A 72,089-nucleotide genomic window follows, 5' to 3' on the forward strand; every position below is an offset into this window, starting at 1 on the left:
GCTTGTTCTATATTCATACTTACAAAATGCAGATTATATTTCTCTCATGCTGGCAAGCCAATAACTAAGCTTCACTGCTTTTGGCATTCACTAGATTTTTGTCATACCTCCCTAATATGCCTTAAGGGTACTTGTTGATACCAAGAATTGAAACAAAGCTTATGCTTTTGGTTGCCAAGTCACTTCAGCCAGATGGAAACATAAATCTGGAGCCAGAAAATATTATTACTGTTATTTGAATTTGGAATGTAAATGGTGGCTTTGTCTTTACCATGTAAATGTTTCTTCTGTTGTAGAAAAGTCTAACATGAGAAAATATCTACCTCCTTCAGGCTTCCTTTGTTGCTGTCCTAGCAAGTTGGCTTGAATATGTTGTGAGGGCTATAACCCAGTTATAAAATAAATAATAAATGAATGTTCCATTTTCCTTTATGGAATTTATTTTCTCTTCAGCTGAGGAAGGAATAGCAATGAATAAAGGGTGCATGACAAAGCCAGACAAATCACAGCTGAGCACTGCACATGTATTTAACACAGAAGGATGAACATCCTTAATAGTTCATCTTGGCATCTTTAAATCAGGTTGTCTTTATGGAATATCTATTCTCATGCAACTTCAGGGGGGTTTAGAATAATACAGTGGTATATTGATATTAAGATGTTATTGCTGTGTTGCACAAAAATGTCTCAGAAATTGTAACCATCCCTTTATAAATATATACAATTCCAAAGTTAACAGTAGAAGTCCTGATTTGTTGGAACTGTGCTCAGGACAACTGTAAAATAGAAGTTTTTTCTGCTTTTTCGTGACCTTCTTAAATAAATGTTATTTTTCTCCATAGTTTTTCTGGGAAGGTTTTATAAAAGGAGAAAAGAGATGTGAAATAGAGAGCAATGTATCACTGCAACACCTGAACTGCTTCAATAAAAGGAGCAGTAAAAAAGACACTGGTGTACTGTTCTGAACATCAAGAGGTTTTTTGTATTTACTCTTGAGAGAGGAAATGAAAATTATCTTCAAAATATAGTAACTTAATTAGCCAATATGTACCATCGTGGAATCATTGAATCTCAAAATCACAGAAACCGAGAATAGTTTGGGTTGGAAGGGACATTAAGGATCATCTATTTCCAAACCTCCTACCATGGGCAGGGACACCTTCTACTGGACCAGGTTGCTCCAAGCCCCATCCAACCTGGCCTTGGACACTGCCAGGTAGGCACAACTTCCAGTGCAATGCTGTGTATTATTTTACAGAATCTACCTGTGTTTAACAGAGCTATCTGATGCTAGACAGTGTCACCTCAGAATGGTGAAGCCTTTAGGCAATTCTTACATCAGTGTAGTCAGTGCAGCCCCATCCTGTTACAGCAGAAGTTCCTTATTCCCTCCGGGAGACATTTATCAGCTTAATCTGACAGTTCCAGCCATTCTGACTACAGTATCTGCTTCCCCTGTTTTACAACAAGCAGCAGTGAAATAACCAGGTTTATTAAATTCTCCAAAGTGTGGAACAAGTCCAGACTTCTCCTCTGCAGAGGGATGGCTCTCAAGAAAGGTGCCATATTTTCTTCAGAGGTTGGAACTACCCATGGAAATAAAAACTGATGGGTTCCACTGCAGGAAACACCAGTCTACTGGTGTTTAAATCTAAACTTCACAATTTGATCTTCTGTCCAGCCCACTGAGACTGCAGAGAAGCAGCATCAGCCAGGCCAGGACACACAACCTGAGAGAAGAGAAAGCTGAGGAGAAATCAGTGATGCTTTTATGCATTCCTTGCCAACTCCCAAATAAACAACAGGAGCACGGGAGACTTTTCCCAATGCATCCCCAGGGGTGTCTGTGCTGCTCGGGACATGTGGGGCCGGTGGTTCTGTGACATGCCGGGTCCCCAGAGCTGCAGGACTCAGCCCAGCCCTGTCCCCGCCCTGCCCAAGCCCCGCATCCCCTTGGCTGCTGTCCGAGCCGGGAGCCAGATGGTCTGGGAGCCTGGAAAAACACCAGGGCCGGCGCTTCCAGGGCAATCTGCACACATACAGCCTTTCCAGGGCTGATCCGAGCCTTCCAGCCCGGGCAGCCCCTGTGGAGCCCGGCCAGTGCCACCGTCAGAAGGCGCTGCTGTGACAGACCAGATTGTCCCTCGCTGCCAGCAGCTGCCGGGTACCCGGGGAGCGCCTTTGCTTTGGGATCACCCGTGTACCGACATTGCTGAAAGAATCCAGTGCAAAGCTTTTCTTTTCTTTTCTTCTTTTCTTTTCTTTTCTTTTCTTTTCTTTTCTTTTCTTTTCTTTTCTTTTCTTTTCTTTTCTTTTCTTTTCTTTTCTTTTCTTTTCTTTTCTTTTCTTTTCTTTTCTTTTCTTTTCTTTTCTTTTCTTTTCTTTTCTTTTCTTTTCTTTTCTTTTCTCTCCTCTCCTCTCCTCTCCTCTCCTCTCCTCTCCTCTCCTCTCCTCTCCTCTCCTCTCCTCTCCTCTCCTCTCCTCTCCTCTCCTCTCTCCCTCTTTTCTCTTTTCTCTTTTCTCTTTTCTCTTTTCTCTTTTCTTTCCTCTCCTCTCCTCTCCTCTCCTCTCCTCTCCTCTCCTCTCCTCTCCTCTCCTCTCCTCTCCTCTCCTCTCCTCTCCTCTCCTCTCCTCTCCTCTCCTCTCCTCTCCTCTCCTCTCCTCTCCTCTCCTCTCCTCTCCTCTCCTCTCCTCTCCTCTCCTCTCCTCTCCTCTCCTCTCCTCTCCTCTCCTCTCCTCTCCTCTCTCCCTCTTTTCTCTTTTCTCTTTTCTTTCCTATCCTATCCTATCCTATCCTATCCTATCCTATCCTATCCTATCCTATCCTATCCTATCCTATCCTATCCTATCCTATCCCCTTTTCTGTGGTTATATCTGCGTCTCTGGCTGTCTGTCCTCCTGCAGGATACGTTTTCTGTTCTGTACAAGCCGCTGTTCCCCGAAGCTCAGGAGCTCCTGTGTGATGACACAACCCGTGTCTGCGGGCGCTGTGTTTTAGCAGCGGTTAAAAGCGCCATCTAGTGGCGTCGGGGGAGCTTACGGGACACGGAACAATTCTGGTTTGTTTGGAAACGTAAAATTGTCAAAGTTTGAAAAGACCTCTAAGATCACCCAGTACCACATCTGCATGTTTTTGAAACACTTCCCGAAGTGGTGACACCGACAATTCCCTTTGCAGCCAGTTCCAATGGTTGGCCGCCCTTTCAATGAAGAAATTGTTTCCAATATCCAATCTAAATATCCCTGGCACAGTATGGGGCCATTCCCTCTTGTCCTCTTTCCTGTTCCTTGGGAGCAGAGCCCGACCCCACCTGGCTGCCCCCTCCTGCCAGGGAGTTGCAAAGAGCAAGAAGATCCCCCAAATCTTCGTTTCTCACAGAACAGAAAAGTTTCTGAACAGAAAAGTTCTCTGCGTCTGGACTTTGTTTTGTGCTATAAAACCCCACACATGTAATGAGATTATCCAATCTAAACTTCTCCTCATGCCACTTGAGGCCATTTCCTCTTGTCCTGTCACTTGATATCTGGAAGTAGAGCTCAATCCCCACCTGAATCCACCCTCCTGACAGGGAGTTGTGCAGAGACAGAAGGTTCCCCCTGAGCCTCCTTTTCTCCAGGCTGAGCCCCTTTCCCAGCTCCCTCAGCTGCTCCTCCTCAGACTTGTGCTCCAGACCCTTCCCCAGCTCTGTTCCCTTCTCTGGACACACTCCAGCCCCTCAATGTCCTTCCTGAACTGAGGGGTCCAGAACTGGACACAGCCCTGGAGGTGACCTCAGCAGTGCCAGCACAGGGACAGTCACTGCCCTGGCCCTGCTGCCACACCATGGCTCGTACAAGCCAGGTGCCTTTGGCCTTCTTGGCCCCCTGAGCACAGCTGGCTCATGTCCAGCTGCTGTCATCAGCACCCCCAGATCCTCTTCCAGCTTTCCAGACACTCTGTCCCAGACTGTAGAGCTTCAGGGGTTGTTGTGACCCAAAAGGAGAACCTGGCACTTCTCTCTGTTGGACCTCATGCAATTTGCAGTTGATAAACTAAAGTCAGAGACAGCAGAAGTTTCATCACCTTCCTCTGGTGTTTCTCTCCATGGCTGCTGTTGAAAGATGCTTCCTTCATGAAAGACAAGCTTGCAGGATGCAGAGAAGAGCAAACTCTGCTTCACTGCAGGTTCTACACCTTGCTGTCCTCCACACCACTGTTTTTTCTCCTCACAAACAGGATGGTGACAGTTTCATGCTTTTCTCCTAGAAACTGCCAGTAAATCCTTCAGTCAGCACTTAGGTATTGCAGAGAGGAAAGGTTTCAAGCCAAGGGAATTGTCCTGCTTCTTTCTGCCCACTCACCACTACCCTATCCCTCCTCTTCCCATCCCCTAAGACATAGTCATGGGATCATAAAACCTAAAATCAAAATAATTCAGGTCAAAAAAGGCTTCCAAGATCATGAAACCGATTATTTGGCTTCACAACAGGATATGTTATTATTGGTGGCAAGACATCTCTTCAGACACAGCACTCAGCTTTGGTCTGCACCTTTCCCCAGCTGGCAGCCTGAATGACCAAACTCCTTTACTTCTACCCCAACAGACTTATGGATTCACCTGTCTTACAGGAGACTCACTGACTAGAAACATACAGAATGGTTTGGGTTGGAAGGGATTTCAAATAAAGTTCCAAGTTCCAAGCCCCTTGCCATGGGGAGGGACAGCTTCCACAAGACCAGGCTGCTTCAAGCCCCATCCAACCTGCCCTTGAGCCCTTTCCAGAGATGAGGCAGCCACAGCTTCTCTGGGCAACCTGTGACAGGCCCTCACCACCCTCACAGGGAAGAATTTCTTCCTAATATCTAATCTAAATCTCTCCTTCTTCAGCTTAAAACCATCACCCATTGTCCTATTTCTGTATCACAGTATCTGTCCTGTCATGGTGTCTCACTTCTCCCCCATCCCTGCCTCTAAAATGATGCAGGCCCAAGACACCTAGAGATTAATAGTGGAATGATGAAACTTGGGTACTAGCTAAATGATGGAAAAGAAGGGCAGGAACCAGAGGCCAGGTCTTCACCACCTGAGTTTGTGCACACTGCTTTGTCAGACTTGAAGGCACATGCATTGAAATTTCCATCAAGCAGGTGTTCCTGTCCACATAACTGATCCATCTCCCTGCCTTTATCTACTTCCCTAAATCATTGTGATACAATTATCATGCATTGTTCCTATCACCTTTTATTACCAGCCTTGCTTCCTGCTGATTGGAAACATCAAGGGTCAGCCTCAAATGTTGAGATCATTAACAAACCTGCAACTGGGATCGTTATTAAACTTGTGAGGTTTTAGAAATTCCACATCTCCCACCTAAGTTCTCTGATCTATTTTTAAGTACTGTATTTTGTGTAGGAGAAGCACAAAAGCACTTTTTTTCTTGGTGCTGGAACGATGAGAGTAGTTGTGATGTCCTTCTTCTAACAAAAATATTGTCTATGGGGTAATCCCAGTTTTTCTCCCAGTCATTTTCAGTCTCAGTAAGACATCCAGCACATTCCTCACCTGATCACACAGAGCAGTTTGGAGACAGCCTCATTTCAATGGCTTGGGTTTCATTTCTTCAGCAAAAAAAGGTCAAAATCTCAAGGAAATCATTGGTCTTGCCAGTCCAGAGAACTTCTACTGCAAAAACATCTTCTCTTCTGTAATCCATGTCCAGAAACCACAGGATTAAGAAGAATTAAGAAGGATAGTGATGGCCTTCAAGCCTGACAATCCATGAATTTTGATTCTTGCCTGTTGGCTTCTTCAGTGGTAGGTCAGTTCCTTTATGAAGACATGATTTGAAATTGTGATAATGAAATCCGTTGTAACAAATGACATGGGTTAAGAACAAAAACAGTCCTTATTTTTCAAATAAAATGGAGGAGGAATATACCTTGCTTGCCTGCTAATTACAGAAAAATATTTAGAGTTGCCTTTAATCTAAAAATATTTAAAAAAATATTTCTGTCCATATGACTGTTATATAATTACAACAGCACATAGTTAACACTTTGACAGATTAATTTAATTAGGCAACTCCTGGTTATATATATATTTAAAGGTTGCATTTACCCTAAGATAGAGAAAATTATTTCCTTCTTTCTCTGTAATACTCCATATCTGGTAGGTGGGTTAGTTTTTTGGCCAGCTAAATCTAATCAGCAGTGCAAAAATCAGGCAAAAAAGCAGCCAAGGTACCTTTAATACACTGAGACACACACACACACACTCCTTGGCAATATAAGCTTGGCCAAGTGGCATCTCTTAAGCTTCTTGTAACTCTTTTTGGGGTGAAAAAGCAGGTCTTGGAGCATAAACAACAACATGAGTAACAGTAATTAATGACTGTGGTCTCTAAGCCCAGCTGGAAGTGTGAACCGAGGCGACATTTGTGTGAAACAGCAGCTCCTGCCTTCTGCTGAGTTACAGAATCAGCTTGAGCCAGGGAATCAAAGGAGCTTGAAGGGGAAAGGATGGGGTGATGAGAGAGGGGTGAGGGGGAGCAGGGGACCCAGGAAAGCATTTTGGTGGAAGGATGTTCCAGAATCAGTAAGGACAGTAATGTTCCTAATAGAATATATTTCCTTGTCTTTTTACTGGGGAAGATTGGATATGTTCCAGCTGAGCTGCTTTCACTTGTGCAGGAGAGCAGTACCCTGGATCCCAAACCTGCTAATGTAATTCAGGAAGGAGCAAACATGTTATTCAGGAAAACAACCTGTTCCGAATCTGTGTTTGTCTTTAAGCTGCTGAAGGTGACAGCAGTTGAGCTCATGCTTCACTGGGGAGCTACACACATCCTTAGAAGCATACAGGGATCTTAGATTTTGCTTGAATTTTTCCTGAATCCAAGTTTTTTGTTTTATTAGTGCTATTGCAATATCACATGTGTGTAGCTTTACAAGGCAAAGATGAACCCAGTACAGAGAGAATGGAGAGGCAGAAAAATCAGAGCAAAACATGAAGATCATCAGTTCATGCTGACTTCTTCTGCAGAATTTTACTTAATATTTAAATTAAATTAATCCTCATTCTGGGGTAGCTTAATTCTTGTGATCTTTGCCTCAGCAACCCTTTCTTTCCTTTTTCATTCTGCTTTCCCGTTGTAGTGAAACACATGCAAATTCTAAAACAGAACAGTCTGATTTCTTTGAAACCCTGAACTCTGCTGACAAGACAGGTTAATGATGATTTGTCAATAGTTCATGTCAGATGCACAGAAAAAATGCAGATATAAGATAAAATGTGTTGGCTTAAAAGAAAGATTGAGCTTAATCTGTTCTGTTTGGGTGTACAAACATCTGAAGTTTCAAACTGCTCTTTAAAAAATTTCTCCAGACAACACATAATCTTTAGAGGTGTTAAAATCAAAGAAAATATTGAGATATTAAAAGGAGAATGTACTTAATATAGCTCAGCCATAAGCCACAGAACAGTGTGAAGTGAGGTGCAATCCTTCTACAAAAAACATCACTTCAGGTGAGTGTGGATCCTTTCTGAAATAGGCAAAAATCAGGGATATTTAGAGTATGGACAAAAAATTTTATTACATACAGACTGGTTAACCATGTAGATTGGAGTAGAAAAGATCCTTTGAATCCTAAAAAAAGCAAAATGCAGATTTAGCAGAGAAAAAAAAAACTGCTTCAGCTGCTCCTCCCATCATCACTGCCCAGCATCACATGTATTCCTACATCACATCACATCACACACTGGTCATGAAAACACAGCAGCTTTCCCTATGCCAGCCCTCTCCCATGTTGTCTACCATGGACAAAAAACTGACTCACCAAAATTAGTTAAAATTATGCTTAAAACTACAAAATTAATTTTTTTCTTTGGAAAGGTGAAGAGTATGTGGACATAACTGCACCAGATTTCCCAACCAAAAGCCATGGAACCCATGGAGAGAAAACTCCATTGATCAGGGAGTTCTCACTCAAAAAAATGTCTTGAAAACCTGTGGACTGACAGATAAATTGACTGATTGGTTAATTATCTATTTTATGTGCAGCTTTGTTAAGAAAAGAACAGCAAATGCTTTGTTCTGTCAGCACTCAATGTAGGATTCTGACTCCTAGAGGGTTTAGGCACTTGACTCCTCTACAGCTGTTGGAAAACAGGAGCTGGAAACAAACCGGAGTACTAAATACCTGCTGAGTATTTGGTACTTGCTTAGTTCAGGGGAGGAATCAGGGCAGAAAAGCCCAGTTTCAAGAAAGAGCCACCACAGAAGTTGAGTACTATTTTATGGGGAAGGAGCTATCTGACTTGGCTTCATTACAGATTCACACATTCAATCACACCAACATCACTTTTCAAATACCATCTCTTACAAATGGATGTTGTTAACTTTCCCCGACAGTAAAGGCACAGCATGTGATTTTCATCCATCAGAGGAAGCTTAATAAATCAACCAGTACATTACAGCTTCACGCCAAGTTAGCACCTTCATCATGGAATGAAATTAGCAAAGCAAATACACTGGCTAATTGTGAAATATGCTAATTACCAGCTCAACCCGTGAAATAAGGCATGAGTGATGTGTGACGAGCTTTGTACAGAGTCGTGAACGCTTGGAAATGCGACACTTAAATAAAGTCTAAAACTGCTTATGCAGAGAGAAAGGAGAACAGACAGGGCTAGGGAACAGGCATGGTGGAAAAATATTTTCATAAGAAGTTTGAAACCTTTTCGCTTCTGCTACTCTCATGGGATTAAAGGCTGGGAGTAGGGAAATGCACTGATAACAGGCTACAGACCATTTTCCATCTATTTCACACCAATCTGAATCTATTCAAGGTCATTACCAAAGAGAACTGAGCTACCAGTTTGGGATAAATTCACAAGTTGGCACAGTTTGACTTGAAGTCAACAGCATGGTGGTTTTCCATTGGTAGAGAATTTGTCTTTTTATTTTGATGAATTCAGGCTCTTTTGCTCACCAACCAGGCACTGACAGTTGGGCTTTGCAAGTGTCTCCATTTTTGAGAACAGGAAGATGATTCACCATCCTAGGGCTTTCTCTGCCATTCACCTTGGCTTTTATGGAGACTCTTATTTGCGTTTCTACACAAATTTCCTACTTGTGTTTTTGTACTTGTCTTCTAAATCATGTAGTGTTTTCTCTATTTAAACTCCTCCTCCCCAGATTTTCATCCTGCTAGAGGAGGGGAAAAAAGGCTCTGAGAGAAGGATAAAGTCTTACTGGGGTTCATCAACAAGGGAAGACTTCACAGATGCAGAGAATGAGCCCTGTTTTATAAGGTTTTCCATTTAGTGTCCAACAGTTCTTCCTGTCTGTTCTGCCTTTGTGAAATTCCACCTGGAATTCTGTATCCATCTCTGGGGCCCACGGACAAGAAGGGTGCTCACTTGTTGGAAGGTGTTGTGCTCACCCATATGATCAAAGGGCTGTCTCTGCTGTGGGGACTGGCTGAGAGAGTTGGAGTTGTCCAGCCTGGAGAAGAGAAGGCTCCAGAGAGAACCTAAAGCCCATTCCGGTGCCCAAAAGGACTCCATGAGAACTGGATAGGGACTTTTTGCAAGGGCATGGAGTGACAGGACAGCAGCAGATAGCTTTAAGGTGAAAGAGGGCAGGTTTGGATTAGATACTAGGATGAAATTGCTCCCTGTGAGGATGGTGAGGGCCTGGCACAGACTGCCAACAGCAGCTGTGTCTGCCCCATGCCCAGAAGTGTCCAAGGCCAAGCCAGATGGAGCTTGGAGCAACCAGGGATAGGAAGGTGTGTCCCTGCCCATGGCACAGGGGGGTAGGACAAATTGATCCTTAAGGCCCCTTACAACCCCAGACATTCTGTGATTCTGTGATTCCATGATAAATCATCAACTCTTTCCATGGAGGTCAACTCACAAGGTTTACTCACACATAGGGTTAGGTTCAAAGCCAAGCCTTCAGAGGCTTTGAAAATATCTGAAAATGTCCTCGTATTTTGACTTCTGAGTATGGGATTAAGCCTTACTCTGTAACAAACAAGAAAATTCTATGCCTTTTAATTAAGGAAATTAGTACCTGGAGCATTTCCAGCTATCTATTAGATTCTCATAAGTTCTTATGAAAGCTTTTTTTAGAAAGGTCACCTGAAAAAAAGTAGTAACTCCATGATCATTTCCATTTACACAGCACAATGCAGCACATCCTATCCCCAGCTTTACACTGCCTCCTCCCTCATGCCAACATCTGTGTAATAAATTGTAAACTGGAGTCAAACTGCAGCAGCTCTTTGCCTCCAGAAATCACAGAACATAATAATGGGTGACCAGGATGAACAGAAAGTAGCTTGAAAGTTGTGTGTGTGGAGGTTTAAATTCAATATTAGGAAAAAGTTCTTCACCCAGGGGATTATTGGGCACTGGAATAGGGTCCCCAGGGAAGCAGTCAAGGCCCAAGGCTGACAGAGCTCAAGAAGCATTTTTACAACACTCTCAGACACATGGTGGGATTTGGAGTGTTCTGTGAAAGGCCAGGAATGGGAATCAATGATCTTTGTGGGTCACTTCCAGCTCAGCACATTCTATAAATCTATGATTCTATGAAATAATAATGACCCTGTAGGGTTTCTAGCTATGCAGTCTGAGAGGAAGAACTCTGGCAGAAGTCAGTTGCTGGCTTATCCCAACACAGAAAGGCTCAGGCTGGAAAGGATCACAATGGGTCGCCTGGTCAAACCCCCTGCTTAAGCAGAATTACCCAGGACACAGGGCACAGGATTGTGTCCAGACAGTGCTGGAATATCTCCACACCCTCTCTGGACAATCTGTTCAGTGCTCAGTCATGGCACAGGAAAGAAGTTCTGCCTCCTGTCCAGGTGGAACTTGCTGGGCTCAGTCCCTGCCCGTCCCTCTGGTGCCATTGCTGAGCCCCTGGAGCAGAGCCTGGGCCCTGCTCTGAGCCCTCCCTGCACACAGGGACACCCATGGCTGAGGGCCCCTCTCAGCTGGGGATCCTCTCGGGGCTGAACAGCCCCAGCTCCCTCAGCCTCTCCTGGGCAGGGAGATGCTCCAGTCCCTTCATCAACTTTGTCACCCTGATCTGGACTCACTCCAGGAGCTCCATGTCTCTCTTGTCCCAAGGACAAGAACTGGACACAACACTTGAGATGTGCCTCAGCAGGACTGAGCAGAGGGGCAGGATCATCTTCCTCAGCCTGATGGGACGGAGCTAAAAGGATTTTGTTAAGTGTCTTTCACAGAGTCTCATGCAATGTTGACAGCCAATCAAACTCAAATTTTAATTATTTTTTTTGGCAAGACCTCTGATTCACATTTTGCTTCCTGAGGGATTGTGTTGTGGCTGCAGAGCAAGGAGCACTAAAAAAAAAAAACATACATGAGTTTGATGAATGGAAGAATTAGTTTCCAATTTTATTATTTTTTTTATTGTTGCATCTTGAAGGATTAAATAGCTGAGCCAATTTATCAAAAGTTTCTTACTAGAAAGAAGATGCCCCACCCCTAGAAATGTTCAAGCTCAGGCTGGATGTGGCTCTGAGCCTCCTGGTTCAGAGGAAAGTGTCCCAGCTCATGGTAGGATGTTGGAATGATGTGATCTTTAGGGTCCCTTTCAACCCAAAAAATTCTGTGATTCTATGATTCTATGATTCTATGCCTCACCCTGTCATGAAAGGCTGGGTGTCGCTTCCATCACAGAATCATTAGAATTAAGGTTGGAAAAGAGCCTTAAGATCCTGCAGTCCAGTTGCCCACCCAGACCACCACCACGTCCACCTGGAAACCATGTCCTTAAGTGCTGTATCCACATATTGTCTGAACACATCCAGGAATGGCATCTCCTCAGCTTCTCTGGGTACTTTGCTCCAGTGCTTTACCACACTTTCCATGTATTTTTTCCTAATATCCAATCTAAATCCTCCCCTGTTCCAACTTGAGGTAACTCTTTCTGGTTCTTGTTACCTGGGAGAAGATCCCGACCCCTACCTGGCTGTCCCCTCCTGTCAGGGAGTTGTGCAGAGCCAGAAAGTTCCTCCTGAGCCTCCTTTTCTCCAGGCTGAGCCCGCCCAGCTCCCTCAGCTGCTCCTCCTCAGATTTGTGCTCCAGACCCTTCCCCAGCTCTGTTCTCTTCTCTGGACACACTCCAGCCTCTCAATGTCTTTCAGACACAGCCCAAAGGAAATGAGATTTCAAACTCTGCTAAATTGTGGAATTAGACTTTATTAACCTCATTTTCTTCTCATTTGCTGGTGGCCTGAATCAGTCACTAAAGTCATGCCTGCATGAAGCTGATCAGTCTGACAGGAGACTCAGGCGTGAGATTTTAGCATTTGGAATTTTAGGTGTATAAGAGACATGGAGGGGGGAGCAGGATGATGTAAAGGGACCCAGTGTATTTAGAGGAACTTACATGTTCCTCAGTGCATTTCCCTTGACAGTTTGCAGAAATACAGTGAGTCAGCTGTCATCATATAATATATTAGTATAAAACAGTGTAAAAAGGGACAATATGCTTAGGCACTGATTAAAGAGAAAAGGGGAAAGGAAAAAAAAAAGACCTCCAAACAACCAAGCTCTTTGTTAGTGAAAGGGAATTGTGTGAAAGTTTGGAAATGTGCCTCTGCTCAACTTCAGGAATTAGTTTTCAATTAGTTGGAAGTATTTTCATTCCGGCTGCAAACCAGCCCAAAGACCACCTGCTGTGAAATAAAGGAGCTCAGACCAGCGGTTATTATAGCAATAGCCATAAGTTTATTGCTTATTGGTACTAAACTTAAATCTTAGTAATTTTGAATTACTGAGTTAGCTTAGATTTATGGAGATGCAGAATCATTTAGAACTGCAGTCATTCCAGAAGGGTATATTATCTAAACCAATTTTCTTATAGTGATGCAATTGCAATACCATAGTTACGGTTGTATCAGCCTTTCCATTATAAACTCCTATATTCAGGGGCTTGTAATTTGACCATAAAAATTTACTCCTTGTTGAAGCGTGGCATACAAGGTCTGAGATGAAATTAGATCTGTTCAGCCACTTCTAATGCTCCAAATCTACCAACAACAAAAGCCACCAAGCAGAAGTTGGCTGTTTGACACCCTTCAGTGTCCTTTTACCATAATTCAGAGGAGAATCTTCTTGGCAGTTACAACATGGCAAATTGTACTGGAAGGTGTCCCTACCCATGGCAGGGGGGTTGAATTAGGTGAATTTTAAAGTGTTTTCCAAACCAAACCAATTTCTGAGATTCTCTAATTCTATTGGATAAGATCCTGAAATTTCCCCTGTGCTGTGATGGGTAGGAAAACCAGTCATGCACATTTTTGGACACACCTGGGGGAAGATTTGCACTCCTGTGTAGCTTCTCCAACATGTGTGGGTGAGACTTCAAGGTTCATAAAGCAGTTACAAACAACTTTTTAAGACTCTTTGGATGCAAAAAGATGGCTTAAAAAAACTTTTGATCAGAAGCATTATCAACCTCTTTCTGCTAAAAAATTCCCATGACTGTAATGGAGCTAAAATATTAATGTTTACCCAAATTATTTTAACATTGATTCAATTTATTAATTTTAATTCTGATATATTTATTAGCATTCCTTCATAAATCAGTAATGCTGATATATTAGCAACAACCTGCTCATTTCAGATGTCGCTCTCTATCCACTAGAAGGCACACCTTACATTCTGATTAATGTATTTACAAACTGGAGGCTTATTCTGAACCATGTTTAAAAGAACTTTTTTTTTTTTCCCCCATCTGATCGTACAATAACACAGATAAGGTCTGACATTTCAACCAACACAAAATATATTAGTTTTGGCTTTAGCATTAAATGAATCTAGCAATGATTATTTTGCCTCTGGCTGCTAATTATTGCCGTGCAGTATTTGAGAAATACTTAAAACCATGGACTGTGTAAACCTACAGCAAAGTTTGCCAAGTCACAGTTGGATGAAGCACCTGCACAGCAACTGCCTTGGCAAAAGACTTTCTTTAATCTCAAGGTGCATTTAGCTACAACTGAGGCTCTGGAAAATCTGTGTAAGCAGCTCTTTGAACTGTGAGAAGGATTTGTATTTTTGTTTATGTCTCCTGTGGTTAATAGGCCATAGGAATGGAAGGTTTGGGTTAACCTCGGAAAGGACGTCACACACTCCCCTTCCTTGAGGGGTTGATCCAACGCTCAGGGAATTCAATGGCAAAATGCCTTTGGATAGCAAAGAACTGAGATTAAATCAACAATGATAATAAAACCCCCCACACGGTGGATTGTATTCCTAAGCGTCTGGACCTTGACATGATTTAGAAAGTGGAAATGACATGATTCAGCATTAGACATACATTTCACACCTATTTAAAATAAATGTCTATGAGGAGTAATAGGAATAGGTGTCAGCTCTAAGATCTACGGCACAAGTCTGTGTCTGATTAATGAAAATCATTATTTATTATTGTATAAAATAGTGAAACTTCTTTTTCTATTATTGAGATTGCCATCTTTTTTAGAGCCTCTAAAACTGACTTTTATTTAATCCTGTAATTATGAACGAAGTTGGCAAAAAGTTGAAGTAGCATAAAAAGCTAGGGGTAACAGCAGGTTTTATTTTTCCTGGCATCTGGATCTTTAACCTCAAGCATTTAAACTTTTATACCAGCCAAACTATTTACAGTGCTTACTGTTTATTCAGCCAGAACATCTCAAAAACAAAATAGAAGTGTCATACAGAAAACTGTCCACCATCCATGGAATCTTGAAAAGTGCAGATAAACTGTGTGATCATAGAATTATAGAATCACTGAATGGTTAGGGCTGGAAAGGACCTTAAAAATCCTCCAGTTCCAACTCCCTGCCACGGGCAGGGAAACCTTCCACTATCCCATGTTGCTCCAAGTCCTGTCCAACGAGGCCCTGATGTGATGGCCCTTCCAGGAATGGAAGGGATGGTTTGAAAGAAATTTTTCTGTAGACTTAAATACCTAACTTTAATCAAGTAAACTTGATAATCTTGGTTTAACTCTGAGCTGGTAAAATATTTTACTGTTAACATTTTAAGTTTGCACTATGGGCTTTATAATAGATATAATTAAACACTTCTGTAATTGTATTTCTTATTGGTGTCCTTGAGACTGGGCAATTATCCAAGGTCAGCTCTGACGAAAACATTTTTTTTAGAATAGGAAATATCAAGTCTAGGTAATGTCAAGGAATTATCAGCTTTTCTATCTACAAAATCAAGGCTTGGAAGAACCACAAATTGGGGGCGTCCTTCAGATTTAGAAAATGAATTTTACATCCAATATAGTTCTGTAGGGGAAAAAAATGAATTAGATATTCAAAGAAGTTGGTTGGTCTCTCTAGATATCCCAACACCTTGAAGGAGCAATTCAGGATTGTTTGTCCCCCTTATTCATATTTTGATGATGGCATGAGCAGGGCTTCAGCTTCAGTGGACTTTGCTCCCAGTTTATGAGGTGACATCTCTATGGAAAACCCAGGAGGAATTGTCCCCAGCACCTGGAACTGGCCTGCACTTTCCTAATTCCATATAAAATTTCTTGAATCCATATAAAATATACTGAACATTTAAGACTGCATGGGGATTTTTTATGTTCTCTCTGATGGCAATGAGACAGAGGTGAATAACTCAAAATCAGAACTGGCAGAAAAGTGCCTCTAAACCATGATAATTTTAAATTTTCACAGTTTTTTCCCCAATTCTGGTACAAAATGAGCGAGTGAAACAGCAAAGATTTTTTACTAGACAAAATAAAACAAAATAGATACTATTTTGGATCAGGTCAAAGACAATGTTTGTTTTCATCCTTTTAAAGCATTTTGTTTCCAAACCAGGTTTTTTTTACACATTCTTAAGTGGCAAGTTAACTCACAGTTTGGAATGTTCTTGAGATCGAAAAATCCTTGAAAATTATACTTTCTCACACACTGAAAAAAAAAATTGTTTCTGTGAAACTGACACATTCTAATATTCTGCTGAGAGGAGAAAAGAAATAAAAACTTCAACTGGAAAATTTCTGAACCAAATCACTAAAAGTATGTGGCTATTAGGAAAGATGGCAGGAAAGGTTTGGATGGCAGCTCATCTGTCCAGTTGTTTTTTTACCCAGTTTTGGTCTGGCCACTGTCAATGAGAGGACACTTGGTTTTGTCAATTTAGCTCTTGTTTCCAGGTATTCCATCTTTATTTCTAAAACTGCCTGCTGCCTTCTTCCCACATGGAAAATTTATTCACACATGCTTCTTGCTTCCTCAGCAAAACAGGGAGCTGAATTCTCATGGGATCTCATCTTTTCAGGTCTGATGTCTTTTATTCTTGCTTTCCACGTTGGACATGAACAACAGTTTATATTTTATTTTATTTTATTTCATTTTAGCATTCTTATCCTAAAATTAGTTGCTCAGGATTAAAATCTGGGTTAAGAAAAAAAAAAAAAAAGCAACAAAAAACCACAAAAAAGGTGTGACAGCATTGGCAAAGACAACCATGTTTATCAAAGACAAACAGGGGTGTTGGAAATGGATGATCTTTTGGGTTCCTTCCAACCCAAACCATGCTGTGATTTTATGAATTGGAGAGTTGTAAAAATTCTTGTACTTTTTTTCAAGCCAAGCAACAAAAAAAATCCATTGATTATGTAGAGAAAATAGGGAACATCATATGGAGAGGCATGGATTTACCTTAAGAGATGATTTAGAACCAGCAAACAAAATGGACCTTTCACCAGAGAGATGTGGCATTATGGAATGGTAGTTGCTTCCAGACAAAGCTGTGCTCAGGAATCTGCTAACAAATGGTGGGAAGAATGTGGGACCCAGCTCAAATCTGTGCTGTGGAGCTGATTTGCTTGTTTGTGTAGATATAGTCTGGGGAATTGGGTTCTGTTCTTTACTATTTTTTTTTTAATATATATATATTTTACACAGAAATAAAAGCTCAGTAAACACACTCCACCTGCTTATGTCTGTTTCCCCTTTTGCTAATGGGCACAAAAAACCTGACCTCTTTTGCAAAGATCCTTGAGATCTGCTGATGGAAAATGCTGTAAGTCAACAAAGTCTTTTTGTCAGCATTATGAATATAATAATTTCTAAGGACAACAAATTTAGACCACAAAGTCATTGCTAGGGAGTGAAATGACTTTGGCACCACTCACTGAGATGTAGAACTATTGGTGTGATCAGGGCCAATAAAGTTGGGACAACTTTGCTTCTTCCAGCCAAAACTGTGGCTTGCTGGCAAGTAAAAAACTGGCTGAGCCTCTGCCAGATACTGCATGCACAGCTGTATAGATTATGTGCCATTGCTTTTCCACCAGTAAAACAGGGCCACAAATCCAAATCTTCATGACTGAACTAAAGTTGAGAGGGAATTTTTGAGGGTTAACAAAAGGGCATGATCTATATCTTGAAACAAAAATATTATTTTTGTCAGGTTATCTTCACTGCTTTTTTTTTTCATACAAATCCAATAAAGTGCAAACTAGTAGCTCTGGTTCACCTATTACTATATGGATCAGAAACTTTTTTTTTTTGCTCTGACATAGAACTTTACTGAGACATGCAAAAAAAAAAAGCCCCAAAGACAGAGCATGAGCTAGAGTGTGTTCAGTATTCTAAGGAACTGAGAAAAGCTCTCTCAGGGAGTGACATATCCAGGGTGCAATATGTGCCTAAGATCACTGCTTTAGGAAAGTACCAAGCATTACTGTAAAAATATTCTCTTTCTTTCTATTTCTTCTAACCAAGGTTGTGTCTAAATGACCGTAGAAACGAAGACAGAATCCTCTGGTATTTCCCCCTTCACCTGCTAAGACCAAGGGTGTTTTAAAGATAAAAATATTTTTTAAATCGTGGTAAGGGGAAGTTTACAGGGATTGGAAGAAACTGGGAGAGGAAAACTACAGAAAATAAAGAGAGTATAATCTGATTTCAAGAAAAACATTTTGGATTTTCTTGGTGAGCTTTGCAAAAAGACTCAAAAAATATGACTCTGGGAAGCAGTTTCTGAGATATGACTAAAGAGGATAATAACAAGACTCAAATTCACTTAGTGGAGGGTTTATGAGTCAATTCTGAATGGTACAATAAAGAACAGTGAAAAATGAACTTCTTTATTTATGAAGTCAAGTGTGAGATAACTTTACACTGAGTGGTCAGATGTATCATTAACATGTTCCAGCTTGTTAATCTGTTATTCTTTGAATAAAGATCTGAATTTGTAATGCTAAGTGCCACAACAATCTGAATTAGAGAGAGACCAAACGTTCCTGGTAGTTGTAATGTGTTAATCTTTAATTTTCACTTCTTTCAGAAAATATTAAAATTTATAGCTAAGACTTTGAATAATGGTTTTGAATAAATGCTGAGGTTAGACACCACAGTTAGTGGCTGTAAAGACAGGCCAGCACTGGATGTCTTGAACTGTCACGACCAGGTCCCTTTACCTTGCCTAAATCATTGCTGACATTAACAGTAACCAAACAGACCAAAAGGCAAAATGGATGAACACATAACAAACAGAGAGTGGAGTTGTGTAGATCTCATATTGGAATAAATAAATAAATAAATGAATAAATAAAATCTGTTGTCTTCTAGAGCAAATTGAATTTTCTTGTTCAGCTTAGACCATTTAACCAGCTTATATTTGTTCTCTTTCAGTGCACTTTTATCAATAACTCAAAATTAAGTTTTCTTTCAATGAGCTCCCAGCGTTATGACTTAATTGTTAATTTCCCTCAAATTCAGTGATCTTTTATCCTGTCCACTGATTCTGCCAATCTAAACTGATGCATTTCTTTACTAGAACCAGTATGCCTGTCTCTGTTCATGTTTTTTTTCCTCTGCTGAAATCGTTATCCAACCAAACGCGCTGCAGTCCCCTCGTTTGAGATTCACTTCACTCTGATTCTCTGGGATTTTTTCCACCATAAATTTAGATTCAGAATTCCCTGCCCAGTAGGAGAGGGAGGAAAGATGCGTGCTGGTCATTTGCATATTTTAACAGACGGAGCTGCTTTTGCTGTGCAGCTGTCGATGCAGGAGAAATATTCTTTGGGGTAAAGCACTAGGCTGGGCAAAAAGAGCCTGTGAAGGCTTCCATCTCCTCCACTCCTGCTTTTCCACCAATTGGAACAGAAGAAATTGTCATGGTATAAGATTATCTACTCTCTGTTGTCATAAGGACAGATACCCCTGGTGGCTCCTGGAAAGCTCAACTCCTCCAGACACTAAAATCCTTTCTGTTTTAATGCTCCAGGAGCAGGTGACTGTGCTTTTCAACCACTTGGATTCTGCTAATCAAACAAATTGGATTCAGTTTTGCACTAGATTCATAAAGCAGAAAGATTTTAACTCAATGGTCAGCTGTGGCATCTGCTGTGGCAAAACTCCACAAATTCTTTCTGGGAGAAATCCAGGCTTAGGACTGCATTAAATTCTGCTTCTTTTCCAAACCAGGTATTTGCTACCATAAAAAAACAATAGAGAGTGATAAAGAAAGGAACAAAAGCTTTAAATCTCTTACTAAAGATGGTAGAATGGTAAGATCTATCTGTGTAATTTTAATTTACTAAAATTCACATATGCAGGAATGTAACTAATTCAAAGTATATTGATAACAGAGAGGTCTGAAATCTAAGGTTGTCAATGGGAAAAAATAAAAGCCATCCTGAGTGAGTTATTCATCATACCACAATACATAATATCTAATGTAGAATATTCCCCTGAAGCTGTCCCATTTTATTAAAAATGAGGAAATATTGATGATTAGCTTATACTGAGCACACAAATATTAGAAAACTAAACACAGATGTAAAAATCCCAGTGTGACTGGATTTACTGAGCTGAAGCAACAAGGATTCATCCTGTCTTTTGGTAATGGTGCCTAATGTGTCTGATTTTCAGAGATCTTCCTTTATATTTACGTTTTTCAGGTCCTGAGCATGGGGATTTGATGTGCCTATTCAATTAAGCTGTGTCCAAAATTGCTATGAGGATGGAGGCAGTACTTGAGTCAAAGGCAGTAGCACCAAAATATTGACAAGAAAATTAAAAAAATAGGAACAGAAGATACAGAGGGCAAACAGCCATATTTTATATACAGTGGACTACAGAGAAATATCAGTGAGTCAGTAACTCTCCCTATGTAGCAAATCTTTTGTTCTGATCACTGCTGTGTGACCCAGAGCATATTTATCAACCTAGAAAGTTTTAATTTAACTTATTTCAGTTCCCCTGATACATTTGCAGAGCGACACTTCCCACCATGCTCTTTGTTAGAGCATAACCCAGTTATTTCACATTCTTCACTCCTCAGTGCAAAATGCCATGTCTCTTTTCTTTTTTCTTTTTCATTTATTTCGTATTTCATGAGCGCTGTCCAACAATACTGCCCACATATTTTAAAAGTGGCAACATAAGGAGTTATTTGCAAGAAGTCTTGAAGCACCATCAAGGACACCTGCTTGCAGGATTGTATTAAATTGAGATCAGCCAACATTACAGTGTATTTCAGCACTGGAATCAGCCAAAAATATGTCCCTAGCAGTGCTATTTTCATTATTCAGACCTTCACCCAAAATCTGTGTAACTGCCTCTTAAATTAATTTTCACACTTGCCTGTCTCTATAACTGGCTGCAGCAGTGTGCTGTGTATTTTAACTACAAGGAAGTGTTGTTGCAGGTAGAAGATTTCTCCCTGAAGTCACTCGAATCCTCCTTAAATTCAAGCCACGGTCTCTCAGTCCCACGCTTGCAGTGGGGGGCACTTGTCATCTTTTTCATCACGGCAAGCTGTGCCCTAGATTCTGCACCCCCTCCCCTTCCCACCACACAGGTACGTGTGAGTGTGTGTTCTTTTCCCACTGAATTTTTTATTCAATAAATAAATAAAACTTTCCTGAAGTTGCTAAGGTCTCAAAGGTGCGGGAACTTGTAATATGAGGAAAAAAAAATAATAAAAAAGAAAAAAATAAAAAAATAAAAGAAGAAAAGAAGAAAAAAATAAAAGAGTTCAAAGACAGCCAGGCAAGGTAGAAAGGAAAATATCTGTTCTGTGGGACATGACAGGAAAATGGAGTTGTTCTAGACTAACATCAGTGACAGGGATGGGAAATATTATTGAAGTTCAAATAAATATCATCTTGATCATTTGGGCAAAAATTGTGTGGATTTGCTGCGAAACCTAGAAAAAGAATCCAAATTCTTCAGGGGGAGTGCTAAAAAATTTCACTGGTAGCAACATACAGGTTTTCCAGGAAGGCAATAATGAAGGATACCATAAGGAAATTATCTCTTTCCTTCCAGTAAGATGAAGCTGTACTGGATTCCTCCTCCTCTTAGCTGATGTGTAGACTAGGCTTTATTAATACATTAGGCATGTCTTACAGATCAACATCAGCTTTTCCCCAAATCAGACTAAATTCAGAGTTTTCAGTGTTTTCACAGAATCACAGAATAATTAAGTTTGGAAAAGATCTCTATGATCACCGATTCTAAACGTTTATCCAGCTCACTGTGTCCAGCCCCAAACCATATCCTCAGGAGCCACACCCTCAGCCTTTTGAGCAGCCCCAGGAGTGGTGACTCCACCACTGCCCAGGGCAGCCTGTTCCAATGCCTGAGCAATGCTTTGCCCCTCTTTTGCCAAGTTGAAGCCATTGCATAATCTCCATTATTGTATGGCACATCACATCAGAACCTTTCGGATCCCAACTTATTCATGTTTCTATTGCAGCAACCATGAGACATCTTAGAAGTAGAGAAAAATAATTCTGACACTATTTTCTACACATAATTTTCACCATTGACTTCAGGCTTGGAGCAACTTGGTCTCATGACCTTGTCCCTGCAGGGGGTTGGAACAAGATGATTTTAAGGTTCCTTCCAACCCAAACCATTCCTCAGTTCTGTGATTCCATCTAAATGAGAAGCAACAAACAGAAGCAATTTATCCCTATCCTGATTTGAGTAACCTTTCCTCTCCACCTTTCTGTGTGCAGCACAGGTTTCAGTCCTTCACAAAATGCTCACTCACTGAAGGCCAAATGTTCAACATCCAAACCTTTTGATTTTGGAGTGGGAGCAGCAGAGAATGGACAAATTTCCATTCAGGAAACCTGGGACACCCCAAAGATGATTTTTTGAAAGATGAGGAAGTCCTATATATTAAAATTACCAGTTTTACCTAAGAAGAGCACTGATGCTAAAATAGCTTCTTGTTCTGTCTTTGTACTGATAAAAAATCAACTTGTTTGTTGATATGGTTTTGATTGTGGGCCAAAAGTAAGCATTTGAAATGTGTCTGTGAAATGTCTCAAAGTGATGTTGGTAAGCAGCCAGTGTCAAGGATCTCCTTGAGGTTTATTTTGGGTCCCTAAATAATTCCATTATTAGGATATTTCCTGGCTTAAATTGTAAGTATTTTTAAATAAATAGTTTAAATTAGAAATACTTTTATCTGAATTAAATTAGAAATTATTTTCTTGGAGAGGACACATGTCCAAGATGGATAACACTCCCTTCCTGCCAATCTTTAATCACAGTCATCTCAAAGCTGTGCCTGGACAGAATTCTCTCAGTGGTGTTTCTCATATCTTCCTTATGTTGTAAAATTCTGATGGTTTGGTGACCCTTTGCAATGTGGTTCAGAAGTTTAAAGTTGCTGATTTTAGCAGCCCAGTTCAGGAGATGTGGCTTCTTTTACTCACCTGTTTGTATTTTTAGGTCACCTCAGAGGTTTCTTCTCATGCTGGTTTCTTGGTTAAAACAGGAGGTTCCTTGAGCTTTTTGGACAATGCTGAATTCAGTGGTGCTCAAGTTTATGTGCTCAATTTTTTTCATAGTATGAGCAATCAGCAATAGCAGGCTAATGGTGTACCCTGGGCTTCTGCAAAAGGAGAATTTGGCCTGATGTAAAAATCCCATACTGAAGTGAAAGGAACCTCTGATACCTGGTGCTGCTATCACACTTCCAGCACACACTAAATTATCTTTTCCACCCTCCACGTGGCAATTTTCCAGATGAGATTTCTAAGGCCATTGTCTTTCACCAGATATTTAAATTTTTTTTTAATTATTCTTTTGCATCCGTCATAATTCTACTGAACATATGAAGGAACTGAAAACAAACAAACAAAAATTTAAAAAGAATAAGACAGAGAAAGAAGTTTAAAAAAAAAAGACAAACAAACCCATCAAAATGATAATTGCTAAGTTATCATTTGCTTGCTCTTTTCCAGTCTAGCTGCTGCAGCAGCTCCTCTCTCGTCTTCCACTCCGCCTTAGCTCCCAAATGGTATCAATTATCCACAAATCTCACAGGGCCTGCACCATCTGAATAACAATTCATTAACCTTCACTTTCCTCCTGCTGATTAACTCGCCCCCACCACCTCCCCGATGTTGGAGACGGCGTGTCGGAAATTCAGCCAAACTTTTTAATTATGCAAATAATACAATACCCGGAGATAATTATTTAGCCCAGGACTCAGGCTGTATATTCAGTGCTCTGCTCTGCTCTCACAGGCTTTTCAGCTCTGTTCTCTTGCTTACATCATCTTGGCTGTGTCAAGGAGAATGAAGGATTTTCAGCTTCGCTCGGTGCAGGTGATCACTCCCAGTAGCTGTGTGCAGATGTGCCAATGCTTGGGGAGGAACAGGCTGCTGCAAGGCTGGCCAGGGAACACAAAAAAGCCAGTTTAAGTTTTGAGTATCTATCTTTCAGCTCCAGCAGCAGCCTCCAGATGAATCCTGCGTGGATCCAAGATCTCTCACTGCAGGGCTGAGTTTTGCATCTTGCAGCTGGTGGGATCCCATCTGCACAGCTCAAGCCTTTGCGCTGCTCGTGTCTGGTATGAAACTGCTGAGCACTCCTCACTTCTTAGCAGTCAAACCCCTTTCTTTTTCCAGGCAAATTTAATAAATGAAAAACTGTAAATCAAGTTTAAACCTCCAAACTTTTCTTTTTGACAGAGTCAGCTTAAAAGCCAAACAAATTTATGACCAGAGTTTTGTTTTATACAGACACACATGACTTTCACCCAGAGCTAACTCTGGAATGGCAGGATGGATTTGTTTCAAGCTCTCTAGCACGCTTTCTGACAGACACATATGGGATTATTTCTATTATGCACAGGGTATGATTCTGAGCAATGAGATTTGGAACTTGGGCCTGAAATCAGTTCACCTCTTGGCTCTGACAAAGTCCCATAAATTTATCTTTGCACCAGTACAAGTTATCTATGTACTTACCTTTGTAACTCTGGCTGGTCTGTTGAGTTTATTTACCCATAAATAGGGGTGGCATTGCTTTATGAAGAATTTTAAAATCTCTGAACTGAAACTTTCTTAGCATTACAGATCACATCGGCAATATTGAATTTTGCCATCTGCTACATTCATCTGACATCATTCCTGCACAAAGAAAAGGATTGATTCTGCCTGATAACCAGCTTCAAATATAGCAGCATAAACAAATCTCTGTGAGATTAGACAATGCAAAATTCAGGAAAGCTTGGCAATTCCTTATATGTCTCAATTTAACAGTGTTTAAATTTCAGGTCATGATTATGTAGTCAATATCTCCAAATTTTTTGGCTAGGAATTTTTTTAAAGTTCAAGATTTCAAACACATTCAGACTGATTTCGCTCTCGAGGATGCATAAGAGAACAAATCTTTGGTTGTAAACATCCAAATCACTCCAAAAGAAGAAATAATAATGCCAGACTTTTCTATTATCTTTTAGTTCTTGTTTTCTTAGACATATCAGAGTGGCTGAATATAATTACCTCAATCTGGTAAGTGTGAAAGTGAAGATACAGGCAAAATAAGGCCATGTTCTTAAATAATTTCCTAAACTAGAGTAAGGATTGCTAAATCCATACATAGACTATGAAGAATATTTTCCCAGATGCTTCTTAGTGGAAGAGGAGTCCACTTCTCCTTGATATCTTGATTGTTCTCCAGTAAAACTTCCTTTTTTTTCAGTCAATATAAACTACTCATACCATGCTGCTGGAAAGTTCATCACCTAAAATCCCAGTATTTCACAGAAAATGCACTGCCTAATCTCTCTTGTCAGTCAAACTCAATCCACTGGGAAGGTGTAAGAGCTCTGGGTGGCACAAAGTGTATAAATCTTCACATGATTAAGAACTATAAAAAAAAAGATTCATTTTTCTCTCACATTTCTTACTCTTACAGGCAATCCTTTGCTCAGGCTGTTGACTTCTCTAGGGCTCTTAGATATCCAGCTGCTCTCATACCTTTTACAGGAAACCACCCAGCAGCAGAAGAAAGATGTGACAATAAGAAGACCAAACTTAAACTTTAGACCAAATGTTATTTAAGAACCCAGTGCTTAAGGAAATACCTGTCTCACAGAGTTGCTGAAAACCTTTAGCCATTGCTGTGTACAATGGAAGAGTCAGATGCTCTTACCTAATTTGTTACATGTGGTGCTGCATAAGCAATTTCAGGCACCCAGGATTTAACAGTTCAGCCTATGCAACTGGAAAAGACCACACCGAAAGGCAGAGTCAGTGAAGAAAAAGGCAGCCTTCACTCTCTGGCCCACGTTCAGTGTCTCTGATTTTATTGATTTATATCAGTGCCACCTGTGAGGGACTCTTTGCCTGCCTAGGGCTTCCTTCTGTCCTTTACAGTGGTCAGAAAATGACAATATGCAGAAATCACGTAGAGAAGGTAAAGGAAGAACAATATTTGATTCAAACATTTTGGACACAACATCAAGCCTCTGCAAGGATTGCTAATGGAATGGGTTCACTTCCCCAAAGGTTAGAAAAGTACCCACTAAATATTTTCTGTGAAGAAAATCACTGGGAGAAGGTATAAATATCTTGCTCTGAAATGTATCCAGCACATCACTCTTGCTAAATCTCCAATCTATGTGAACAAACAGGGTTTGTTTTTTTAACTGATTTAAGATCTTAATACCTATGGAGTGCATAATGCCACCAGGGAACATGGGTTGGGTATCAGCATGGATACACTGGCGAAATTCTTCCTAATGGAGCTCCAAGACCATGCATTGCACCATTTTGAAGGTCTCCACATTCTGGCTGCACATTTGTCCTTCAAATTTTCTTCCTGAAGCATAAAAATCTTCCCTGCTATTATTTCCTTCTTATCACTCAGTGAGTTACTGAAGATGAATTAGTTTTTGGGTTTTTGGGTACACTCATGTCCAAGCAAGTACATTCTAGTGATATTGCCAGATTTGGCAGATATACAACATTGATTATGTGGCTTGTCCTTTCATTGGTACAAACCTCTGTTCTTCCTAGGCCAGGCTGGATGGAGCTCTGAGGAACCAGATCCAGTGGGAAACATCCCTGCCCATGGCAGGGAGTTGGAACTGGATGATTTTTAAGGTCCCTTCCAATCCAAGTCGTTTCGTGATTCTCTGTTGATGAACTTTCAGATTCTGAGCTGGAACAAGGTTCCCAAGTACAATTTAACTGCTCCTGATCCTCTGTCCATTTGGACTGACCTTCAAAACCAAAGTTGGAGAAGGACTCTGTTAATGTATGTCTACAAACTTGCAGCTTGATTTTTATATAAGTGCTAAGCTAACTCTGTTTAATTGATTTTCCACATTGTACACTGAGAAATAGGATTTTTATGGCTCTTGAATAATTCAGAACTTTGATTCCTAAGGCAAAAAAAATGGGCAAGGAATAAAAGCATAATTGTCATTGTAGCAGAGGTCAAAAGGACAAGCTGGCCATAAGTTCATAATGTGCTTGTGGTCCTGGACTCATTGTGGACTGTGGAATATTACCTTGTTGAAATCTTATTACTTAAGGAAGGGGGAAAAAAAAAAAGCACACAGGCAGTTAGCTGCAAAAGAAATGGAGGAAGTGTTAATTTTTAAGCAAGTTTGACAAAGATTGAGTTTCATATGACAAATACTGTCAGCAAGACAGGATTCTGTCAGTGGAAGAAGTTTAAACATTAACAATTTCTGTCAGGCTGTTGACACAACCACGGCAGACATTTCCCAAGATGCTGAGATGACTGCTGGCATTTGTCAACAATCCTGTCACAGTGACAGCAATAAGACCATGTCTGGAAATGTGACAGTTTTGGCTCCGTGTTCCCCTGAGCATTGGCCCAGGTGTTCAGAGAAAGTGTGGGAAAAACCCGTATTTCTGCATTGTCATTCGAACGCGGAGAAAACACAGGAGGAAAATGAGCTGTCACTGCAATTCCCAGGATGCCTTTCTGCTTAGCATAACTCCACTCCACGGCCCAGGGTCCACTGGTCCAGGCTCTGACAGATAATTAAGAAAGCAGCAGCTTTTTCTAGACGGCTCTTCCTCATGATTTGCATTTTAGCCAGAGGCGACCAGTTATAAAAAAAACATGATGGAAAGATGGTAAGAAGCCAATTAGATGGATGGATGGCTGACTGACAGCTCTCTGGTGTTATTACTCCAGATTTCATTGTATGTAGCCTGGCAGTTTTCAGCAAGAACCAACTTTTGCAGGTTTGTAGAGCTGTTAAATGAAGGACTATATATAGAATGCAATGGTTTTGCACAAATCTTTTACATTTTCCTGAAATAAACATTTATTACTTCCATTCTAGTTTAAGCACCACAATCTTTCTTAGTTAATCACAATTTACGTAGCTGCATCCAGAAATTTTGGAAGACTCTGTATTAAAATAGCTCTGTTGATACAGCAATAATTAAAAAATGAGTTGCAAGTTAAACTGATATTTCATGACACGGCAGTAATTAATGTTCCTAAGGAACAAGTCTGATTTTTAACATAAAGAAATGACACTAATTCTCTTGTAGAGATAAAGTATTTATTTGAAAGAAATAAAGTATTTGAAAAAAAAATAGAGAGAAATATGAATTTTGTTGTTGTGGTGGGAGAATTTGTTCTAGTGGATGTTTTCTTTGTTCTGGGGATCTTTATTTTTTTTTTCTGCTGTTTTTCTCAGAAAGAAAACATTGTTTTGCACAGGACTTAACGGTTTTAAATATGAAATAGCTTGTAAATTGCTGCTTTCCAGCTCATCTGTGCAGCTCCAACAGCTGGTAGCCAATCAGAAATATTCTCCTCTGCTAGTGCCTGGTGGCTGTATCTCACTATAAAATTTAAACATTAGGAGGGCTTTTCTTACACTTTTGTGTTGTTTGTGGATTTATTTTTTTGTTGTTGTTGTTGTTGTGAATACCAAATTTAACAAAGCACAGCAGCATTTGCAGTTCCAAAGCTACAACTGCCACCCGATGAGTAATGGCCTTTGCCAGCATAAAAAGTCCCTCAGTTTTCTTTGGCTCCTGCACGTTTATCCAGTGCTGGCAATTATCTCTTGATGAATGTTTGGTTGTTTTAGCAAAGTTTCCTGTGCTTCAAGGGATATGACTTTGTGGATGTGAGTCCTCTGAATTGTCGAGATCACGGGGAGCTGAAAATGTTATTCCTTTCTTTTTCTTGCTGCAGTGTAAAAATACCAAAGCAACCCCATTGGAATCTTTTTGTTCAGACATTAAGAGGATTTTTTTTTTTTCAGATAAAATAAGATAAAGATATAAATCAAATTCACAACATGATATATACTAATGCATGTTAAATAGGAATCTGTGGGGTTTTCTCTGCAACAATATAGATTATTCATAGAATGAGAGAATCACAGAATGGTTTGGGTTGGAAGGGAACTTAAAGATCTCATTCCAACCCCCTGCCATGACCAGGGACACCTTCCACTTGACCAGGCTCATATTCATATTAATAGAGTAAGTGAATTTATAGTGAATTTTTCAGAGTTTGTAGAACTTCTGGAAGATTAAGGAATCTTCTCCCTGTATTGCTTTCTGTCTCACTTTGTTTTTTAACTACATCCCCATTTTTCAGATTTTAGGAAAGGCCTGAACCACAGGCTACAGGACAAACTGTGAACCCCCTGGGGAAAAAAATTCACTCCTAATGCCAAAACTTGCAGACCTTCCCAAAAATCAGGTCTCCACTGTGAGATCCTTCACCTCCTTTTTTATCATGCAGTTACACAAACTCTCCCGCATGATCCACTATTGCACTCATCACAATAAATGGCCCTTGGGACTCCTCATTGTCTTTTCACTGTATCTGAAATTTTCTGCTGTAATTAAGGCTTCTTTTTATCCTGAAAACCCTTTGTATGGACTTTTTTTTTTTTTTCAGTAATAATATTAAGCCACCTTTCAATTTTGTGATAACCCCAGTACACCACATGTTTATCCAAAAAATATCATTGCTGGGGAGCACTGAGGGCTAAATAAAACACAAAGCAGAAAAACTGGGGTACCAAATTAATTTTGCCATCTAATCACCTTGAAGGGGAAACATGTTGATCTCTGATGGGACTTGGAAAAATGGGACAATTCTGAAACAGACTAGTATAGGAATTGTGATGGGCTGCTCAGGAAGTCCTGTGTGGGTGAGGAAAATCTCATTCTGCTTTTGCTGACTGGAATTTAAGACCTCAGAAGCTGTGACAAAAATCAGAATGCAGGCTTAAATCTATATTCATATCCTTTGATGGGAGTTTGCCACATTTCTTTCAAGTGGCAGGAAAGATAAAAAGATGCTGCTTATGACCATCTCTAAACTGAAATTTCCAGCTGAAATTGGGATGGCAAAGAAGACTTAGGATAAAGTGTTTCCAAATAAACTGAAAAGTCTGTTAATTCTGAATTTTGCAGATCATTTAAGTATGCTTTTCTCCATTAGACTTATTTTTCTCCATTATTTATTTTAGAATATGATCTGTGAATTTTGCATAGGAGCTGTTCATGAGAATTCCTCTTATTTAAGCTTATCTTCATTCCTCTCAGTCTTCAAAATAAGAAAATAAAACTTAAAAAAAATTTAAACTATCATTTTTAGGAGCAGAATATTTTAATGACATGGAGATCTAATTAAACCAAAATTTTTTTAGCTTGTCCCAGAAATCATGGTATATATAGATATATGTGGATATATACATTCACAAATATGCACATGCATTTATTCAAAAGGAATTTTTTTTGCAATTAAACCCAAAATTAAAGATCTATCCTCAAGAAATGTATATGTATTTCAAGAGAAACAAGATCTGGAGGGAAGAAGAGAAGGTGGAGAAGACAGAAGGAGAGATGTTAATGTAAATTTTCCATTATAACATTCTTCCAACGCTTATCTATTTAACTATTTACTTTTAATCTAAGAGTGGATTAATTTCAATCACTTGCTTATTTTCAATCAGCATGAGAAATTCTTATGGAGTTTATTTATATCAGGGAGGTAACACTGATCCAAAAAATCCATGATGAAACTTAAATTGCCTTGACTCACCACTACTCAAGAAGAAAGAAACAGACATGGCATAATTTTAAACTTTCTCATCTGGAAACACCCTAAAATGGCCAGAGGAAACATTGCTAATGTTGTTTGCTTGAGATTCTTGTTTTACTTATATTTGCATTTCTGAGAGTGGGAGGACAGAGAATTAACTGGGAAATAACACAATCGTTAAATGAGGATGGAAGGAGGGGTGATAATGTGTGTTCCATTAACATTTCAAGGATGATTTTATTGTGCCAGCCTGAGTGATCTGATTTGGAACATGAATATGACACCTGAAACCACTTTTGTTTGTAAGATTTATGGTGGAAAATACCTTTCCCTGACTAAAAATTAAACTTTCACTTTAAGTTTGATTCTTCTGATGTCAAATTGAGAGAGCTGATCTGGGGATGATCCATCCTTTTCTAACAAGTGTCTTGATACCTTGATTATTTATCTTTATAAGCTCTAGGAGGAAGCTGAACCTCTGCTTTTAGGTAATCACTTGCTCTTTAGGTTGGTGCTGGACAAAATAGATCTCAAACTCCCTGTACACGTGGCTGTGCTTTGGGATATCAACCTTACCCTGTTCTTTGCTTTATCCAGATCTGTGAGTCAGGCTATTGTTTGGCTCTGACACAGTGGCTGCCATTTCTTTAAGGAAAATCCAGAAATCTTTATATAGGTCTTTTTTTTTAGTACTCAGCTCTGTCCAGCTCCTTAAAGTAATATTTTATAATCCTACAAGTGTCCTATGACTAACTTTCTTCTTTCAATGTCAGTTGCTAGATGGGAACTGCTTTGTTATTGTCATTATTATTATTGTTATTAATATTATTATTACATAGTGAAAATTATTCCTTTTGCCTTATTTGCCCTCAGCAGTGATGAAAGGTTACATATGAACTAAAAGCAGAAGAATAAAGGTGAGAATTGCTCTATTATTCACCACTGTTTAGTATTTCCAGTATAATAGAAGAATATTGCTAATAATAGAATATTGTAATAGAATAGAATATTCTAATAGAATATTGTTAATAACACTCCAAATATAGCCAGAACAATTTAGGAGAAAAACTTTGCTCAAGATTTTGAAGCCAACACCTGCATAATTTAACAATTAGATGAATGTACTTAACATGGCACAGCACTAGGCTCCTCAATCCAAACCAACACAAATGTGAGGGGTGAAAACAACTCAGAAAGTCAAGCTTAAAAGCAAAGCAAATGTTAGAAATAATGCAATATGTCTTAAGGTTTTACTAAAGACCAAGGAAAAAAAAGTCTTTCCATTTCCCTCATGGCCCAGAGAGCAGGTTCAAAAAGCACAGGGCACAGCAGCAAAAGGTCTGATCACACAAGGGTTTAAAACCCAAAAGGAAAATCACAAGTATTCCCTAATTGGAAGCCCAGAGAGAGCAAAGGTAAGTAGCTCTTTCTAAAATTCAGAAGCAGGAAGGATGAGGAAGATGAGGCATTCACCGAAATGTCAAAATAAAATCGATAAAGCATTTTCTGGGAAATCAATGCAGAGAGTGGAAGACATCAGAGATAACAGAGAGGCAAATGCTTTCTCTGGAGCAGATGAAAACTCCAACAGTGGCATTGAAAACAGGTGTTGTTTTCATAATTAAAACTCAAGGGAAACCTGCCTAAAGGGAGCTGTAATAATGAAATAGGGGGAAAGAAATATCCATGGAGAACAACGTCTCATTAGGAGAGATAAACTTCACATGCGAACAGCACTGAGTTAAATGACAAATTGTTTTTCTTAATGGCACTCTGGTGTGAGACAGGTTCAGAGGTTCTGCTTGTTTTGCTGCAAACTGGTGATTAATGACTGCAAAGGTTTCCACACAAGTGTGAAAGGCAGCAGTGGAAAATGAAGATGCAAGGTGTCTCTCCAAAGGGACACTTTATAAAACCAGTGTCTGGACAGAAATAGGAAAGCCTTTGAGAGATTAGAAAGCCCTTCTAATAACTGGCTGTGGAATGACCCAGTTTCGTTATTTTCTGTTTGGTTTCTAGTTAATGCTGTTTTCCCCTTGTAACCGATGCACACTAAAACCTCACGAATGAGACCCTGAAGCAATTCTGAAATCATCTTCAGTGTATTTTCTCAGAGATAAAAAAACACATCAGCAACTCCAGTCCCTCTGACTCAGCTCGGTGTGCAGGTACCATGGAGTCAAACGTGGTGCAGACAGGCAGAGCATTGCTGGAAACCCTCCAGGAAATCTGAAATGTCTGGGTGATTCCACACTTGATTTTCCACAACCTTATCGATATTGTCCCTCAAATGGGGATGCTTAAAGAGGGAGAGAAACTGCTTATGTCAAGAGGTGGCTTTCAGGGCAGAGGAAAACTATTTCAGAGAGTTTGGTCTGAATAAAACTCTTCTGCCACAAATGGAGTTTTTCAGAGGTGCAGTGCAGCACAGGTGTTTATCATAAGGGATTTTTTGGGAGAAATGTCTGCAGCAGATCCAATGTTCTCAGGTTTCAATGTGCTTAGTAGGCACAGCTGGGATTCAGGAGCTGTTACAGTTGACTAACTACCTGCTGCATGCCCAGGAGTACCAAATAAACCAATAAACCCTCAAATCTGTAAGCAAGCAGAACCACTATTCCATCAAGTTCCTGGGTGGGAAGAGAAGATACACAATAAAGAATTCTGTAAATTGTTCAGAGGTAAAATAACTTGGCTTTTGTAAATACAGTGACTTGAAATATTTGGTTAAAGATGCCTATTCAGAATCATCATGTTAAAATGCTTGGTTGCTAATTAATACTGTTTTATTAGATGTAAATAGTAAGTATTGATAAATAAATAGTAAGTAATGATACAAAATTAAATAATATTGACTAAATAATACTGAATTATAATAATACTAGAAGAAAAGTCATACTTCTAAGTATGAAAGCTCTGTTTGAAGGCTTGGTTCATCATCTGCAAGCAAAAAAAAAAATTAGAAGGGATGAGAATTAATAATGTTCTTACATATGTAACATAGGGTCAGTAATGAATAGCAGTGAATTTGTCTCCAAGCACATCACCTGAGAGATCAATACTTTATTGAGTTTGAATCTCTAGACATTAAAAAAGGATGTTGGAAAACTGGAAATCATGTGGAAAGCTACTGCCAGCACTGAAATCCTTTTGGTGGAAAACTTAAGGGGTTCCACTCCTTTTAATGCATCTCCAAGGCTAAACAGTGACAGCCCTGAATTTTTATTTCACATGCACAGAATCATATCAGGAACCATAAGAATCTTCTGCCTCATAGACAAAAGTTCATGACACTGCCTGGAATTAAATGTAAGGCAAGCTGACATTAGGAAAAAAAACATTTATTTTTTCATACAGAGTTATAAATAATAAGAAAAATAATATATAGAATTATAAATTATTTTTATGGAATTTAATAGAGACTTATATAAACCATGATGGCAACAGGATATTTCTATAAAAGCCACACCTCCATTTGATATGATTAAGCTGACATAACTATTTTAGAAGACATAAAGCCTTCCTGTGATCTCAGCTCATCCAAAGATCTTTTCCTGAAGGTGTCACATGCAGACACAGCGTTTTTCCAGTGTATGGAATTTCAGAGTGAAAGAAGCTCAGTACACAGCCTTCTGCTCTGCCAGAAAAATTCACTTTATTTTGGGAGTCAGCATGGCAAACGTGAATCACCACTGAGCAACCCCCCATGAATTCAAGGGGGATACGCGTGCAAGTTTTGCAATTAAAATTGCACAGGGAGTGGGTAAAGGTGAAATTGTAATTAACAAACTGGAGCCTTGCCAGAAAAGTGGGACAACCTTGTTGTCTTTGTTTGCTATCTCAAAATTTTTCAAGAAAAAAAACTTTCAGGATGCCTTTCCAGAGGCTTTATGCAACATCCTCATCCAAAGCACTGCTTTGCAGATTGAGAGTGATGATAAATATTTCCTGTTCCCAGCAGGGCTGTAGCCCTTGCCTGGCCAGGACCGGGATCCCCCATCTCCTGTCCAGAGAGCAAGACAAGTTATGTTGTCATACAAAATGATTATTTTTGGTGAATTATTTTACCCAACCAAAACAAAAAAAAAAAAAAAAAAAAAACAACCCAACAAAACCAATATGATTTTGGGTTGGTTTTTTTTCAACCATGAGATGTGAATTGGGAATCATGGAATCATTAAGGTTAGAAAAGACCTCTAAAATCGTCAGGTCCAACAGTTCCCCCAGCCAAGCCCACCACTAAACCACGTCTCCAACTCTACATCTACACATCTTTCAAATCCTCCTGGGAATGGTGATTCCACCACTTCCCTGGGCAGCCTCTTCCAATGCTTGACCACTGTTTCTGTGGATGATTTTTCACTGCTATCCAATAAACCTCCCCTGGAAAAATTCACTGCTGGATTTCTGGATTATTATTATTATTAGTAGTAGTAGTAGTAGTTAATATTTACATTATGAATAACAGTGTTAATGGGTGGAAACATTTCAACATGGAGAAGCGTTAACAGGAGGTGGAGGTAGAAAGTCTGATCCTTGCCTGGGGTTGCATAAACTCTTGGTCACTTGATCCCAGTGGGATGACTTTACTCTCTTCTGATCCCCCTTTGGGTCCTGAGCAACCCACAAATGTGTCAACAACAGCAGGAGTCTTTCCAAGCGAAATGTTTTGGAGTTTTGAACATCTCTCTCTGGTTTTATTAAGGATAAAATTCTGCCACGAAAGAAGAGTCTGTATTGGGTTGGGTCCCTTTGGCTGCCCCACACCAAGCATCTGCAATGAAATAACTGACTTTTCTCTGCATTCTTATTGCAAATATTTCAACAGATCCTCTCCCAAGTCAGGGCACTCTTTCCCCTAGAACAATGGTAGTCAAGTTATGCCAATCATATTCCTCTGTCCTCTCCAGAAAACAATTCTCTGAAGGTTATTGGTACTGCAAATATGACAGTAGTCCAAAAGTAAGAACTTGAATAAAATCCTACACATTTTAAAAGCAAAGATTAAATATCGTGTGAACTTCTTTCACTTTTTGCTCACATTTTATTGTTTACTTCAAGAATACACAACAGTAAGTACTAAGTATTATATGTATCTATACAGAGGAATTGAACAATAATTTTTAGTATATTCACAGTAAAAATGCTTAAGTAGCCATTTTATATTTTAGATTTTCATTCAGTTGCACAAGTTTTCTCAGTTTTCTTATGAATTTTATGGTGTAAAAGAAAAATAAATGAACAATTTTGCTGAAGCACTTTGAACACAGTACAGCAGGAAGGGCAGCTGGAATCATGGATTTCAAAGAAGTTTCATGAGGAAAGTTTCCAAGCTGCAGCTGTGCTCCTAAGGCAGAGTCAGCCCCATGGCCAAGCACTGCCTTGTGGTAAAATTGCTCTGCTCATTGCTGGAATGATTCCTGGACTTGTTTTTGGCCCATTCCAAACAGCAACAAGCACAGAGCATCTTGGGGTTTGCACACAGGAATCGTGGCTGGTAGAAAATTCAAGTGCAGTTGTTGATTGTGGAGGGTGAGAAAGCTGATCTGTGTGGGTGTGAACTCTGTCTTGGACTGGGGAGAAGTCACTGGCCAGTTTTATAGTCATAAAATTATAGTAGTGTAATATATTGTTATTAAATTTAATTGCTAAGCATAATCATAGCAGGTTAAACTTAATTTTTTACTTTTGTAGTCAGACCAAAAGTCTGGAAATATAATTGGCAAACCTGTTGCTGGGTAGTGAGTGGTAAAAGAGTCATGAGAAAGCCAGAACAAGGCTGGTACAGGCAGACATTTCTCCAGAATATTTTCTCCAGATTCCAGCAGCTGAAGGCCTGGGGCATTCCTGACCCTCTGATTGTCTGATGTGTTGAAAACCCTTCCTTGTTTCTGGGATCAGAGCTCTGCAGAGTCATTCAGCTTCTGGAAATTCGCCTGTCCATGAAATAACATTTAATTGGCCAAAGTAGCTGCCAAGTCTGATGCCAGGTGGTGCTTGAGCTGAGGAGAAAGCAGAGAAGGGAGATGTGCTGCTCTCCAACAGGAATGTGGGGTGGTGAGGATTTGCTGCAGGAGCAGCTAAAAGCCATAAATCAGAATTGGAGAGTTTGAGGTCTGTGCACACACAGCAAAAAAAAAAAAAAAAGGTTTTGTCTGAGGAAGGTTAAAATAGGAAACAATAATAAGAAAAGCAACACAAACAAGCAAATTAATTCTGTTCTGTTTCTATGCAGTGATCAGAGGCATAAAGAAATTAAATTATTTGCCCCAGCTTGAACAGGATGTGTGTGTCCTGAGCAGGAACGTTTTTTCCTCTGCTTTTGCCTTGGATTTTCTTCAATCAGATTTGTAAGATTTAAACTGCTTCCTACATTGGCCATCAACATACAGCAGTTTGTAAGGAGCCCTGCAAGTAAAGCCTGTGTCCTAATGTCTGACTGTGCAGGGGACTAAAGGTCTGCAGGAATTTGGAGGAAGAATTTCAAAAATCACAGAATGAGGAGAGCTACTTGAACCAGACCCCAAATGCATTTTAAGGCATAAGAATATAATGTATATTTGAAAAACCGTATTAGCAGGAAAATGCAGTGACAGCAAACCCCCTGAATCAGTCATCATACACTCATTCTAACAGACCTGCCAAAACTCCTAATTAAGGCCTCCCTCAGGACTCTTGTTTTCTATCTCATTATCCTGATAAAGTGGACACCAATGAGTCCCTTAATGAGGATTAAACTGTAGGCTTTAGTTGAATTTGCATCTCACATTTTCTCTCGATGAGACCCTCCTGAAATACACCAGATACACTTGCCAGTTACTAATTCAGAATTCAAAATACTGTATTAAAAAAAAAATAATCTGGTAATAGAATTCTGCCTCTTTGCCTTACAATTGTCCAAAAAAAAGAGACAAAAAATGTCTGTTTTGATAAATACAGCATTTTCCCATCCACAGGCCAACAGTGTGTGTGTCATATTGCTGTGTATGTGGCTTAAAAGGGACAGCTGCTCCAGGGATCTGGAAACACTCTCTTTAGTTTTTAACAGAAGGAAAAACTGAAACGGAAGCAGATGTTTGTGGCTGTATCATGCGTGAGATAAAGCCTTTGGAGAGTTATTTTTTCTCCCCGACAGCAAGTGTTTAAAGTCTCGTCTTCCTTAAAGGAATTTTGATTTCGTGCCTGACCCAAGAAATATGCTTTGTGTAAATTCACATGACAGAGCTCCTTGCTGATGGTTTTAGTCAACGCTGGGGCTGAACCTTCAGGATGTGCTGAGCACAGAGGTGATCCATGGCCAGGTGGGAGTTTGCTCTTCTGCACCTCCTCCACTGCTCTGTTGTGAGGTAGCACCACTAAAACTCATGTCCCACACTGTGGCCAGGAGCCCTGGAGATCCTGGGAGACAGGAGGATTACCTGCTGGAAATCAGACCAAAAAAAGGTTGGTTTGCCTTCCTAAAATCTGCAAGTCCAGAACGAATGTCATAGCTTATCCAGAATCTTCAACAGAACTTAATTAACACCTTATAAATGAAGTTTATATCCATCCAGCAGAGCTCTGAGAACCAAGAAGCTAATTTCTTTCTGAGATCTTCAAAATTAGCAAGGATTGACACTGATGCTCACAGGAGCTTCTCATCTTACCTCAATCTTATCAGTGACATCTGAATGCAGATTGGTGAGAAAATATATCCTTCAGAAAAGACAAGAGGGAATGGTTTTAAAGTAAAAGAGAAGAGATTTAGATTGGATATTAGGAAGAAATTCTTCTCTGTGAGGGTGAAGAGGCTATGGCACAGGTTGCCCAGAGAAGCTGTGGCTGCCCCATCCCTGGAAACATCCAAAGCCAGGCTGGGTGAGGCTTGGAGCAACCTGGGCTAGTGAAAGGTGTCCCTGCCCATGGCAGGGGTGGAACTGGATGAGTTTTAGGCTTCTCCAAACACAAACGATTCTGTGTTCTATAATTCTACAATTTAGGCTCTAATTTAGAACTCTCAGGGGTGTGTGTGCATGTGTGTGACCTGGCACACAGATTTTAATGGTTGGGATAAAAAATTTCTTAAGAAGTAGCTTCCATCATTTTTGCATGTCATCATCTACCAATCTGAGGTGGGAAGCAGATCAGTGCTATAGAAATAAGATCAATGTCCTCAGGTTCAGATAGGAAATACGACACCAATTGTAACCACAATAAAAACAGAGACATTTGAAAGGAAATCAGAGACCTTGGGCAAAGCCAGAGGAAATATGCAGGAAGACTTCAATCACAGAGGCAATTTTTTTTCCCTACTTTGGCACCATTGCCCATAAAATGACGTCAGAGACAGGGTTTTTTTTTTTTTTAAAGCATTTTTTTTGTTCATCCAGCAACAACTGCCATGACCAGAATTCTGCTTTGTATCTGCTGTGATGCCAAAGCAGTTTTCAGCTCACAGTGGGGATTTCTATTCAAAAATGTTCCTCTTTACACACAGGAGCAGTGGTGGCTATGGGGATGCCCAGTCTCATGTTATCTTCCAGCAACTGGAGGGAAGAGGGGTTTTGACACAAGCATTTTTCTTTTTCCCATTTCACAGCCAGAAATGAGTCACATTTATTCAGTAAACTATATATCTTTGGGAATATTTTACTTTTAATTCAATAAAAATGGATACATTTTAGAAGGACCACACTGATCATGGTCTTGGTGCAACAGAGAAGTGTATCCAGTGAAAGAACAGATCAGATATTTAAAACAAGCTAAGAGAAAGTCTCTAGTCATAGAACAGGCAGCCAGCCCATGGAATTCTCTCTTTCCAGACACTAATATCAGATATTGCAATGACTAAGTTTTCTGATATTTTCAAGTGTTGCCCATGCAGCTTTGTAGATAAGAAGTTCATGATGTTATGTAAAAAGAAGGATTTCTAGCTCATGAAACCCCTGAGCTGTAAGTTATTGCAGTCTGGGAGAAAATTCTGAAGAAATATTGTACATAGACATTAATTTTTGGCTCCTGTTGGAGACAGGATATTGGTCTTATCCAGTACAGTGATTCTTTTTTTTCCTAAATATCAGCACATTTCACTTGGCCTTACCATGTACAATATTTTGTCTTCCAATACTAAACTCCCAAACAAGAGGTTTTTTCCCCACAAAATTTAAAAACAAGAAGAAAAAAAAATCAACTTTGTTTTGTTCTGATTGATCCAAGATGGCTTTTGTTTTGCTTTTCTTTTTCAACATTAAATTGGTAAATATGTTATTTGCAGTCAAAGCTAAGATTTGCTTTATTTCATTTACTCACTAACTCATTTGGACTTGAATTTAAGCAGGTTTGCATAATGACAGTCTGTTGTGCTTCTTAATTTGGGAATTAGGGATCTTGGAGGAACCCTACTGTTTACCAGCTTCAGTAAAATATCAATTTAAAATTCATTCCAATGGGTTTGGTTTCTGCTCTTCCCTGTGGAGAAGCACACCTCATATTATGTGTGTAAACTGATTCCAATGGCACCCCAAATGATGGATAACCCAAATCTCTTGTACCCCACAGACCACACCTCTGCACATGGGAACCTCACAGCTGACAGTCCTGAGATGTCTTTGTTTGGTGCCTGTGATAAAGAAGCTATTTTGAGTGAAGGGACTGACAGCTTGGAATTTTCTTCAGCCTTTTCCTACTGGTCAAGGTATTTCTGCAAATCTTGCATCTACATAAAAATATTCTCAGGGAATCTGCTATAAAAAGGCAACATTTTGGACCGCAAGAATAACAATTGCACTGATGAAGATTTTAATGTCTTCTTTCTTATTTTAGCAAGACCTACCATATACTGGTATTCTAGCACTTCCACTTTTGGCTAGAACTGTAACAGTTTAATTCAGGTTATTCGTTCTATTCTATGAAATGAGGACACAGTTGTTAATGGTCACTGTCATTGTGCCTGACATCTTCCTTCTGAACAGCCTTGTGCTACCAGGACTGAGGTGACTGAAGTTAATCAGCATATTGACATAAAGGAATTTTGAGTCATAACTCTGAGGTCAGAAAACGGTTTGAATATGATTTTGAGTTGCAGGATGACACTGGGAAATAAATTGGATGAGCTCATCCTTACCTTATTTTGCAGGAAGTCATTTACAGCAATACCTGCTCCGAGTGGGATTGATGTGGTTACGTTTCCATCATTTAGAGAACCAGAGAATTATAGAATGGTTTGGATTGGAAGAGACCCTAAAGATTGTGTAGCTCCTACCCCCTGCCATGTCTTGGAAATAAATCCCTTCACTTAGCAGTGATGAATCCCAACCTGATATCTTCTCTACATTTCCTTAATATTCAAATCTAGAAGGCAAAGATTGGTTGAGATAGGGCCTACTCTGCTTATTTCAATGGAAAGAATTAATGCAATGTACTGGAATACTCCAGTTTTGCTTTAAACATAGATTCTCCCGTGGTCATCTGAAAAACAAATCTTTGTTCATCTGTTATTTACACAAATAGACAATATGGTGTAATGACAATAATCATCTCCATATGACAGAGAGAAACCAATATCAGACAAGCATCATCATATAACAATAAATTTTAGAACACCAGATGTATTTCAGAAAAGTCACATTTTACCAGAGCAATTGCATCTCTTACTTTTAAAAGAAAGGAAAACACATTGTGAAAGCATTGAAATGAATAGAAAGTCTTTCTATAAGTATCTAGAAAGTCATATGTAGGGCTGAGGGCTCCCTTTGCCAGTTTTCCAAGGCACATGATGCTTTCTAAAGAGACCAAGTTGCTGCTTACTGTATATTTTAGTACGGGACCAAAATCTGTCTCCGATGGTTTTGGACACCTTGTTACATCCCATTCCAAAATCTGTCAAGCATGTGATGACAGCTGAGGCACAGAGGAATACTTCTCTGGTTCAAGAACAAGAAGGCCCAGAAGGAAAATTTGCTGATTTGCTAAACTCTTTAAGTTTCCAGATACAGCTGTAGGATACTGAGCATGTCGCTGTGAAGCATCACAAATATCAGGACTTTTGTCTCCGTGGATTATTGAGCCAGGCAGTTCCTACCTGAACTGTTCCCATGTAACTTGGGCACTGCCAATAGAGTAATCCTGAAATCTCATGTTGACAGATAGAGCTGCATTTGCTTTCATCCAAATCTGAGTTGCCTAGAGGTTTTGGTGGGACAACTTTTACAGGAGATTTCATACCAGAACCCTAATGACTTCTGTTTGCTGTCATTGTACAGAAACATCTTGCCTCAGACAAGCAAGAAACACAGTTTTGTGTGTATTTTTATCAGGATAAATGGCAGCAGTAAGGGTAACCAATCCAAGGGAGTTATCTAATATATCCACCCAGGTATTGCAATTAATATAATTATTCAGTGGGAAAGCATACACAAGGGGAAGATGATTATATTTTATTTAAATTTTGAGGTATTCCCCGAAGTGTTGTCCCCAGCTTAGTACCAATGAAACAATAAGATGCGTTGTCCTATTTTTTAGCACCAGATACCTGCGTGCTCTCAGAGCCTTTGCAGACCCATTGGACTTCAGCTAAAACATCTTGTCTTTGGTTAAAGTCCATCTGGGACTTCACTAAAATGGTGTCAAGCATTGGGACAGGATTCCCAGGGCAGTGGTGGAGTTATCACTTCTAGAAGGATTTAAAATACTTGTAGATGTGGCACTTGGGGACATGGTTTAGTGGTGGCCTTGGCAGTGGTCATTGTTAGATTATTAGTTGGACTTGACCTTACAGTTCTTTTTCTACCCCAAAAATTCCATGAGTCTATGAAAACAATGTGACAGTGACAAAAATTAGATCTTGTATGAAAATATACAGGTGATTTAAGTGACTTTTAAAATCTTTCTGTGTGGGAACAATTTAAGGTCATGCTCTGCAGCCAGTCCATTTCAATCTCATCTCCAGATCTTTCCTGCCAGGAATATTCCTCCTGCAATGGACCTGGAAATATGCAGAAAAGGCAGCAATTTTACTTGGCAAAAACTCAGATCAACACAGCTACTGTGAGCAAAACTTTTAACCTTGTCCCCAAGACTGTCTAGAATAGATGTTCTTATGCTGTTTTCTTTTGGGAATAAAATCCTATCTCTCCCCTGCAGGTATCTTTTCTCTCTTTATAGTAGCATAGTTACTGAGATCCAATTTAAAATGTTCAAAACTCCAAATTCCTCAAAAGGTAGTGGGAAACTACACCTCACACAGCACTGCCAAAACAAGCAAGCTTTGATTTATTTCAGGAGTGGAGTTTTCCTTCACTCTCACTAAAAGTTCGTTGTACAGGAGAGGTGTTAACCTGGCTAAAATACAGGATTATAAATATTCAGATTTTGATTCTGATCTTTAATCTAGGTTATAAAGATTTTGATTCTTTTCCCAGTTTTTCTGTTATCTACACTTTGAGTGTAGAATTACACTCACCTCACCCAAAATTACCCATCTGTAAGTCAGGCATTCAGAGTCCCTGTGGCTCCCTGGACAGTGAGCAGAGAGAATGAAAACACAGGGAGGATATTTATTGTATTTATTACAATAAATATTGATAGACACATGCTTGTCATAAACACGTTTATTAATAAATGAAGATTTTAAGAAATAAATTCTCATGTAGGTTGGATGTGTTTTTTCCTGTATCTATTTACAGAAGGAGTCAAGATGACCAGTTTGGATTTTATTTATAGCTTTAGAGCAAATAGATTTCAATGTGATGAACTCCAGTTTTTTTTGGTTTTTTTTTTTTTTTTTTTTTTTTTTTTTTTTCCCCAGAAGTGTGCTGTTATTGCATCAGTTTCTCATCTCTTGGGAGCACTTTATACACACTTTAACCAAGCTGGGTCCCCCCACAAACCCCACTGTATTTCTTGCAGCCTGCCCACTCCTTTGAAACATGAGAACTCTTTTAGACAAACTAGTTTTGTGCTGGTTTTGGCTGCTAGAACACATCATTTCCCAGGCTCTGGCTGAAGTGTACGGCAGGAGCACTAGGTGGCAATGCTGTTCCAGCGAAAACTCCAGCGGCTCCCTGAAACACAGAGATCCCAACCACGATTCACAGGCAGGGCACCAGCTCAGAGCTGCCACCACTTCTTCAGCAGGACATCCTTTTGATTGCCCCTCCTGTGCAGGGCACACCTCGAATCTTGGATTCAGTTCTGGGCTCCCCATGACAAAAAAAAAAAAAAAAAAAAAAAAAAAAAAAAAAAAAAAAAAAAAAAAAAAAAAAATTGAGGGGCTGGAGAGTGTCCAGGGAAGGGAACAGAGCTGGGGAAGGGTCTGGAGCACAAGTCTGAGGAGGAGCAGCTGAGGGAGCTGGGAAAGGGGCTCAGCCTGGAGAAAAGGAGGCTCAGGGGGGACCTTCTGGCTCTGCACAACTCCCTGACAGGAGATTGTGGCCAAGTGGGTGTTGGACAGAAGAAATGCCCCCACATTGTGCCAGGGGATTATTAGGAAAAAAAAAAATTCTTCATGAAAAGGGTTGTTAAGCACTGGAACAGAGTTCCCAGGGAAGATGTGGAATCACCATCCCTGCAGGCATTTAATAACTGTGTGGATGTGGCACTTGGGGACGTGGCTTAGTGGTGGCCTTGGCAGTGTTAGTTTAACAGTTGAACTTGATGACCTTAGAGGCCTTTTCCAACCTAAATAATTCCATGAGTCTGTGGTATTGCTTGCCCAGCCTTGCTCTGAGTGAGGGGTAAGTGGTTGAGTTGTTTCCACTTTCAGCATAAAGCAAAGATGTTGACCTGACATTTAGCACGAGTTTGGTCTTTCCCACATAATTTCCAGTGGTTCTGGAGAATACTGAATGGCAAATATTGAATGAGGAACACACAGGAATGAGCTGACTGTTCTACCAGGCTGGGGTTCAACCATCTCACTGGGGAAAGTGAAAACTCAAGCCTGATCCTAATAATGTGGGTGAGATCATAAAAAGCCTTCACTTGCACTGTCCCTTTCCTAGGTGGTACTTGCAGTGAAATCAAAGACAATATTCTTGATATAAAATCTTGAATGTTGACAGCTTTGCTAAGTGCTCTTGAAGACAAAAAAGCCAGTGCGAGTGTTCTACAGCTACCAGTTCAGTACAGCACAACCAGAAGTCTGTGTTTAATTGACTCCAATACAATTTAATACAATTAATCAATATTATCAAGTCATGATTTTGAGAGGCCTCTCCACACTAACAGTATTTATTTTAATCCATTTTAATTCATATCATTTACCATTATCATAAACTCTGTGAATTGTATCTATGGATACCAGCACAATAAGGAACTGTTCTGGTCTGAGTTTCTCCCATCACTACAAGAACACATTTTTAATTTTTTTTTTTTTTTTTTTTTAATAATGCATCCTGTTGATAACAAAACTGCTCTCAGTACAGAAAACCCCTCCTCATGTCAAGATGAGTAGAAGATTCATCTTCACTATTTTGGCCCTAAAATGCCTGTATACTTTTATGTACTTTATATGATGGTTGGACCTGATGATCTTTGAAGTCTTTTCCAACCTCAGTGAATCTATGATTCCATTTTGGATGTCAGGATAAGTAAAAATAAATAAATAAAATGAATGGATGCACATCCATGGACTTGTAAGAGTTTTGCATGAGTATGTGTGGCCAAATATGTGAGGTTGTGTCAGGCATTTATACTTGAAATGCTAAGTTTAGACTTTCTAGAAATTTTCTATTAGGAAAAAATGAGTAGTGCTGCTAACCTAAAAGACAAGTACATTTTCCTTTTTAATTGTCCCATTTATAAAGATTCTTTTTCCTCACCAAAATGCATTTAGAATATTTTCCACACACATGTAAATTTTGCTATTCTGGGTGGAAATGGGGTTTTTTTTGGAACAGCTCATCAATCCCAATTTCACCGATGATACAAACATAAGCTGCCCCAAAATGATTCCTGCTTTTTCCCTGTGTTATCTGACCACCATTTCCTTCCCCTCCCTAATCACTGAACTCTCCTGCAGTGTGTCAGAGCAGGGAAATTGGCTGTTTAAATACATTTTTTCTTGTTTGTCAGGAGAAATCCATGGTCTGGTTGGTGATTGAGGAAATGTACTGCAAAAAACCAACCAAACAAATGAATAAATCTATAACATCCAAAAAGTATTTTCTAGTCCTGAGGAATTTTGCGGGTTTAGATTTTGTTTGTTCCCTTAATATGTCAGTACAAGATGGGAAGGGAAAAAAAGAAAAGGTTTTATTGCTATTATGGAAAGAGCAGCTTCTTTTTCAGACTCAGAGCCATCCACTTAGACCAGAATAAAGACAGGAAAGAAACAGGAAAGAGGATTTTTGCTGGGGTTTAGCCATGTGATCCCACTCAGGCTTTGAAAGCACAGTGAAGTTGTGCTGATATCTGAAGAAAAATCAGAAGCAGTTATAAGGTGGAAAGTTAAAAGAAGTGAAAGGATGTGCATTTCTGGCCTTATTCATGTCTCATTAGCTTCTGGCACTGTAAATTGCCTAGACCAGCAGAAAACACTTGTTCTTTCTCTTTTTTGATGCAAATTTTTTGGAAAAAAAATTTGTTATGTCAGGGAAAAAATATGGTGCCCAAAGAAGAAACCGGACGTAACATTTTCAAAAGCATCAGCTCTGACAATTAAGAGTTTATGTCCCCCATTCCCCCTCCCAAACAAGTTTATCTCCCCATAATTCCCTCTGAGAAAACATCAGCAAGTTTTCAGACATTAGATTCTCCATGCTTCTGAGCTCAGTCAATAAATCCCTTGGACCAGGACAGGGATATGAGAACATCTACAAAGGAATCAATTTAACACATACTGGAACCAGTAGATTTTGGATGATCCCTTTTTCTCATTACATGCCTTACTGGGAATTTCCAGAGGTTGTTGGAGGCTGAAATATGTGGCTAAAAATTTCAAGCCTTTTTGAAATGACTCTACACTTCCAGAAACCAAAATATTCCTGATCTGGTCTCGTGGATCACAATGAAGTGACAGCCAGATAAATACCCCAGCAACATCCAGAGCTTCCTTTTCCTCATTAATTCCAAAGTGAATTACTCTAAACTCCCAGATGAAAAAAAAAAATAGGGAAGAGCAATGCCCTTTCTCCTTACCTGGGGAGACACCATGACTCAAGAGAGGCATATTAAAAGTCACAGGGCTTCCTTTCCCCAGAGCATTTGTGGTTCCTGTGTGATTTACCTCCTACACTCCTAACAGAATTCCCAAGGAGGAGCCCCAGTGAAGAAATTTAAGATTGATAATAGGCACATGAGCCCAGTCAGACATCCTGGAACTGGGTAAGGCAACCAGATCATTAGAATAGTTGGAACAATCCTGAAAGATGCCATGCTCTCTGGAAAACTTCTGGCTGGAATGTGAAATTTTCTTTTAGATTTCTTTGACTTTTCAAAAGAGGATTTCCACCCACCCATCCCCTGCCTTTGAACCACCTTCCCATTAATTTTCACATCCATATTTTTAATAAAATACTTTGGTAAATGGTGGTGTTTGCGAAAAGGCATGATGAAAAAACATTTTTATTTATTAAAGCTGAAAGCTACAATTAGGAATATCTCTATGATTATTTCAACACAGTTAATTAAAAATACATATTGGAATTAAAACAAAACAAAACAAAAACAAACAAACAAAACAACAAAACACAGACCAAAAATAATTATTTTTAATATTTTAATGATATTTTCTTTTGCGTTCAAAGCAAATATCTTTCAAATAAGCAGAGGAAAATTAGTGGCTTGCAGAATGGTTTGGGTTGGAAGGACTTGATTCTCTCAGCCTTTTCTCAGCAGAAGTTCTCCAGCTCTCTCTCTATCCACTTGGTGAACTCCTCTGGATTTGCCCCACCAGGTCCATGTCTTATGCTGGGACCCCAGTTTTGGATTAAATTATTTATTATACATGACTCATTAATGAATTCACTGTGCATTTTCACCTATTTTAATTCCAATCTCAGACAGGCAAAGACACACATTACAGTGAAATACACCATTCCTGATGCTTCTTGAATCAAAACTCAGTGTTTTAAGGGTAACCTGGGCCTTCACAAGGGCCACTTCATTTTGTTATAACTGTTAAGGCGAAAGTGGCTGTGAGAAAGATGTTAATTCTGGCACAATGGTTTGAAAGTTTCATGCCACAGTGCAGCATAAAACAGTAATTAGATGAAGAAAAATTAAGTAACTCTTTTTGTTTTAACAGTAATGTGCAGCTACAGAGTCCATGACTTTCCCCAGAGACGTTAAAGCAAAACCTTTGTTTTCCTGCCCCTCTCAAACCCACAAATTCTGTTGGATTACATGCCAAGTTGATTTAAAGTGGTTGCTCAATGGAAAGGAAGTGTTGACTCCAAATTTCAATGCTTTGTAATATTCTGATGTAAGCCTCTATTTTCTTTTGTGGACAAAATGAGACTTTTCACCCTTCAATTCGGATTGTGAAGTTTTTATTACTTGGTATTACAGGATAATCACTGGTTTTAGGGTTTATTTTACCTGGTTGAATTTTTTTCTCTCCTTTTTAAAAAGGAATCACTGATTGCTCCAAGCAGAACTCACTCCATGTCCTCTGGAGTTTCTGTCCCACCTGTGCAGATGTTCATGTCATGCTGTGTGACTCAGGCTGAGCCCTTCACTCTTTGGGCACTGGAGATTCCCACTGAAGTCTGGATCCAGCCTTCCACAGCAAGGCATATGTCAATACACAGATGGTCACGCCAGCAGAATTTTCCCACAGACATTCACTTGATATTTTTAAGCAAAAAATGTTTTCCATGTGTCCTCAGACCTGTTGTTCACCCAAGTGTTCCAGATAATTTAACCTGCAGGCAGTTTGGTTTGGCTTGTTTTTTTTTTTTTTTTTTTTTTTTTTTTTTTTTTTTTTTTTTTTTTTTTTTTTTTTTTTTTTTTTTCTCTGAGAAAAGCGCAGGGACACAACAGCAAAAAGAACCTAAAAAAAAATAAGCTGGGAAGAAGATGAGAAGATGAATGAGCCAGATGGACAGAGGGACTGGTAGTTTGATATACAGAAATAGTTTACTTGTAGAAAATCCAGGAGGATGTTTAGAGAACACAGACTACAGATTGTAAAAGTGGGAACTGGGTATTCCATGACAGGCTTGTGTAGGCTGGGAAGTAAATGTGTGTGTGACACACAAAGGCTTGCTTCTCAAAAGAAAAATTCCCTTTTCCCCCCTGAAAAACAAGGATTTTAACTATGAGGTAAATATAGATGAGAGTGAGACACACTGAATAACAGGAATATCAACAGGAGGATGAAGCACCCTCTGGAGAGATTTGCCTCCACACTCCATGGTAGAAAATCCAGATGAGTAACAGAGATGAAGGATTATCTTTTACAAGATCCTAGTGAAAGGCTACCAAATCAACTGGTCAAGGATAGTTTTAGCAGTCTTGGGATACTGCAGTTCCCTGCAAGCTGTAGAGCCCTGTCTTGAAAAAAAAACAAAACACTTATGCTACTGAAGTTTCAATGAAGTGTGAAGCAAAGCACAGGGACAGAGATGAAAGGCAATATAAATTAATCTAACTCTCCTGGGAATGGCACCAAGTAGGTCGTTTGTCCTGAAGAAACAGAAATAAACAGTGATGGTTCTGTTGTACAGAAACTGGAGCATTTCATTAGCACCTGGCTGTGGAGGAGCCTTTGTCATGAAAAATGCAGAGAGTTTTAACAAACCCAGGACATGGTTCATTCACTCAACTTTCATTGAGTTTTAGTGCATGGGACCGTCCAAAGGTCCTGCTTCACATACTGTTCTGTAGATAAATATGTAGATAAATATGTATATATATAGTCAATGATCATTCTCTCTCCTTAGATTTCGGCATCTAAATAATTCCATCCCTTCTCTGTCCCACTTGTGAGGTTCAGAGAAATTGTTGGACTGCTTTTTCTGACTCAATTTTGTGGATAAAACCAGAACTGCCAGAAGATACTACACTAGTGCAATAAATATAAAAAGAGTCTTTTAGCCAACTCTGTTGGTAGCTTGTTAAATTAACTAATCTATTCAGTAATCGATTATTGGAAGGCTTAAAATTATTTTCACTCCTTAGTATTCATTCAAGCATCAATTATTAAATTTTGAGTAGCTTGAAAAATTAATTTTCCTCTTTCAATATCATCCTGTCTCTCCCACCCCTTCATTTAGATTTCTAGCAGGCTTTTTTGAGTATCAGATTTCTCAATCCTTCCCTTTCTCTCCATATTTTCCTGCCTTTCTACAGGCCTGATTTCTCCAGGACCCCACGAGTCTGCACCCTGCTCTGCTTTCCCTCTTATGTCTCTCACCTCCATCTTCTCAAACATTCCAGTGTCTGATCTCCTACAGGCTCACCACCCTTTGCTGCTGCTCCAGACTTGGGTCCTGTGGGAATGATATCCATGGTGTCAATCACCATCTCCCTGTTGCCTTTGCTGCAGCTTCCTCCAGTTTACACCAGTGAGGATCCAGCCTTCTGCTGCCAAAAGTACTAATGATTTTGTAGAAATATGGGTCTCTCCCTCCCTCTTTCTCTTTTTTTTTTCCTCTCAGCATGAAAGATCTAATTACAAATTGCTGAAGGCTTGCTACAAATAAAATTAAAAAAAAAAAAAAAAAAAGGAGAAAAAAGATACCCTTTTGACTCTGCATTTTCTGTTACTAATTTACTGAAAGGAACTGGATCTATGTTTTCACCCAAATAAATATTTCTCCTCATGAATACTGAGAACAACTATTCACTGAAATATCTCCATGGTGAGGTTTTAAACTTATTTTCACAGCTGTGAGTTTGTTCAGGCTGATGTTACTGGGTATCAGTACTGTGAATGATAGTGACATTTACCATGGTGTAATGTGAATAGAACCATCCAGTCTGGCTCCCTGGAAATACCAATTATCCTACCTCCCAATACCTTCAATCCAGCGGGTGGGATGTGTGCCATATTTTTATTTGTTATGATTATATTAAGGATGACAAGTGAAGGCTGAAGGCGACATTCCTGCTGGTAGGACAAACAGTGTGAGGGGTTTTTCTCTGCCCCTGGGGCCAGATGCAGCAGGGACTATCCTGATTTCTCCTGGGACCCCTGACAAGGTGTGCCCTGGGAAAACCAGCTGGGTCATGGCAGAGGGATCTCTGCTTTGTGATGCTTGATGGACCCAAAACATATTGCAAAGAAATGAGACAAAGGGACAGTTGCTGCAGAGAATGGTCAGTAAAAATAAACTTTTATGGGATTCAGGTGGTAAAGAAGGTACAAGAGCCCTAGAATGAGTTCCTGCCAGAGGCCTCCAAAGCAGCTGCTGCTCCATCAGGGAACTGTTGAGATTGAAGTGACCTCTGGAAGTCATCTGGTTTCTCTCTTCCCTGCTCAAGCAGGGTCACCTAGAGCAGATCACGCAGGACCAAGTCTCCATCTGGAGAAAGAATTTCTCCTTTCCAGAGCTGGACTTTATTTAACAGCCCTCTAATGGTTAAAGACTCAACAATCTTCCCTGGAAAATCTTCCTCCCCCAGTTATCATCCTGCATAACTCACAGGGCACTTTCTGAAACTAGCTGGTACCTAGGAAAGAATAGAAGTCCTGCCCACATCACTAGAAATAGTTCCTGTAGGCATGGAATGACCTTATTCTGTCTTCTGAAAGGACTATTTAGCCATAATTTGTAGTCACTTACCCCAGAAAGATCCCAACAAAACAAAGCTGTAGAATTGCACATGTTCTTGGCAGAAGTGCAAATGACAAAATACAATAAAGATGATGGCAAAGTGGATTCAGAGAAGATGGGGAAGCAAAGTATGTCTCAGCTGCCTGAGCCTATGGACCATGAGCTTAAAGGATTCTTGAATCGTTCTGGAGATGTGACTCAAGGCAAGGAGGGATCATTGAATCATAGAACAGCTTGTGTTGGAAGGGACCTTAAATATCATTTTGTTCCAACTCCTGTGCCATGGGCAGGGACACCTTCCACTAGACCAGGCTGCTTAAAGCCCCATTCAACTTAACCTTGAACACTTTCAGGGATGGAGCAGCCAGAGCTTGTCTGGGCAAATATTCCAAGACATTTCTGATATCCATAGTTGCTCTTGGCTCGGCAGCTGCGTTGCACACTGGGTGGCTTAGTCTTAAAATGAACCTTTCCCAAATGTTTCAAACCATATCAGCCACTAAAATTGTGAAGAAAAAGAAAAATAATATCTTCTGAAAATAATACTTTTAAGATTTTCACCTCCTCCAGCCCCACTACTGACACCAGCACAGTGCTCCTAAACCACTCACTCATATTAACAAATTTGTTTATGTATTTGGCGTTTATGGTAGGTTCCAGTTGGTTAAATATGGTCATGTAGGGACATTTGAGGCATCTTCTGATATGAGCACAGAGTGGTCTGATCTGGCACTGGATTTGCAGGAGACCTGTCTCCTTATGGAGCTGCAGAGTCCTCCCAAGTGACACTGAAATAAGGAAACTGAGCCTTGTCTGCAGTGCCCCTACAAAGAGCAGAGACAATCATCTCATTGCCTTTTTCCTAGAAAACTCTCTGATCTCTGTAGAACAAGCACCTGGAGACTGTTCACCTCCTGCCATGAAGAGTTTGTCTATGGTTAATCAAACAGCCCAGATTATCTACAGAGAAGCCAACAGATTTCCTTAATCCTTAGCAGTGAGCCTGCTCTTTCCAGCCCCTGAACATGTTTTAGTTCAGCTGATCATTGCTCATCCTCTTATGGTTTACAATGCAGGTCATGAACCTGGAGTATAATATTCCAGCACTTACGTTTTTAAAGTGCAATCCATGTACCATTTTAAGCAGAGAAAATACTCAATTAGAAGGCAGCAAGATACTCCAAGTACAATTCTATGTGACAGGGCAAACAAGAGAAGTAATTGTATTTGTTTAATTCAAGAAATCGAGTGGACAAGGGTATCCAGACCTTTCTCTTACCCTTATTACTTGTTTCAATTTTGTTGCTGGTATTTTTTTTTCCTCCTGTTTAATAGGCAAGGCAGCTGACAACTGAATTAGTACTCTTCCCTTAGTATGCCACTGGCTCATGACAATAGCCTTAGGGGTAAGATATAGATAACTGAGAAGTTTTCTCACTGTTGTGATATATTTTTTCATATGGTTAATAAGGCAATTGAAATGACATCCTGTCACAGTGGTAGAATCCCGTGAATTTGTGATGTCCCTTGCGTTGCCACTAGGAGGAGATGCACTGTGGATTATCCCCCACGCCTTTTCCTGGAGAACACGTTGAGAGGATGTGACAGTCTGCAAGCTCAAGCGCCCTTTAGTGCTGCTAAGGATTAGCTACTGTTTATTATCACTAATAGGAAAGGGCTTAGGGCTGAATTGTTGTTGCTCCACTGCGGATTTTGTTTCAAAAGCCTCACAAGAGTGCCCTTATATTCCAATCAGGGAGTTCAGCTAAAGAAACACAAATAAGAGAATCATCAGCAATTAAAACAAAACAAAACTATAATAATGGCTAAATCTGCATAAGAAAACCATTAATTGCTTACGAGCAATCGCACAGCTTTCCTTATAACAGAGTCTATCAAAGCATGTTGGGCCCAGATCATTTCCAAAAAAAAAAATCAAGTTAAAGTCCTGATGCCAAGTCCTGTTATAGCCAGAGTAAATCAAGGAATTTGCACTGAAGGTCAGATCAGCTGAAGCCTCAGCTGGGTCTGTTTGCACCAGGATGCCCTGTCCTGAAAGGTGTGAAAGGCAAAGTGAGGACCCAGCGCCGAGCACCTTGTGAGGGCAGGGCTTTTGTCAGCAGAGATCTCCATCAGCGCCAGGCCCTGCTCTAACACAGTAATTGATTATTTCCCAAAGGCCTCTGCCCCATCAGCTCGGATTCACATAAAACCAGCACCTCCTTTCAAGCATCCATGGCAGCTCCAGTGGCTGCAGGGGAAGGAGGTAATCGGAGTGGCAGGGAATGCCCTGTTCTCAATGGATGGGCAATTGCCCCACGGGCAGGCAGAAGTGGAAGGTGGATTTATGCACAGGCACATATTGTTCAAGTGGCTCCTGCCTCTGAACACGCTGTCTGCACTCGAAGGGCTCCAGATTGAGTGTTACAGGTCCTTAATCTGATCAGTGTCTAAGCACAGAGCTTCCAGCTGGAGCTTGGCTCACTGCACACAGGCCATTGGAAAGCATGTTTAGCTCACAGCTCCTGAACTGGTTACTGGAAAACTCGAAGGATATAAATAAAAGAGTAGAATTTCCCCTTAATCATTAAAATTGAGGTACAGATTATGTATGTGTATATGTATATTTCTTTTTTTTTTTTTTTCTTTTTTTTTTTTTTTCTGTTGAAAGCTATTAGAGATCTGGAATTCCATCCTTTCTCCCCAGCTTTAAGGATCCTTATGCTTTCAGCTCTGTCACATCCTGTGCTTTGGGAATTCTCTGTATTTATTCAGTCCTATAGAATTACACCTCAGTTTTCAACCCCTTCTTCCACTGTGTGACCTTCCTGGCATGTTTCTTTTAGCCAAAAGCCAGAGGAATCTAGAGAACGGGTTGGAGACAGTGGTGGTCCAGCAGCCAGAGAGTACAAGTTAATGGAAACCTTCACTTTCAACATGGGTCCTTCCCAGCAGGTGACCTAATGTCCCCATCTATGGGGACTTTATGATATTGAGGGTCTTTTCCAGCCTAAATAATTCCATTCTATGACCTCATGACCAGATCCTGCTCTGCAAGGTGAGTGTTGTGAGCTGGTTAACCAATGCAGTGATGGTCATATAGATATGCATATAGACAGCCCAGGGGTGTTTAATGACACTTGAAATGCCACCTGCTGACCTGCTGCTCCAGAAGGGAATGGGTGTCTGTAACCCCATTTCACACTTGGTCATCCTTGTAGGAGACCTGGATGTCCTGAGGGCTCTCAAGTAACACAGGACTCCACTGTACTAGGATGGGTGGGCTCACTTAGCCTATTTTTGCCCTTATTTTATAATTATTTTTTCTATTATAAACCCCTGGACTTTGTGCAAATTTGTAGCTGAGCAGTTCAGAGGCAGGAACTACTCAATTCTGCATTTTCCTGGAAAGAACAAAAATACACCCAGATTCAATCACTTTTTAAAATAGTTTCATTGAAATAGAGCTTTAGAAAAGACGAAACATTAAATGACTTGGCATAGACTTTTCTTTTTCAAGTTAAATGTTTGAACTTTCCACTTCAGAAGGATGTTTTATTTTAAAATCAACTTACATTTTTAAAGGGAATAATAAAGAAGGGATAAATTAGACCAAGATACTTTCCTATTTCAGCCCTCACTGACAGGAGCCATGAACCTACAGTCAGGTATACACAATTTAAAACTAAGGACTCTCTCCAGCTTTTGCTCTCTGCCTGGGTGCTGAGAATAACACAGGTATATTTTTTTGCAGGATGGAGACCCAGCTGAGCTATATCTGATATTCTGTATTTGGAAGCAATGAGTGTGTGAATAATACATCTGAATAGGCTTGAAGATTTAATGGCATGACAGGAGGGGTGCAGGGTACTGCAGAGCAAATAGCAGACTTCCAGTAACTTAAAGGAAATTTAGAGTTAAATAATGGCATATGAGGGTCTAGATAGTGATCAGCACCTCTTGATATTTTGGCAAAACCAAATTCTATGAGGCTACATGGATGGGAATTCAAAATTAAGTGCTTTATTCACATAAGTAGTGCTATGGACCTGAACATCGGACACCAATAACAAAGTAGGTTTTTTGGAAGAAAAGTTCTCTGCATCTGGACTTTGTTTTCTGCTATAAAAATCCACATGTGTAATGAGATTATCCAATCTAAACTTCTCATCATACCACTTGAGACCATTTCCTCTTGTCCTGTCCCTTGTTCTCTGGGAGCAGAGCCCAACCCCAGCTGGTTGTCCCCTCCTGTCAGGGAGTTGTGCAGAGCCATGAGGTTCCCCCTGAGCCTCCTTTTCTCCAGGCTGAGCCCCTTTCCCAGCTCCCTCAGCTGCTCCTCCTCAGACTTGTGCTCCAGACCCTTCCCCAGCTCCGTTCCCTTCTCTGGACAATCTCCAGCCCCTCAATGTCCTTCCTGAACTGAGGGGCCCAGAACTGGACACAGTCCTCGAGGTGACCTCAGCAGTGCCAGCACAGGGACAGTCACTGCCCTGGCCCTGCTGCCACACCATGGCTGGTACAGCCCAGGTGCCTTTGGCCTTCTTGGCCACCTGGGCACACCTGGCTCATGTTCAGAAGCTGTTACCAGCACTCCCAAGTCCTTTTCCAGCTTTCCAGGCACTCTGTCCCAGCCTGCAGCCCTGCATGGGACTATCTCAACCCAAGTGTAGGAACCATCACTTGGCCTTGATGAACTTCGTAAAATTTGCAGTCAATAAAGTGAAGCCACGGACAAAACTTATTTTCTGAAGCAGCTTGGAAAACTGGAGGGTCAGGTGCTGCATCAACCCAGAGCAGAAAACTGCAGGAGGGGTTACAGCCCAAGGAGGGTGTATGTTTGTGTGAGAATAATTGAACCTGACGGGGTCTCAAGGCACACGGTGTTGGCAAGAGCTCTTTTGCAGAGTTTGCAGCTGTTGAAGTGCTGACTTTTTCCATATTGTACAATACTTTTTTTCCACACAATGATTTCAATGGAGCTGCTCATAAGAGAAAAAAAAAAAAAAAAAAAAAAAAAAAAAGTGTAACTGAATAAGAGCAAATAGATCAGACCTGAACCCTTTGAAGGTTTCTAGAGCTTGTGCTATTGACAGTTTCTTTCCTGAATTTGCTTTGTCTTTGTGCCTGGTGAGTATCTGACTGCTGTTTTAGGGACTACTAGCATATTCTACAGAGCACTAAATTTTACAGTACCCCTACAGTAAGCTTAATACCTTTTATCTTGAATACTGTAGTACATGTACCTTTATTTATAATGCATTGTACAGCCTGTGATGCTCACTAGTGCTGTATTTTTACCATTAGCACTCCAGGAAATGAAAGCACTGTAGCTTACATTAGGACAGGGGCAATTCATGGAAGTCTTATTTGTCAGGGCAGCTTTCATTTAATTTGAAGCCTGAAGTGGTCTGCAGGAATAGGGAATAAACAGCTACTAGGCCAAAATACTAGAAAAAACTGAAATTGGGAAATGATGGCCCATAGAAGGTCATAATTTTGTTTTTCAGTTCATTTTTGAGCTGCACAGTGGAGCAGAGGTGGAAGGATCTGAAGAGTCAGAAACTAGTGACTGAAAGAAGAGGCCTCTGTTACCTGATGATATATAGAATGGAGAGAAAATGTAGGAAAGAGTAGAAAGAACAAATCTGGGGGGGAAAAAGGCTTAGAGAATGGAAAACATAAACTAATTCTTAGCTTCAAATTTAGGAACACGGCTGTTGCCTAATTTAGTTGTGCTGCACTCTCTGAAGTCCTTTCCTTGAGTTCAAGGGGAAGTTGGAGTTTCTGCCATCAGCATTTGGGCTCCATTTCCCATTCAGATGGTGAAAAAGCCTCTAAAAAATGAGCCAGTTCTCTTGACTCATGAGTGGGGTTGAAGTGAGAGGACCAAACTGAGTGACACAAAGCCCCTGAGGGATAGAAGAAAAATATCTCCTGAGGCCAAAAGTGAGATGGAGGAAAGGAATTAATGCATGTGCTACAAGGAGAGTGGAGGCAGCTCCATCACCTCCCATGGCACCTCTGGTGCATCACCACAAGGCTGTTGGTGTGTGTGCACCTGAGCACAAGGGACAGGCTGTGCTGGTTTTGCCTGGGGTAAAGTTCTTCACAGTAGCTGGGGCTGTGTTTGGTTTTTGTGCTGGAAATAGTGTTGATAACACAAAGGATATTTTTGCTGTTGCTAAACAAGGCTTGCACAGAGTCAGGGTCTTTCTGTTCCTCTACCCCACCCCACCAGAAAAGAGGGGATGCACAAGGAGTTGGAAGGGGGCAAAGAGGACCCCAGATGACCAAAGGTATATTCCAGAGCAGATGGTGTCATTGCTGGCAATAAAACCTGCTGGGAAGGAGAAGGAAGGGTGGAGAATATTCAGCTTTATGGCATTTGTCTTCTCAAGCAGACATTACATTTGATGGAGTCTTATTTCCCTGGATGTGGCTGAGCACCTGTCTGAATGTGAGGAATGAATTCTTTATTTTGCTTTGCCTTTCTCCACTGATTTTACTTTTACTCTCTTTCTTTTGTCCAGAAAGATGCTTCACTTTTACCCCTCTGATTCTCTCTCTCTTTGAACCAGAGGGAGGGGAGTGAGCAGTTTCCTACAGGGGTTAAACCACAAGAGATGGTGAGATCTTGGACTCCAAGGTGGGCAGTGCAGTGCAATGCAATCCACAGTTTCCACTTGGGGCTGAATACTCTGGAGCTGACCAACCCCACTGGGAGGTTTGTGCTAAGAAAACTCTTATCATCTGAAGGAAGGTCCTATACCCAATGTACTACCATTTTATTTTAAATTTATTTTTGCATTAGAACCCACACCTTTGGGAAGAGCACATTTTGCTACCTACAAAACAGATTACAAGGAATACAGAGGTCCTGGTCCTGCTGACAAAGCACGTGCTGCTGATCAATGACAAACTTGTATTGACTGAAACACCATCAAGCCCAAAAGATGAAAGCAAACCAGGAATGTTGTGATCTTTTTTTTTTGTGTGTGTGTTTTCTGGCAATAAACTATGCTACAGTAGAAAAATGGGGTTGATTCTGCTTTCTCTTCTCAATGTGTAAAAGAGGAGTAATGCCATTAAGTTCAGTGGAGTTTGTGTGAGTAAGTGGAAAATCAAATTCAGGAGCTCTATCGAACCCAACCACACATCTTGTAGGAGTCTGCATTTCCACTTCTTTCTCACAGGAGTTCTTTGTTTGTATTTTTCCCCTCTGTGTCTCTCTTTATTTTCCTTTCCTTTGAAGTCTTAAATCCTAGAAGTGACCAATCTTTCATCCATAATCTGCAGCATTCAAATTAAAGGGAATGGTCTATAGATTCTAGGATTTTCTGCACACTATGGCTAAATCCTAGTGGAGTCCCCTACGAGCTAAGAAAGGCAGGAGAAGAGACTGAAGTTAATTTGATCTAATCAATGTGCCACTTGCAATCGTGTTGTGTTCATTAATAGGCAACAAACAAGCAAAAGCCCTACATATATTCCTCCTTTTCAGTAAACTGTTGTTTTATCAAGTGATGGTCTGGCCAAAACATGATCAGTGATCTCAGTAATTCCTGTTCTTATTAATCATTGTGAAGCCTTGAAAGGTTCCATAAATCTTCCTGCAACTGAGCACTTTTAAAATCCTCTTTGTGTTATTGCAGTAATAAATAAGATCATTTTTCATAGCAAACCTGTCTATGGCTTTAAAGAAAATAGATAGACTGTAAATAAGTGCATTTTCCTGCAGTAACATTAAACAAAAAGGTTAAGCTCCTACTGACAGGAAAGATGTATTTGCAAGTGATTAGTTATATTTCTACCATAGCGCTTGTCTGTGTTCTTCTTTTGATGTTTAAACAAAGCTCTTGAACACACTGGGTTGTAGTCTCTGATGTTGATTTATAGGTAGGACTGAATTCCAAACACTGCACTCGTAGGCAGGCATTAATAAAGAGGAGAGACTTTCTTCCTGCTGGTTAATATGTGACTAAGCTCTCCTGTTTTAGGCCTCAATCTGTCAAGAACAGGTGTATAATAGGGGAGTCCTTGAGGCGCAAAGACTGGAGCTATACACAAAGGGTTTTGTTCAGCTGCACTCAGGACAAATGTTGAAACACCAATTTACAAAATTGTTTTGACACAGAATTGTTTTATGGCTATTATGACACGGACATAAAATTATTTAGGTTATCTGGGCCCAAGAGGATTGGTGGGAACTCCAGGTGGACCCAGCTGAACTACTGTAGGTAATTGGGCAACACAATGGCAGATGAAATTCAACACAGACAAGCGGAAGACAAAATGTGTTGGGAGAAGAGTTTAAGTGCTAAAAAACCCCACAGAATTGAGGGAGGTCGGATCCTTGAAGAACTGATAAGAAATCTCACTCAAAACATCCAGCTCAGTGTAGATGGCAAGTATATAGAGAACAGGGATCAAAATATATTTTTCTTTCATATCCCATTTCCAGCTGCAAACAACCTCTTACGTTTCAGAGAAAGGCAAATCATCAACAACCAAGATATTCCCCCCCCAAAAAAAATTCTCTCACAACAACTATCAGGCTAAACTTCAGCAACATGAATTGGAATTGTAAGCATTCCCTAAATATAGACTGTGTTGTTCCTGAATGTGTGAAAAACATATCACCATGGATTCCTTCCAGGTATTGAAGTGAGGCATTTGGATTCCTCCTGCTGCTGCTGCTGCAGACACACATCAAATAATTCCAACACCTAAGTCAAAATATATGGGTAAAACTGAAGTCAAATTACATTTTAAAAAAATCCAAGTGCATCTGCACTGGTCAGGTGCCGATAAGCCACATCCTCTCAGTGCTCAGGGAGTTCCGTCTTATTTAAATAAACTGTATTTATGTAATAAATACGTGCAAATTTTGTCTGCCCCTGGTAGCAGGGATGACAAACTCCCTGCTATCAAACATTTCTAAGCACCTTACGCAGTGATCAGCTCACCTCTCCACTCTCTCTTTGATAATCTGAGTTGAGCTCCTTAAGCCTGATATCGTAGTGTTTGTTTTCCAGCCCATGGATCTGTTTTGTGGCATTCCTTTGAACTCTGTGTAGTGCATCCGTCTTCTCCTAAAAATCAGCAATGCTCTCTTAAGGAAAGCAGTTTGTGGTCACGACATTCCGTGTCCAGCTTCATATTGACTGGGGAATACATTTTATAGAGGCAAAATTACATCAGGTCTTTTAGTGATGTTTGGGCTGTTTATGCGCTCTAACAAAGCAAAATGTTTGCATATCCATCAAATACTTAAAATAACAGTACTTTAATACTTACTTTACTCCAGTTTGTAATCATTGTAATCATTGGACTCAATGATCTCAGAGGTCTTGTCCAACCAAAATGATTCTGTGATTCTGTGATATGTGACTATGTAGTTTGGTGTCTCTGCTAGGGCTTCTATCAGAATAATATCATTTTCCTAAATCTGTTAAGATTAAATTTGCCTAGAACCCTAAAGGTTTTCAACCTTTTTTTTCCCCTAAACCTTATTGCTGCCTTTTAAGCAAGACTCCTCAGTGATTCAGTACTAGGTGGAACAACTCAGAGCAGGTCACCTAGAGATTGAAAACCCCAAAGCTTCCATTGTATCACCCCTCTGCTGCAAAACTCTCTGAGGCTCACAGGGAGACAGGTGACTGCTCTGGGAGTATCCACCCAGACTGGGTTTCAGAAGCCTGGGCTTCTCCCTTCATATACAAAATTATGGAGTTTCCTGAAATCTTCAATCTTCTGCAACTTTATTCCTGTGCATACGCATATAAATGTATATATATATATACACACATAGATGTGTATGCATATCTGTAGTTATTTTTTATTCACTTTTATTTATTTTTGTTTTGTCTGTATATACTCCATCAGCCTTGTGATGCTGATCCTGAGCTAGAGCATCACCAGGACTGGATGAATATGAGTCCATTGGTTTCAACTGAGCTAAAGAAGTTATGTAAGATCAGGATCTGTAGTATTATCTTTACTTTTTAGTGGTGTAAGATTTTCTGAGTGATGTCAGAGTAACTAAGATCAGTGAGTCTGTAGGTTGCAACTGTACTGTGATCTTTATAGCTGAAAGAAACATTCATTTAACTGAAAGTGGAGTAGAGTTGGGTTCTTTTCTCAAGAAACAATTCAAGTAGATTAAAAAAAAGCCCAGGAAACATTGTCTTCAGTTCACTTTTTATGCCTGTGTGCTACATTAGTGAAGGGGAACAATTAGATGAATTCTGCAGGGCTGATTGGGATTTTGCCTGAACAAATGTGTATCAGGCGTTGCTCCAGAGATGTCAGCAGAGATAAAAAGCATCAAAACAACACACAAATCAAGCAGTGAAATTACTGCAAATGCAGAAACGGGACTAAGAATCAATATTGTTTTCATCAGAGTGTAGAATTTCTCTTTCTCAGTCTGAATTTTCCCTTTTGCAAATCGTTTCATGGCAAAACATAATTGTCGAAGCCTTATCAGACAACAAACTGGAACAGAATATTACACTCCCAGGCTCTCACTGATTCTGATATGAAACATAAAGGAGTCCATATCAAAACTATAACCATAGATCTAAGAGTATTAAATGTCTTTTTATACTGGCACAAAATTCCCCTAAACTCTATGTTGGCTTAGTACAATAACTCCCCCCAAATCTTTTTGTAGGTTTCTCAAATAATTCCCTAGGGAATAATTTAGAAAAAGAAATAACTCAAAGAACACGTGGACAAGAAAAGAGAAAAAGAATTCCAAACTTTATGGGAAAAGGTTTACCTCACTTGATCCTGTGCAGCATCTTGGGTGTTCTATGAACCAGAGATTTTGGCCACATTAAACTACGCAGTGTTTTCCCTGGTATTGAATTTTTGGGATTACAAAAAGCTACACAACAAAACAATGGAATTTGTGAACTTAATGTGTAAGAAAGAAAAATATTCTCCACCTTCTTATGTGATTGACACCAAGCCCTCATGTTAAAGTTGCTACAGGGTTTTTCACTACATCCAAAGGGCTTTAAAACTGATCCAATGAGCAAAGTGGTCCCTGTGATTTGCAGCAATTCCTGAGAAATCTGGTCTAGAGTAGGGTGCCCCTTCCTATGGTGGGGGACTGAAACGAGATGATCTTTAAGGTCCCTTCCAACCCAAACCATTTGTTGATTCCATGATCTTTAACCAAAAATGACATCTGTGAGCTGCAGCCAGAGCCTTGAATTGAAATAAAAACTTCTGGAAACAGTAAAAGGAGATTAAAAAAAGCAAATATAATCTGGGCCAGTCTAACTAAAAAATGAGGTGGGTTTTTAGTATCTTTCAGCACTAAAAATTTTTAAATCACAAATGAAATTGTGAAATCGATTTCAGTAACAGCATAAACCCTTCCCCTTTTTTATATATAATTGCTAGAAAACTCAACATACAAAACACACAGCTGAATGCAGTCCTCGAGGTCCCTGTGTCTTGTGACTGCAGTTCCCTCTTTCCATTATTACAATAGATGGGGAGGGGACTTGAGACTTCTAAAAAGGAGAGAAGAAATAGAACTGTGCTGGGGAAAAAAATAATAATAATAATAATAAATCAGGATGCCTTACTGAACAGCCAGAATCGTTTTATGTGGAGTTTTCCCCTCCAGCAACCAAATGGAACCCAAAGAAGTCTATTTCCCCAAAAACTTGTTCCATCCACCATTCCCCAACTAAAATACATTGTAATAATATCCTAAAACAGCCCAGGATGAAGAGTTTATCCTGATGGACTGCTCAACGTCCTCAAAGAGTGGAAATTAATATACCTGGGAATCTCACAGTCGAAGCATTTTAATGCAAACTCGCGGTTTTGCAGGGAATTGAAATACTTCACCTAAATAATTTATATATGTATCTGTGTATATTAAAAAAAATGGAAAAATGAAATTTCATAATAGCAGTAAGTCTGGGGATGTTCTTATCAGGAGATAATCACATCCCGTGGGGGTTCTCTCACTCAGCTGCTCCTCCTTTCCCTTCTCTTCCCCAGTCCTTGTCTCGCCCCTGAGGTATGATTTTCCTCTTGATAATTCTCATCGTGCCTCGGTGGTTAGTAATAATAATTAAAATAAAACACTTTATTCACAACTTCCCTGGGTGCTCGGCACACCATCCAACTCCCCGCCCACCCTCTGTTTTCTCTACCTCCACTATTTGATTAACTGCCTTGGAAAGAAGAAGGAAAACTAAAAAAATAAATGAAATGAGTGGGGTTCTCTTTTCTGACAGGAAATGCAAAAGGCTGTTGTGGCTGTATTGATCGGGCTGGGAGAGCGGCATTGCAAACAAGCAGAGCTCTCCTGAGGAATATATACTGAAGATCCATACGTTCATTGACATTTTATAAGATGTCTAGACTTGCTAATCCACTATGAAAAATGCAAGCTTTGTAGTGTAAGAGGACGGAGAGGGGGCCATGTCTCTTGCTCACAGGGGCAGCCCTCTCATGTACCAAATTGCCAACAGTTGAATAAGGAGGGAAAGCGGGTCCAAATTAAGATTTGGTTTCAATGGCTGGGATACCCTCTGTATTTCCCAGAATGCAGAGCTGCAATTAGCCTCAAGCCAGAAACAGGTTCTGAAAGGTTGGTTGAGACACTGGCTGGATTTTGTCAGTGTATGGGGAAGAGAAGAGAGCTGCAGCTGATATTTTATAAAGTCTGAAAGTCTCTGTACTAAATGTGCCTTTCCAAAGTCAGACACTTTCCTGCTCCATCTATTCACCTTTCACAGCAACTTTTTCTTCCCCCTGCAGACTGGTAGAGGATAAAGTAGTAAATACAACAAGTTCTCAGTGCCCAGCCATCCCTTTCTACCAGCCTCCACGGAGACTTCTGTAGGCAAAGATGAAAATGGAGAGAGGGTTGGCAGAAACCACATCTAGAGGCGACGGCAGAAAATTTTCCACCCCAGAGATGGGAGGAAGAAGACAATTCTAGGTCACCTTTGTGGCTTCTCGTATTTACATCGTTGCAGCGATGCCTTAGAGAGATTCGAGCCCAGCTCAATTGCTCCAGCATCTTAGGGACCAAAACTAAATTTCTGCTGTCTGGCAGCTTGTTACCCCTGGAAAGAAACTCTCCCTTCCCCCTTCGCAACAGCTTCCAGTGAAATTTGTCTGGCAGTCTAAAATAAACGTGTGGGTTTTTATCAAATTAGAGGGTGTTTCTTGTGGAAGGTGAAGGCAAGGGCAGGATACTGCTGTAGTCAAACTAGAGGTCTGTAACATCTATAAGGAGATTAGGTTAGAACTAGTAGTTTTTCCTGAATACAAATGTAAGTGTACCAATGTGGTGTATTTTGTGTAATACAGTTAGTGCTGTGGCAGCAGTTACAGCAGAGCAGTGGAGGTGTAGTAAACCATGTGGGATTTTTTACTACACTCTCAATGAAACTAAGTCAAGTACCCAGAAGTTCAGCTACACAGAATCAATAGAACAGTCTGAGTTGGAAGGGATGCTTTAAAGACTGTGTGGTCCAGCCCTGCCATGGGCAGGGACAGCTTCCACTCTCCCAGGTTTTTCCAGCCTGGCCTTGTGTAATAAATTTCAGTCAACACTTTGATCATTCACAGTGAATTTAGGATCTGTTGGGGAAAATACTCTCTGCCACACAGAAACAGAGAGTAAGTAAAGTTAAACTCCCCAGCAGTAGGAATGTCTTTGGTAAGAACAGTTAGGCAGGGAGATTCAAATTTCAGTAGCTGAGAAAGGACTTCCCTCAACTGCTTGGAGCCAGCACTCTAGTACATTGTAAATATATATCTATATATCTATATATCATCTATATATCTATATATCTATATAAGGAAACCAGTAGTATTATCTAATGCAATCATATTTTATATATACATATATATGTATATATTTCTAGCAGACTAGTATATATATATACCCTGCAGGAATGAAAGAACTCTTCCGTCACTTGGACACTAGAGCCAAAAATTATTTGAAGGTGGTCTACTGGCCTAGGGCAAGGCTGAAATTATTGGTGGAAAAAGACAGGGTCAGCTATTATATTCAAACTCTATTGAAGAGAGAGAGTGGACAACTCCAAACTTTGCAGGGGGCTGCACAAAACCCATATTTTATGATCCAAATACAAAAGTCCAAACTTACTCTTAAGTTTTGTGATCCAATTTGGCTGTATGATCCAATGGTAAAAGAGTTGGACTTCTTTATTTCTGTTCTTCCCGAACAGAAATAAATATATTTCTGGGAAAATTTTTGCAAATTTTTTTTAATTATTATTATTATTTTCTTCTGTTTTTTTCAAATTATTAAACAGCATTGGAGAGCATTACCTCCAATCAGAACTTTTTTTTTTTTTTTTCTTAATTAAACCTTAATAAGAGGGGAGGAGGTTTTGCCTGAAATCATGTTTCAATGTATGACATAAATGTTTATGTCTGCTGTAACAATTTTCTCTGGCACTGTTTAATATTGTCATTTTGTAGCTAGTATTACCTTTATAAAACCTTTTGGAGAAAAAAACCTTCACTCAATTTACTAGTGATCTATTATAAACAATATTGAATAGATTTTCACCACTTGAATTATCACACAAAAGATGCTGAATCAAATCTGATGTTAACGTTCAAGGGATGAAGTACAAACAAATAAAAATCCCTCTTCCATCCCCTGATTATGAATAGAAATTAGCATTAAGCCAAGCACATTTAAGTTCTTAAGACCTCTTGTGCACCAAAGATCTTCAAATGAACTGAAAATGTTGGCCTCAAAATACCCAATTAAAAAAAATAAAATTTGAAGCATTAATATTTTCTTGAAAATGAATCTCATGTTGTTTCAAGCAGGCAATTAAAAAAATATTAAAAATATCAGCATATCAGCAGGAAGTCCAACTAACAGTAAACGAATCTGAGAAGACAGATCTGAATATTTAAAAAAATCAAGATAAAATACTCTAGACAATTCTTTAGTTATGGAACCACCCTTCAGCTATTTCTCAGTTCCACCTGCCTCAAGGAGCAAGTCAAACTAAGAAACCACTTTTTTAAATAATATTTTCTGGAAGCCAAGTAAAGTATTCCAGGAAGTTCAGCTCTGTGAGAAATTTGCAACTGCTTTCCTTTTTGATGTCCCTCCAGTGACAGGAAAGTCATTTGCCCCAGAGTGTGTATATAAATAAGAAAGAATAACCGCAAAAGAAGATATTTTTTTTTTCCCTTTCACAGTTCCTATGGAAAAGGGCATTACTCAAAAGAAGTAAAGTATGCTGGATCGTGACTCGTATTCATTACAGCTTCCTCAAAGCCAGCTTGAGTTCAAAACCACATATTTTTAAATTAATAGGTATGGGATCAATACTTTTTTTTCTTTTTCCAGGATTAGTGTCCTGGCTTCTGACAGAGAGAAAAAAAAAATAAATCTTGGGTTTCTCAGTACAAAATCGAGAGTCTGTGACTTGCATATATAGTTAGTCTTGGAAACTGAGTTAAAACCCTTGTAATACAGCTCAGAGTTACATTGACCTCCATTGAGCTCTTGGCTGAAAAGGGGATCAAAATATGGCAACTCTGTTGTAGATGTACAAAGAAAACAGTGAACTTGACAAAGGATTTTTTTTTCATCTAAATGCTGCAGTTAATTTCATTGACTCCTTGTTTTGTTTCTAGGCTCAAGCTCCAGATCATCAGTACCAAATATATGCTAATTCACTACAGGGCTCCCAAGTGGAGAAAGAAAAATAATTCAGTCATAGAACCATTTAGGTTGCAAGGAATGTTGGATGATCATCTGGACCAGACCCTTTTGCAAAGAAAAAACATTTCTGAAGTTATATCAGATTGTTAATTCCCTTGCACTCCTCACGCCACATCCTAGTGCAGCTTAAAGGAATAAAATTTTGCAGACTGGATTCAGAGAACTGAAATTTGCCTCTTCTATTTCCTACTGAAATAAAAATACAGTTTGCACCAAGCCAGTGTTTCTTTCATCAGCCTTCTCTCTCCCCTCCTCAAGAGTACTGGTCATGGGTAAAATATGAGCAACACACGGCATAAAATGCAAAACAGAAGTTAATTCAATTTACAGCACAGAACTTCAAATGACATTTCAGACTTCCCGGGTTCCCCAACTCCATCTAAGATTAAAAAAAAATATATATATTACTTCCAGCAGCAAATCTACTACTATTGCCACTGTACTACAGAATAGGAAAGCATCACAGGATGGTTTGGGTTGGAAGGGACCTTAAAGACCATCTCATTCCAACCCCCTCCCATGGGCAGGGACATCTTCCACTACCTCAGGTTGCTCCAAGCCCGTCCAACCTGGCCGTGGACACTTCCAGGGATCCAGGGGCAGCCACAGCTTCTCTGGGCAACCTGTGCCAGGGCCTCACCACCCTCACAGCAAAATTTTTTAATTTTATTTTCCTTAAGGCTTTAAGAACAAAGTCGGGAGATATAGCCCTTAAATACCTTTTAAAACAATCTCTGAAATAATAACACACTAATGACACCACCAGAAGAGAGTAACAAAGCCAAATTATATTAAAATTTCAGGAAAAAATTCTGTGTAACTGTCTTTACTGATGAATAAATTGAGAGTTCACCAAGGACTGACTCTGCACTGACATTTGGTGCCATTTGAAAAGACCAAGGATGGCTGAAACACCAACAGGGTGCTATCTGTGATGCAGGACATAGATGGGACATTTTATACCCTTCTGCACTGATGGGTGGAGGAGAAGTAGAAAACTGCAAGGTATTTTAGAATTTCATCAGAGGCATTGATGTTTAAGAAACTTAACTGGGACTACACATCTTCTCTTTGAAACTATGAATGTAGATTCTTATTATTTGGTTATACTGCCTCAGCAGCACCTTTGTGAACTGCTTATGAGAGAGATAATTATGAATGTGTAGTAGCATGAAGTGCATCAGCAATGATGTTTTCCATCTAGATAGAAAAAGCAGAGAAAGGAAAATTACTTTTTTTTTCACCTTGCAATTATTTCTTAATGGTAATAAAGCAAAAGAGAATTAACGAAGACCATAACTCTTAATGGCTTTTAGGGTTTTAGAAAAATTCTAGGCTTTTTAGAATTTTAGAAATTTTCATAGGTTTTGGCATGTTTTAGCATCATTCTAAGTGCTTCTGAAGCAAAGCCTCTCACCCAAAGTCTCACAGGGCTAAACCAAGGATTCAGCACAGTCATTTTGATCTGCATCAAATACTTTAAGCACAAACCTGCCCTCGCACTTTTTCAGTCGAGTGGGAGAGAGGGGCTGATCTCATTCCTCATTTCCTACAAAGGAGTCACACGCTATTTCCCTGGAATCCTGCTGAACACCAGCCTCAGGTGCCTTCCTGCCCTCGTGAGTGTCAGGAAGAGTCTGTGGAAGTCCCTCTTTGAGAAGAGCACAGCAGCTGGGGCTCAGCTAACACAGGCAGGCGACACGGAGCACCGAGTCTGCTGTCAGATGTAGGCCATTCCTCTTGTAGCTGAACTATCTTCTGTGGACTGGAACTCAGGAAGGCTGTGCTTCTGGGTGAAAAAATAATATATGGTACATGGCTGTTGGTTGAATTATTAATTTTTAAGCCCCAGAGAGAAGCTAACTTATATAAAAAGTCCAAGCAGATGAAGACGTATTGGATCATTATGACAATGAAAATAGTGTAAGGATACAAGAATGAGGAATACATTACAAGGTGTAACATATGCTTTATTTTTTGCTTGGTTGCTTAAACGAGGTAGCAGTGGGAGACCACTATCCTGTGACAATGTTATGCTCCATTGACTTTATAAACCAAAATAGAATTACCCCTAACTAATCTGAAGACAAAATTGCTCTATGGTAACTGTATAGATATTGCTCAGTGGAGGATATGAATCCATGTGCTTAATTTGCCTATAACCAGAAAAACACGCCAACAAAATGCTGTTTGAATTTATGAATTAAAATGCAGTCTTTATTTTGTTCATTCTAACATCCTCTATACCCAAAATAACTATGAATGGCAAAAAGGTGTTTTTTTTTTATTTTTCTTCCATTTGTTTGCATCAAGGTAGCAGTCTAAAATTCCATTCTGGATGAGGACATATTTATGTAAACATCTTCATATCCATGTGGGAAACAGAGACTCCTGCATGTCTGTCTGTCCCCAAAATCCACCCTGGGCCTTTCCCAGCAAAGCCCTGGCTGGGATCTGACTTGCACATGGGGTTTGAGCAGCGTTTGGGAGCAGTGGAGGCAAAGCCCCCTCTGGCAGGCAGTCTGAGGATATTTCAAAGCATTTTAATGGAATTTAAGGCAGAGTCTTTTCCAGCAAACTGAAACTGCCAGAGCTTCCTCTCTGGCCACGTTTATTAATGTCTTTTATCTTTTCAAAATAGACTGGTCTCACCCTTCTCCTCTGGAAATTTGCTGAGAAAACCACAGCACTCACTATTTGATGGGGGGGTGAATACAAGCTGGTCCATGCCAAAAGATGTCAAGGACAGCTCTAATTATTTATTTCTATAAACAGTTAATTTTGGCATCTGATTCCAGTGTCCTGACACTAATTTACTGGCAAAGGAGCCACCTGCAGGTATTAGCCCCAAGGCTGATGCAACTCGATGAGAATGGTGAGAACAGTTCCTTCCTGTGCTAACCAAAACATACTTCATACCAGGAAATTCTCGTGCCAAAATCATGAAAGAGTTTTCACAGAAAACTCTGGAAAAAAAAAACACTCCTAAAATATATGGAAGGCAGGAGATGAATATGACAAGATAAAACTGGCTCAAATATTGGGCATTTTTTAGAACAGAACTGCTTAGTTTAGAGCATCAGCTTAAGGTGACATCTTAAAGACAGAAAAACAAATGAGATGTAGTATAAAATGTTTTAAGAGTTTGTAGGTGTATATCTTTAAAATATAATACTTTACATCAATTTTAAGAAATCACAGATTCATTGCCTTGTCTTGAGACAAACAGGTTCTCATTCAGGCCTGTGTTCCTCATCTTCCGTCTTCTGGAAGATTTTTGTGCCCCAAAACTTTTTTTTTTTTTTTTTTTCCCAAGAGATATGGGTTATTTCATGGCTGAATGGAAAGAGAAAGCAATAATGAGAATTTCTTTTACACTAAATCTGCTTTGATTTGCAAGGCAAGAAGCTTTCTGGAAATGAGATTTGACCTTAGGCTTTGATCCTGCTAAAAAGTGTATGTAGAAGCTTAAATATTTGCTCATATACATCCTGTAAATTCAATGGGATTTTTCACATTATGAGAAATACAGAGAAGTGTGAAAAATTTGCCTTTGACTTCAGTGGAAATAGACCATGGAAAAATGTACTTAAAATTCATGCAGCAAATTAAATACTTAGTATTTGTGATGCAGGAAAGTTTTATTTGAGGTACCTCTTTCTTCCTGCAACCTGACCATTTATTTGTGGTTCTAATACCTGTAGTACATCAAGAGATCACACAATCATAGTTCTGCTCCTTCTCATGTCTCTGGTGGGTCAGGAAAGAGCTGGACTGATTCTTTGTTACACCTCCCTCAAATACAGAACCCTGGTGGTAACTCAGTGAAGGACTACACACCTGAGAGACACCTCCTTAGGGACACTTCAAAGAAATCATCTCAGGAATTAACATAAGCGGCTGAAGAAAACTGGAACAGTTTCTCTTTGTTGATTTGAAGAAGAAAAAAAAATAAAAGGGGAAAAAAAAAAAAAAAGATCACCATAGATTTAGGTTCTCCACCAGGATGGAATACCAAATTCCATATTTTCTTTTCAAATATTCTGACAAGGAGAAACAGGAGGAGAAAGGAATGCTCTGATGCACATCAGTGTGGAAGCAGGAACACAGACGGAGAGGAGAGTGTCTAGTGGCTTTTCAAGAAATAAGTGCACCTGAATATGCAAATGCAGCCTCACTGCTTTGGTGTTTACACCTGATTCAAATGTATACAAGCACATAACAGACAGGCCATTACACATTTTTGCATACATATGTATTTATGCCTGTGCACATAGACACACAAGGGTGTGTTTGACAGATCTAAGGAAAAATAAAGCTCTGTATCCTGATTCACCCAGTATTGTTCCCTCTGTTGATGCCAGATTTCCTTTTGCTGTTTTGGGTCTTTTGGCAGTGCAAACATGATACTACACTGATGAAAGTGGAAAAGCAACAAATTTGATTGTCCTTTTTACACCTCAGCCACAGTTAGGGTTCCTTATTTACAAGAGTTTAAAACCAATTAATTACATTTTCCTGCACCCTTTGGAGATCAAAGGAACTAGACAACAATGAGTTTAATATAAAGGTCAATCCAATGGATATACCAAAGATAGATTTACTTCTCTACTCTTTATGTGATATTGGGGTAAAAAAAAAAGCCTGGAAAACTATGCTAGGATTTTCCTGATTCTTTCAGCTGGGTCAGAAATCCAGAATTTCAATGTTCTAACTCACACAGAAAAGAAAAAAATTAATTGTCACAATCTTGCTTGCTGATGTGAAGGTAACTGCTGCTCCCCCAAAAAAACCCCTTGCTCTCTCTCCAGTGGTTGTCTGGGGCAAACTTTATATGAATTTCAGAAAGTCAGATCTGGAGATGTTGTGTTTTGGTTTATCAAAACCACCTCATCATAAAATTACAGAACTTGTAGAACCTCAAAAATTGCCTGTTTTTAACTAGCGTCACTCAAGGTAATGCATGAGATAGTTACTTCCTCACACGATTCAGCAAGACAGTACAAGGCATGGAAGTGGCATTTCTTAATCCAGGTGAGGCATCTAATTTTGATACCTAAAGTGGCATCTCCCCTGAGTTTACTTCATTCTTGACTCTTTCATGGTCTCCTCTGTAAACTTAAAGGACTTCTCATTGTCTTGGCCACGGTGAAGCTTCAGGCAGGAGGCAGAAAAATTCTCTCTGAAGCTGAACTTCTGCAGATACAGATGTAGCTCATGTTAGGGATCCAGAAAACTTGTACAAGGGCAAGAG

This window comes from Zosterops lateralis (assembly GCF_965231275.1).
Source record: "Zosterops lateralis genome assembly, chromosome: 3".
NCBI lineage: Eukaryota > Metazoa > Chordata > Aves > Passeriformes > Zosteropidae > Zosterops > Zosterops lateralis.